Source organism: Thamnophis sirtalis, unplaced genomic scaffold (genome assembly GCF_051295495.1).
Source record: "Thamnophis sirtalis isolate CommonGarterSnake01/CBP01778 unplaced genomic scaffold, rThaSir2_p1.2 scaffold_78, whole genome shotgun sequence".
NCBI lineage: Eukaryota > Metazoa > Chordata > Lepidosauria > Squamata > Natricidae > Thamnophis > Thamnophis sirtalis.
The window spans coordinates 1-57,870 of record NW_028261458.1 but is presented as its reverse complement, the minus strand read 5'-3'; the positions used below and the strand labels follow the sequence as shown (position 1 = coordinate 57,870).

General features: G+C 60.1%; 2 protein-coding genes and 1 long non-coding RNA gene across 3 annotated transcripts; 1 reads left to right on the top strand and 2 right to left on the bottom strand.

The window, feature by feature from the left end:
• Nucleotides 1-2,059: 2,059 nt before the first annotated feature.
• On the bottom strand, nucleotides 2,060-9,787 carry LOC148042196 (uncharacterized). The gene is made up of 4 exons (XR_015695262.1): nucleotides 9,716-9,787; nucleotides 4,694-4,736; nucleotides 3,989-4,056; nucleotides 2,060-2,152 (listed from the first exon to the last, which is right to left on the bottom strand). It is a non-coding gene; the product is annotated as an uncharacterized LOC148042196 (long non-coding RNA).
• Nucleotides 9,788-12,435: 2,648 nt separating this feature from the next.
• On the bottom strand, nucleotides 12,436-37,313 carry MAP1S (microtubule associated protein 1S). Its single transcript, XM_087703199.1, has 7 exons — nucleotides 37,130-37,313; nucleotides 22,644-22,745; nucleotides 18,746-18,828; nucleotides 18,029-18,169; nucleotides 13,989-17,175; nucleotides 13,393-13,607; nucleotides 12,436-12,609 (listed from the first exon to the last, which is right to left on the bottom strand). Exons 1-7 carry the CDS (start codon nucleotides 37,260-37,262, stop codon nucleotides 12,454-12,456), a joined length of 4,017 nt encoding a protein of 1,338 aa, XP_087559325.1. The 5' UTR covers nucleotides 37,263-37,313; the 3' UTR covers nucleotides 12,436-12,453.
• A 2,647-nt stretch (nucleotides 37,314-39,960) lies between these two features.
• On the top strand, nucleotides 39,961-45,484 carry LOC148042195 (zona pellucida sperm-binding protein 4-like; the record flags this gene model as incomplete). Its single annotated transcript, XM_087703200.1, has 10 exons — nucleotides 39,961-40,063; nucleotides 40,745-40,844; nucleotides 42,177-42,332; nucleotides 43,023-43,210; nucleotides 43,669-43,769; nucleotides 44,148-44,275; nucleotides 44,375-44,564; nucleotides 44,837-44,847; nucleotides 44,960-45,120; nucleotides 45,397-45,484. Coding segments are annotated over exons 2-10 (1,096 nt in total), but the record flags the coding sequence as incomplete, so codon positions are not given.
• Between the last annotated feature and the right edge of the window lie 12,386 nt (nucleotides 45,485-57,870).

Genomic DNA, 57,870 nt, shown 5'->3' with positions numbered 1-57,870 from the left:
CAGCTTTCCTCCAGTTGGGGGGGTGGGCAAGGGGCAGGAATTCCCAGGAGACTTTGAACCCACGTCCGGCCGTCCCCAGACACCAACATCTGCACCGGAGCTGCCAGGCTGGGCCAGACCTGATGGGGTCAGCAGAGCCACAGCTCCCTCTGGTGGGCAAGAGGAGGAACTCTGCACCCAAGAAGGCCAGGCTCTCCGGAGGGGAGGGGGAAACCGGCTGGGCAAGGTGGGGGGGGGGTCTACCCAGATAGGCCCCTCTGAGGCCCCCAGACCCCCCAGTCGCTGGAGGGGCCCCTGCCCTTGGGCATGGGTCACACTCCCGAGGGGCCCAGGGAAGCTAACTGGGCCACTCCACAGCCCACCAGGACCCCCACCCCCTGTGCCCGGAGGCTTTCTTCAGGGCCCGGAAGCGAGTTCTGCCGCCTTTCTTGGGCTGCCAGCTGGGGCCAGGGTGGGGTTTTTCCCCCGTTGGGCAACTGCAGCTATAGACTCCAGCCAGGGGGGCAGAAGCCCAGGAATGTTGCTGCTCCTTTCCCCTTTCTTCCAGAAAGAAGCCCCCCAAGGCCTCCTCGGGCTCCTTCTTGACCCAAAGCCCTTCGCTCAACTATCATGGAAAGGAGCGATTGACAGCTGGTCCTCTGAGGGTCACACGATTAATGCGGGAGCTCGGCATGGGGAGAGTGTGTGTATGTGTGTGTGTGTGTGTGTGTTGATGACCCCCGGGGACCTTCCCAAGCGGCGTCTGACCAGCGAAGTCAGTGGGGGGAGCTGGAGCCACATAACGACTCTGCGATTTCCTTAATGATGGCAACAGCTCAATAACCGAGACTGTAAAACCAGGTAATGAACAGCTGCTGCCTTGCTTAGCAACAGAAATTCTGGACCCCAATGGGGCCGGTAAGTGGAGAAACGCCCGTAAGCAGCCCCACCAGCTTAGAACCCCCCCCCCACTTCCCTTTAAACCAAGGAAACCCCCCCAAAGAGGAAAGGCCATGCTGAGAGGCTTCCCTTCCCACCACCTCTGGTTGCCATCCCCCCCCCCCCCCCCCGTGCTGAGCCCTGAAGCCCCGGAGGCTGGAAGAACACCCAGCCCCACACGTCCAAAGCTGCCCCCCTTGAGAAAGCAGGCCTGGGGTTCACCCGCCCCAAACGTCTCTCAGCAGCTCAGTTCCCTGTTTCTTCTGGGATTTGGGGGGCTACCAGGAGCCCAGTGCCTGAAAGGCAGGGATGGCCAATGCCAGCTTGCCTTGAGTTCGGCTTCAATGCAGATTTAGCCCCCACAATCCCCTGGGTGGCCTTCTAGCCCAGCCCCCTGCCCAAGCAGGAGACCCTCCCCCATTCTAGACAAGTGGCTGCCCCAGGCCCTCCTGAGCGACCTCCCTTCAAGAAGCGCCCACAATGTCTGTCCCTCTGCTTGATTGTCCTCACGGTTAGGAAGTTTCTCCTCCATGCCAGGTCGCTTCTCTCCTTCCTTAATTTCCAACCATTGTTTCTCCTCCTGCATTCAGGCGCTTTGTAATTTGGCCCCCTCCTCTTTGGGGAAGCCCCCCAAATACCTGAATCCCGCTATCGTGTCTCCCTAATTCTTTTCTCTAGACCAAACCCAAATCCTGCAGCCTCTCTTCATCCGTTTTACTCTCCGGGCCTTGGAGAGTCTCCGTTGCTCTTCTCTGAACTTTCTCCAAACTCTCAATCGCCCTTTTTTGAAGTCCGTGGACCAAAATCGGTGGCGGGATTCCAAGTGGGGCCTTACAAGCGCTATAAAGCTTGGAAACTCCGAGGGGCCCCCAGGGGGCAGCAGAGAGGGAGCCCAGGGTCTTCACAATAGACTCAGCAGGTGGGTGGGTGGGTTTTCTGGGGTCTGGGAGGGGGTGGAAACCAGGGAAGGGAAGGGAGACATTCTCTGGGGACTACCCTCCCCCCTCCACCCTCGTGGCAGTCAGTTACATCCTCCAGGGAAAAGCAATAAGCCGGGAGAACAGCTGCTCAATGGGCCTCTAGCATTCTGGGGGATGTAGTCCAAAACCCAGGGGGCCTCCCAGGGGCGGGGCCTGCCGTACCTCTCCCGCACGAAGTCCGCCAGCTCCTTGGCCGAGATCTGCCCGTGTTTCATGTTGTGGTAAAGGACATCGAATCCCTGGTTCTTCTCTCCCTGCGGGGGGGACGGAGACAGGAGAGAGTCAGTGGGAGGGGTCTTCCCAAGCTCTCCTGATGCCTCCCTGGCCCCTCCCAGGGCTGAGCTCTCCACCAGCCTGCAGGCGACCAAGAGGGGCAGCTGCCCAGGGGAGGGAAGGAGGCCCCCTGCCCACCGAGGGCAGAGCCCGGCTGGCAGCTGCAGTGCACAAGGCTGGACTACAAGTCCCCTCTTCCCCAGCCCAGGTGGAAGGAGGAGTCCAGGGGGGACCCTCTCCCTCCCCAGAGATTTCCAGAGGGAGCCTGAGAGGGGGGGGCTCTGTTGTTCTTCCGGAATTTGGGGGCTGAGTGGATGCCCCCCCAGGACCACCACCGGAGGGACCCCACTGGTAACAGCCAGTCCCCAAGGACGCCCCAGCTGAAGGAGGCTGGGTGGGGGCAGGGCTGGAGAAGGGCCCTGCGCATCCAGAGTCCCTTGCCCAAGAGACCTGGCATGGGGCAGCGTCCGCCAAGCAGCCTTGCCCCCCCCCTACCCCAGAGCCAAGGGCCCCTTCCCATGCCAGCCACTGAGCAAAACCTGGAGCAGACCAGGGCTGGATGTCCGGGGGGGTGGGCGGGTGGGTGGGAGCAGGAGGTGGGCACAGCAAACCCCCAAGAAGTCCAGGGCTGACAACTGAATCTGTTTGGGCCACTTAAAGATGGGACGAAGGAACCTGGAAGGGGAGAGCGGATCCTTCCCGCTTGGCATCGGGGCTGAAGGGATCTTTGGGGAAGAGGAGAGGAATTCCAAATCCGGAGAGAAGCACCGAATTTCCTGAATCCCAAACTCTCCTTCCAAACGTAGGAAAGGCTTCCCAGCACAGACCTCCTCTGGGAGGGGGAGGGGGGGCTCTCCCCCCCCAGTGAATCCAGTCCCCCACCCAGCTGAAACAGCTGCAGAAGCCTGGAGGGGGGCAGTGGAAGGAAGCTCCCCCACCTCTCCACCTGACGCTGGGCAGCTGAGGGAGGCTAGCCCCCTCCAAAGTGGGGGGGGGCTCAGGGCCGGGTCCTCCCCCCCCCCCTGCTCCCTTTCAGCCCCTTCTGAATGCAGATCAGCCCCCCTGGACTCAATTCGGGCCCCGTGGCTTTCCTCGGGCCCTGTCCAATCGGTCCTTCTTCAACCGGGCAGAGCAGAGCGGGAGGGGGAGCCCTCCTCCCTGAGGGCAGCCAGGACAGTTTTTGCTGGTCCAGCTCCCCCCCCCGCCCCCCCGTCTGCCCCCTTTTTGGCCACAGTGGTTCTTCAAAGCTGGGTTTCTTCCCATCAGTGAGAACTAGAAACTTGCCTGAGGCCCTGCACAGCAAGGCTCAGTGGGACACAGGATGTGGGGAGAGTTTCAGAGCCAAGGCCGCCTCGGGTGCCACTTTCGCTTTGGAGAGAGCTGGCGTGGCGTCCCACGTGGCAATGGAGGGCACCTCCCTCGGTGGGGACGGGGGCTGCCCTGGGCCTGGAGGCCACCCCAACCGGATTGGACTGCAGCTGCCATAGGGCATGTAGGGCCACCCTGCTGTGGTACCACGAGACCCCCACGAGGGCTCCCCTTTCCCTTCCAGAGGGGCCAGCAGCCGGGCTCCGTGCCAGTCCCCACAGATGCCGGGCCCCACTGGCTGAAATGCAGCAGGGGAGCCTCTCGAGGCCTCTGGGGTCTGCCGGGAGGGGGGGGAGCTTAGTCCCAACGGACCCCCCAGCTCCTCCTTTTGCCATGCTTGGGGAGCCTCCAGGTTGGCTAAGGCCTTGGCACTGCCACCCTGGGGCACCAGCTGCTGCTGGGGGACAGAAAAGCCCCCCCCCCCATAAGACACGAGGGCTTCTCCTTACCCAGAAGTGCTCCGCAAAGTAAGACATGGTGGGGGCAGGGCAGCCGGGCTCTTTCAGCTCCTGGAAACCTGGGGGAGGAAGACTCGGGTGAGGCTGGGGGTCTCCAGAGAGAGCCCAGAAAGGCTCCTGGGGCCCCCTGGGCCCCCAAGCAAAGACCCGGCTGATTCCTCCTGGGAGGTCTCTTGCCCCCCCCCCCTTGACCCGAAGGGCCCGTGAGGAAGGGGCCCCTGATGAAGGGGGAGGGGACCGCTGCAGAAGAGGCCCCCCTGATACAGAGGGGGGCTGCCTCATCCCAGCCCCATAGCTCTGCCCCTCCTCCCCCGCCCTCCCCCAGCCTTCTCTCAGGGGCCCCTCCCTTCAGGGCTGCTGCTGCCACTGGGGGCCAGGCTGAAGCAGCCAGAGGGGGCCGGCCCCAAAGACGGGAGCTCCACGGCCCACTTCCTCCCACAGGAAAGGGGGCAGAGGCTGGGCATCACACACACACGTGGCTCTCTCTCTGCACCCGAGCAGGCGGCTGCCTGCCGCTGGGGAGACCGTTTCTGGGGTTGCACCTCCAACCGGCAATGCAGGCGGGAGCAAAAACAGGAAGTTATCTCAGGGGACGCCATCTTGTTCTTTCCACTCCAAATGGGGGGGGGGTGGCATCCTTGTGCCCCTCCCTCTGCCCCCCCCCAGCCTCAAGGGGGAGGGGCTTTGCCTACTCACCTGTGTCTAGGTCATGCTCTTGCTGGCGGAAACTGACCGGACCCTGCCAGGGGAGAAGGAAGGTTTGAGGGGGGGGGGGCAGGCAGGGACCGAAAAGCCACTTCCTGAGGGAGGCGTTTCCTCCTTTGGCTTTACAGCTGCCCCGATGCCCCCCCCCCACGGTTACCCCCCCCCACCTGCGCCTGAGCCCCTGGGTGGGGAAGGGGGGGCTTTGCTCTCTTTCAAAAACTTTTACTATTATTTGAGATCTTTTTATCCCTTCTTCATAAGGTTTATGAATAACTCAAGGCAGCCAACGCATCTAACAGCCCTTCCTTCGCCTCCTCCTCACAACAACCCTGCGAGGTAGACTAAAATTGAGGGGCCTGGCTTTCATGCCTAAAGCGGGACTAGAACTCCCAGGAGGGGCTGCCCTCCAGCAGCAGCTGGAAGCCGGAGGCAGTGGTGCATGGGCATTGTGGTGCTCTTCCAGGCAGTCCCCCCACCCCTCTGCTCTGCTGGAGGGGGGCTACTGCCTAAACCCCCCCATGCCCAGAAGAGGCTCCATCGGATCCAAGAGGGAGCTGGGCTTGGGCCCTGCCCACTCAGCAGTGCCCCCTCACCTCCCTCCTCCCCCCTCCTGGCCGCTGCCCTGGTGATGAAGGGGGGGGGCATTTGGGCTTTGCGTGGGTTGGCAGCTGTTTCTTCCTGGGTGCAAAGTGGCCGGATCCGTTTGGGCCCCTGACCAAGAGAGACCCAGGGGCCCCACCAAGAGGGGGTCGCTGCGCTGTTGGTCTGGGGGGCTTCTCCTTCTCCTATTCCTTTCCTCCCCACCCAGGAGGGGGAGGGGGGGCACAGAAACCCTCCAATCGATCTGTCAATCAGAGCGGATGCTGGGCTGGGTCTCTGCCCATCGGCCTGAGCAAACGTGGCTCTTTACCCGGGCTGGATTGGCACAACCGCCGGGCACAAGGGACACCAGGCGGCACCCGATGGCCACAGGATGGCCTTTTGGCCCCTCTGGGTTGGGGGCCAAGCCCTCCCTTTCTCCCCAGGTCTCCCACAGGGAGGGGCTCATTCTCTGGCTCCAGCCGGGACAACCGGGGGTGGGGCCCATGGCAGCGGGGGGCTGGTGGCCGGCAGCTTCCTCAAAGGCCCGGAGGCCATGAACAGCAACCGGGCAAATGCCAGGACTGAGGAAGAGGGAGGGGGGGAAAGCCTTTGGGGGGGGGGGAAGAGGGGAGAGGATCCCTGGCATCGATCCATCCTCAGCCTCTACTCCACCGGCGTCCCCACCCCCTCTGGGCTTCCTGGTTTTTACACTCCTTGGTTTTTAAAAACTCCCCCTCTTCCCCCTCTGGGCTTCAACCCCCCTCCCCATTGGATGCTGGGGGTGGGGCAGAAAGGTGGTTCAGGGCCCCCTTGTAAGAATGTCAATGCAGAGGCTGCTGGTCCGCTGGCACCAGAAACCCCCCTCCCCCATCAATGTAGAGGATAGACAGTTCAAGGGGGGGGGGCTTTCCATGGCAGCTGCTGGGTGACGCTCCAGAGCCAGACTCCTTTGGCCAGGAAGCAGGAGAGCCCCCCCCCCTTTGCACTGCAGCCCCCCCCGCCACAAATTCCCAAAGGCCAGCAGAGTCTCAGCCACCAACTTGCTCCCAGGTGGTAGCAGGTGGGGCCCCCAAAAGACGGAGCTGCAGATTGACTGGGCCCCTTCCTTCTGCCAGAAAGGCTCCCATTGGCTGCGTGGGGCGGAGGGGGGCTCTCCCAGCCCCAGCTCTTGGAAACACAGCCCCCCCCCAACGCATGCCCACACTGGCAAAGCAGGTGAAGCGATGCCAGGCTGCCCATAACGGACCCAGAGCTGTGCCCAGAAGCCTCCTGGGGCGAAAGCAGGACCTGCAGGGGGGGGAGGGGGGCGGTCCAGGCAGTAGCAGCCCTCCCCCCTCCTGCTTTCAGGCAGGCAGGCAGGCAGGCAGCACCCCACAGAAGTGCCCTCTGGGGAGGCTGGAGGCCAAGTCGAGGGACACCTAGGCCCGCTTCCTGGGCACCCAACTGCCCCCCCCCCCGGCCCAACGCCTGAAGCATGAAAAGAGAGCGGGAGAGGGGGGGAAGGGGCCCCTGTGCCATTCTGGACAAACACCCCCCCCCTTCCTCTCCTTCCAAGCCTCCAGGGATGGAGCCCCGCAACCTGGGGGTGGTGGGGGGGGGAAGCCTTCCACTGGCTGATGGCGCTCAGGGTCAGAATTTTCCTCCCTAGTTCTCGGGGGCTCCTCTCCTGGGGGAGTCTCCATCCGTTGCTTCAGGAATAGGGCAGGGAGGGGGGCAGAAAAGGGACCTGGGATGGCATTGCCAAGCCCCAAGGCCTACCTTCTGGGAACTCAAGAGGAATTCAGAGAGACGGGCACTGAACAGGGGTGGACTAGATGATCTCCAGGACCCCCTCCAGGCCTTCATTCCAGGAGGCTGCTAAAGGCCCAGAGAAGGCCCATGGTGGCCTAGAGGCCGGGCCAGGCTCTCTGGATGCCCACAGGGGCACGGCCCCCTTTCTCTCCTTCTGGAGGGGAGGGCCCAGCGCCTGGGGTTTGGTCTTGGGGGGCTCAGTGGAAGGCTGGAGGAAACCTCTGGGGGAGGGGAGCTCTTGGGCAGAGGGCTTCAGCCCCCTCCCCTCCAGGGTCTCCGGGGGAGGCTTGGATTCTCCAGGACTTTATCCCTGCAGGACCCCCCCCCCGAATGGGTGGCCTGAAATCAGACGTGGGAGGGGGGGGGAGTTGAAGGACGAGGGCTCCCTTCCCTGGGGGGTCTTGAGGGGAGGTGGTGCAGCCTTCAGACTGACAAGTGTTAATGTGTTAAACCTGGAAGGGAATTTTTTTCTTTCCTCACCAGATTTGGTGGGTTTTCTGCTTCAAACAAAGAAGAAGCGGACACCCTCCCCCCCTCCAATTGGGTGGAGGGTCCGGCTGTGGCCTTTGGGTCACGGTGCCCATCCCCCCCCCCAGGGGCAATGCTGCAGCCTTCTGGGCTGGCACCAGACACAGCCTGGCACTGGGGCATCCTCATTCTCCCCTGGGACGGCTCTCCTGCCAGCAGAGACCTTGGAGGGGAGGCGGGGGGGGGGGACGGGACTTCAGGCCATCAGGAATGCCAAAGGAAGGAGGGGCCCATTCATTCCCAGGACAAACGGAGGACCTCAAGGGGGAGGGGGCCCCACTTGAAAAGCTGCCGTTTTGCATCTCCATGGCCTGGAGGGGCTTTGAGGGGCCCCAGGGCCCGCTCAGAACAAGGGGGCACCCCGGCCTCCTTCCGTGCCTCAGGATCCTCAGCCGTGGAGGGCCAGGAAACCTGGAAGGCCAGCCTACCTGGATGCCACGGAGGCTACTCCTCCGTGCTCCCTAGAGCTGAGCCGGGCCTTGTCCACGGGAGCTCAGGGGCTGCACCGGGAACCTCTTTGGGGTGGGCAGAGGGGGGCAAAGGAAGCTGAAGGGAGGCTCTTGGGTGCAGCCGGACCTCCCACCCCACCCCCACCCACCCCCGCCCCAGACTCCCTGAGCAGCAGCTTATTCCAGGGAGGCTTGGGACTCCCTGCTGGGGTGGGGGGGGGGGAGAGAAGGGCCTGGCCCAGCACTTGCAACCTGCACAGCCCTCCCCCCCCAGCAATGGGGAAGGGCAGAGTCTCCACCCAGCGGGAAGAAAGCAAAGCCCCAAAGCAGAAGCTAGGACTGCCCCCCTCCCCCTCCCCCCATCCAGGGGCCAAGCAGGAGTTGCCCTGCCCCTCCCTCCAGGAATGTGGCAGGCAGGACCCCGGGGCAATTCAGGGAGGGGGCAGTGCTCCTCTTAGATGGGAGGGGGTGGAGACTTCCCCCCCCCACCTGCCCAGCCCAAAGCTCCCCAGAGGAGGGAGGGGGGGCGACTTCAGGAAAGGAAGGGCTTTTGTGGGGCAGCCGCTCCGAGCGACTGTCCCTGCACACGGAGGCTCTGCTCCCAGCCCTCTTGCTGATGGTCCTGGGGGGGCGAAGGGCTGCGGCTGGCGGGGCCTGTGGGGCCGGCCTGGGGCTCCCGGCCTGGGGCTCCCGCCCTTCCTGCCTGCCCGTCTCCCGCCTGTTTCCAACATGTGGCGCGTTACGCACCCACAACACACAACTCCGTTTCCAGCGCAAGAAGCCTCCGTTTGCCCAGATCCCCCCAGGAAACCCCTGCAAGGCGGCCTCGGGGCTTCTCACCGGCCTCTCCCAGCCAGCCCGGAAGGTCCCTTCTCTGCCCGACCCGCCGGCCGGCAGCCCCGGGACCCTCGGCACAGCCCGAGCCCCAAACCCTGGGCTGAGGGCTGAGGAGGAAGCCGAGCGCCCCCCAAAACTGAGGGTGCCAAGCGCCGTGCCGGCCCCTCCGAGGAGCCAAGCCCCCCCCCAGCCCCCTGCCCGCCCGGCCCCCAGGCGCCTCCGCAGGCCGAGCCGGCGTCGAAAGTCCCCTCTTATCTCTCGGGCCGGACCTTTGGCTGGACACGCGGCAGCCCCCTCCCCCCCCAGAGGCCGAAGTGCGCCTCCCGCAGGGGGCCGGGACGCCCTGCCGAGGACCCCCGCCCCAACGCCCGCCCAGGCACCTGCAGCCCGAGCAGCCCCGCCGCTCGGGCCTACCGCGCCCCCCCCCGCCCGCTCCGGGAATGGGGGCCGCGATGTCTCCCCCGCCCCCCGCAGGGCGAGGCTGGTTGGCGGCCAGGGGGTCTCGGGCGCCCCCGGCAGAAAAGCGGCGCCGGGGGGGAAGTGACAGCCCCCCCCCAAGGCTCCGGGGGCGCCAAATCCAGCCCCCCCCGCAGCGCAGGGAAGGAAGCCGAGAGCGGAGCCCCCCCCCCGCTGGAAACAGCCTCCCCGGGACTGGCGGCCCCTCCCGCCGCTCCCCGCATTGGCGCCGCAATAAACAGGCGGGCGGGCGGGAGGCGCCGCGCGTGGATCCCCCTCCTTGCTTCCTCCCCCCACCCACCGCCGGGGGTCGCAGGGTCCCCCTCCCCCTCTGTCCGGGAGAGGCCGGGCGCGGGGGGGCCGCACTGACCTTCCGCGCTCCTTCGCATCGCGCACCTGCCTCGCCCGCCTCCGCCGCCCCAGGAGCCCCCCCCGCCGAGGAGGGGCGGGCGCGGGGCGGGGCTTGCGCGGGACAGAACGGAAGGGAGGCTCGGCCCCGATTGGCTGCCGCCGGCGCCGCCGAGCTCCGGCTCCTCATTTGCATGTTTAAAGCGGCAGCGCCGGCGTTTCCCTGGGCAGCCTCTGCGCAGGGCGGACGGGGCGGGCGCCGAGCCGGCACGGACGGGGCGCCCCTCGCGGCGGCTCCTCCCCAGAGGAGGGAAGGGGCGCCGCCCCCCGGGAGCCTGTCCGGCCCGGGGCTTCCCCTCAGGACGCGGCTCCGGAAAGCCCCGAGGCGGGTCTGTCGGGGCGGACCTCCAGAAACCCCCTTCCGAGGCTGCTCCGGCCTCCGGGAGCATCGCGTCCGCCCCCTCCGCCGAGACCCTGCACGGAAAGGGCCGCCTGCCGCCAGCAACCGCCCTGGATGGCCCCACCCGCGGGATGCCGGGCGGCGGGTCCCGGGAAAGCGGCAGTCGGGGGTTCGTGGGGGGGGGCACCCCTGAGCCCCCCTCCCTCCCCCGGGGCGCCGTTCCCGCTGCTCCCTCACCTTCCGGAACCTCCTAGTCCTCCCCCTCCCCCGGGGGTCCCACCGGCTTCAGCGCACCAGAGATGCTTCCCAAACCGTATCTTTTCCAGACAGTTGCCATGACAACACGTCTCCTCCATCCTCCCCGTTGTGCAACCAATGGCAACGGAGCCAGCTGATTTGGGGAGGGGGCGCAGGCGGGGACCAGGCAGCGTCTCCAGCAAGGACTAGCCCTCCAGTCAGAATGACAGGCGAGGAGACCCCCCCCCAGCCCTGGAGGCCAGTCTCAGCTGCAGGTCCCAAAGGGGGGGTTCCTCCTCAAGGGGAGCCCCCCCTCTTATCTGCCTCAAGGGTTCCCTGCCCTCCCAGGCCCCCAGTTCCCCTCCCCCAGGTGGCCCCCAGCCTCCCTCCACCTCCAGGTGCTCTGCTGGTGGCCCACTGCTCAGCTTGACCTCCGCAGGGCCACCCGCATGTGCAGCCCCCCTCCCCACAGTGACCTGTGAGCCCAGTGTGGCCAGGGAGCCCCTTCCCCAGATTCCCCCTCCCCCCCCGGCAGGATCCCAAAGACCCCCAGCGTCAACCGGCCAGCCAGGCCTTCACTGAGGGGGCCGCATTGAAAACCATTTCCCAGCCACTTGCTGGGTCCAAAGTGGGGTCTGAGGGTCTGTGTGCAGGTGCTGCCCCCCCCCCCACACACAGGAGGGCCACAAGCCCAGACCTCCCTCCCCTCCAGGGGGCCGGGCAGCCCCTGGCGGGGCATGGAGATGCACAAGAGAGAGAGAGAGAGAGAGAGAGAGAGAGAGAGACACGCGTTGAGCTACATACTTCTTTTAATGGTTTAATAGAGTCCAACACAAGTGTGCATTTGTGTGTGTACACACGTAACGTTTGTGTATCACGGGGTTAACTGTGTAATGGCTACAACAACCACATCCTTCCCCCCCCCCACAGCTGGGAGAGGAGGTCGGCTGAGGCCAGGGGAAGGGGGACCCCCGAGTGGCCAGCCAGCCAGCCCTCCCCTTCCCCCCCCTCCTCTGCCAGGCTCCCATACGAAGGGGGTGAAAACAGTCCCCCTCCCCAAAATACTTCTAGGCACACATCATGCGGATACAAAAGGCAGGGCTGACCCCGGAGGCAGGAGGGAATATGGAGGGGGGGGGACAATCAAAGGGGGAGGCCCCCCTCCCACACAGGAGCCCATCCCATAAATTATAAACCTTCCATTTGGTAACAGTTCCAGGGGGGGGGGTATTTTTTAGAAAAGAAATATAAAACGCATTAAAAAAACCACATTTCCTTCCTTAGAAAACGAAAGACTTAGTGTCACATTGCAAGGGGCTTCCCCCCCCCCCCCGACTTTCCTTCAAACGTTAAAAGGAGGGGGGGTCTTCCCAGAGGAGGCGCCAGGGGCTGGAGCCTCCAGGAAAACTGCCCAACCCTCCAAGGTTTTGAACATAAAGAGGTAGAAGTCTGGAGGGGGAGGGGGGGTCAGCTGGGAATGTTTGACACCCCCCCAGCCCCCCCCCAAGGAAAGAGCCAGACCCAAAGACCCTTCAGGAGGGCCGGAGCCCCCTAAAATTGCACTCGTGTCTCCCCCGAGGGGGGCGAAAGGATCACCTGCCACCCTACCGGTCTCTGAGGGGGGGGCAGAGGCAGCCGGGGGGGGGGGGCAGGAGGGGCCAGGACAAGATACCCTGACTGGACCCTGTGCTGTCCGGCCGCCAGAACAACTGGACTCTTCCCAGAGACAAAGGAAGGGCTGCTCCAGGCAGGGAGGCTCCTTGTCCCACATCAAGGGGGGGGGGGGAGAAGCAGCCCCCCAGCCATGCCACGGGGAGGGGGGGGGACGACTACAACCGGGCCTCTCCTGGCCCCCCCCCTCCCTCCCTGGGCTGGGGAGAAGCTGTGGTGGTCAACATGCAAACAAAACAGACAAACGGGGGGGGGGGGTGAGTGTTGCAATTTTGAAAGGGAGACACAAAGCCCCTCTGGTGCCCCCCCCCCACAAAGCCCCCCGGAAGGCGGGGGGGCTCTTTTGGCATGAAGCAGAGCTTTGGAAGGAGCCGGCCCACCCAGGACCCCCTCCTCCCCTCCCACCCCCGAGAAGCCCCAGTCCAGGTGGGGGGGGGGGGGTGTTGTCCTGCTCAGAACTCCACTTTGCAGGCGGGGAAGGTCTCGTCCTGCATGGCCACGGTGCTGTTGCTGCCCAGGACAGTCACGCCCAGCTCCTGCTGGCGCTCCAGCGTCTCCGCGTACCACTCGTGCATGACCAGCGAGTCGAAGGTCGGGATGAGGGTCACCTGCGCAGAGGGCAGACGGGAAGAGCCTCGAATCCAGCCCCACTCGCCCTTCCCTTTGGGGCGCTCGGAAGCCCCTGCGAGAGCCCCCCCACAGAGCCCCCTCCTCTCCTCCGGCCCCTTTCCCAAGGCTGCTCCTCCTCCTCCTCCTCCTCCGCTTGGGCAGAAAAGTGGTTGGCTGCCTCCTAATCAGCCTCAGAACCAGGCGGTCACTTCACCCCTCCCCCTCCCCCAGTCCGGCCCTCCTCTCTGCCCTCTGACCCGGAGGAGGGAGGTGATGCCCTGGTCTTCTGGGGGACCAGGGTCTTCTGGAGTTTTGAGGGGGGGGGGTTGTCTTCTAAATCCCAATGATCAAACATTGGAGTCTCCCCCACAGGGGGAAACCTGGAGCTCTGGCTTTGGACGTGGGGAGGGGCCTGGGTCTCTTGGGTGACCAGCAGATGGACCCCCAAGGTCCCTTAAGAGGAGGAGCCAGTCCGGGCTTGTTCCAAGGGCCCCAGTCGGAGGGAAGAGGGGCGGGGGGGCAGGTGCCAAGGACAGCCACTGGGGTGGAGGGCCTGGGGATATCGAGAGGGAGGGTATCCGGAGGGCTGCCCCACAGGGGATGGAGAGGGCAGCCTCCTTCCTCTTGCACCAGAGGGAGTCAGGGCTGACCGGACCTGCTGGACCCTGGGGGAAACGTGGGGGCCACTCAGCAGGGATGCAGACCCTCGTGGCTAGACAGATTCCCTCAGCCGGCGGCCCTCCCCACCCCCCGGCGGCAGAGGAGCTCCCTCCGGGGCCCACCTGGGTGTCGTGGTCCCAGTGCTGCTTCCCCGAGAGCAGGGCGTCCAGGATGCCGCGCAGGACGCTCTCCTTCAGGTGGTCCTCCCCGCTGATGACGTAGCACTGGGAGCGGACGCAGCGGAAGAAGTCCTCGTCCACCTTCTGGGCGCTGGCCGAGCCCGGCAGGTAGGCCAGCTCCAGGTACACGGGGCAGCGGGGCAGGCCGGGACGGGCCCCTGCGGAGGAAGGAGAGAGGCGGCGGGGGAGCAAAGGTCCAGGCCCCAGAGAGCCCCCGGCTGAGCCCCAGACCCCACCCGGGACCCCCTGACCTTCGGCCATTGGCTTCCTCCTCCCCCCCTCCCCTCTGAGCAGCTGTAGGGAGGACCCTACGGGAGGACCCCCAAAGCCGCCTTCAGCCAGCCCCGCCTGGCCTCAGCTGACCAGTGGGGAGGACCAAAGGCGGCTGGGTCCAGGCCCAAAGCCAGGAGTGAGCCTAAGGCCAGGGAGGCCAGCTCAGGCAGGGCCCCATTTGGCTGTCAGGGGGGCTCCGGGCAGAGAAGCCCTCCGTGGCCCAGACCCGGGGAGGGCCTGCCTGGGTGGGGAGGGGCGAGGCTTACCTGCGGGGGTTGATCTTCCTCCCCCCGGGAGAAGCCGGGCATTTGGGTTCCGTTGGGCAAAGGCCAGCCGGTTGTCCCCGCTGGCACGAGAGTTTGGGGGGTCGCTTCTGCCGGGGGCCGGCAGCCGGGTCCTCTCCCCCAGGCTGGCTGAGGAAGGCTTCACCCGGGCGTTGGAAGCGGCGGCTTTGAGGGCATCTGCTTTGGGAGGGGCCGAAGCCCCCCGCGACGGGGCCCGCTTGGCTTTGGTGGCCCCTTCTCTCTCGGGGTCCACCATGCAGATGCCAGGCTGGGCAGGGAGCGGGCAGGGGTCTTTCAGGACGGCCGGGAGTGGGTCGCGGGCCTGGGCTAGGCTCTCCGGGTCATCGTCCGAGTCCAGCCCGCCATCGGCCGTGAGGGAAGGGCACTCCTCCATGGCAGGCGGGGCATCTGAGTCGGAGAGGGTGGGGAGCGATTCACTGAAGGACGTCGGCGGGGTCTCGTCCAGCAGAGGGTGGGGCCGGCGGGCTCGGGGGCCCTTCCTGTGCGAGGGGGGCTTGGCCAGCTCCTGGGAGAAGTCGCTGCTGTTGGACATGTCCCGGGGGCTGAAGTTGGCTGATGGCGACCTGTCCGACTTGGGGTGCTCAAACTCACAAGGGGACACCAGGCAGACATCCACGTCGTGCGGGGAATCCGACCGCTGGCCGGATCTGGGCAGGACGCGGCCATCCAGGCGCTGGGGGTGGCAGGAGAGGATGGGCAGGGACATGCCGCTCTTCCCTAAGGCGGGCTCGGGGTCTGGGGTGAGCCCTCCAGCCTGCATGCCCTCTCCTTCCTCCTGGGGGAACTCGCTCACGGGGGGAAGGAGCTGCTCGAAGGAGATCGAGAGCGACTCGTCCACCTCGGTGGAGTGGGGGGAGCCCACTTCGGCGGGCAGCGAGGGGGTGGTGAGCGTGGGGGAGATGTCGTGGAGGTCGTCCCGGTAGAGGCTCGGGGAGAGGCAGCTGGGGGGCTTCTCTTGGGAAGAGCTGGAGTTGTCGTGCGAGGCTCGGGGGCCAGGGACGGCGCCATCGGGCCTCCAGGGATTGCCGAGAGCCACGGGCTCCTCCTCCATGGCCACGTCCTCCATGGGGGAGTGGTGGGAAGGCGTGCGCCCCGTGCTGGCTGGGGACATCATCTCCAGGGTTTTTTCTTCGGAGCTGCCGCCGGCGTCTTCCGCATCTGGGCAGTGGTTGAGCCGGGGCTGAAGGTCACTCGGTGAGAGTTCCAGGTGGATGCTCTGGTCCCCCTTGGGAGTCTTGACCAGTGGGGAGGGGGGCCCGATCCACTTCAAAGGCGAGCCAGCTTCCAGATGCCGGAAAGTCTGAGGGCTCTCTGGGGGCCCCTCTGTGCTCAAGCCGTTCTGGGCGGGCCGCGGGTCGTTCCCTTGGCGGTCCACACTGCCCAGCGGGGGAGGCCTCAGCTGGCTCTCGGCCGGGGCGACAGGCTGACCCGGCCCCTGCCCTGCCATTCCCACCTGGCGGGGGCCCCCGCGCAGCTTCTCCTGCGCGTCCTTCTCTGAGGATGAGGAGGGGGGCTTAGAGCCCTCCAAGGGCCCTCCGCCTCTGGTGCCGCTGGGGGGCTTCCCGGGTGGGGCTTCCTTCAGCAACTTGCTCCTCGGCCTCTCCGGCTCCTTCCTGGGAGGAGGGACTGTCTTTTTGGAAGTGCCCGCTTTGGTGGGCGGCCTCTTCATCTCTGCGCTTGGCATCCTCCGCAGCTCTCTGGTGGGCGGCTTGGCTGCCTTCTCCTCCGGCTTCCCCTCCTTCCTGGCCTCCTCCCTCTTGGCCGACTCCCTCCTGGGCAGCCTCCCCTCTTTCCGGGCCCCCTCCTTCTCCCGGGGAGCCTCTTCCTTCGGCAGCGCCTTCTTCCCCCCCTCTTTCCTGGCCCCCGGGGGCTTCTCCTTCGGCTGCTTGGGCCTGGCGTCCTGCCTGCTCTTCTCCGCCGAGGGCTCCGTCTTCGGCTGGGCCCCCCTGGCCTTCTCCTCCTCCAGGCTGCCCTTGGAGGCCTCGCTGGGCGCCCTGGGCCGGTCCCTGGCCGGCTTCGGCTCCTTCTCCTTGGATTCGGTCAGGCTGAGCCGAGAGCCGGACTTGAGGCTCTCCTGACTCCCGGCCCCCTTGTGCTTGGCTTGGGAGGGGGAGGGGGAGTCCACGTCCTTCTGGGTGACCACCGGGTGCTTGAGGAACTCCAAGTGCCTGACCTTCTCCAGCCCCTCCAAGATCCTGGCCTGGGGGGTGCAGCCGGGGAACAAGACCCGGACGATCTTCTCCGTGGGGCTGACCGGGTGCCAGACCAGGAGGGCGCAGATGGAGGTCAGGCACTGCAGGGGCAGCTCCAGCCCTTTGGGGGCGCCGTTCCCGCTCCAATGCTGCATCAGGAAGTCCAGCTCCCGGCTGCCCTTCACCGGGTGCAGCACGTACATCTCCAGGCGCCCCACGCCCATCTTCTGGAAGAGGATGGTGGGCTCCGTCCTGGGGGCGGCTTCCCTGGCAAGCGCCTTGGGCCGGATGCCCAGTTTGTGCAGGTACCGCAGGGTCAGGCTGGCCTCGTCGCAGCTCTTCAAGAGGCCGGAATCCCCCTCAATCTCCCTCAGCTTCTCCGAGGCGTTGAGGAAGACCACCCCCAGCTCTGGGGAGATGAGGTTCTTCCCCCAGTCGTCCCCCTGGGGGCCCCGGGAGGAAGGGTCCTCCTCCATCTCGGCCAGCTTCCGCTGGAGCAGGCTGTTCACGCCGGGCAGGCTGTCGGTCCCCACGTGGGTCACCAGGACGGAGTCGATGCGGTCCAGGTGGCGCACCAGTTTCCAGAAGGAGGAGCGAGGGTTGGAGCCCCCGTTCACCAGGAGGTTGAAGCCGTTGACCGCGAAGAAGGCCGAGTCGCCTCGCCCCCCAGGGAAGATGTAGCAGCAGGGCTTGGAGAGCTTCAGGAAGCCCACCGTGCTGGGGGGCTCCAGGAGGTCGAAGGGGGAGGGGGGCTCCAGGGACTCCGAGAGGTACTCCGTGAACTCCTGCAAGCCCTCCATCGGGGGCAGGACGCAGCCAGGGTTGAAGTGCAGGTCGATGAAGTCCAGGAGGTTGTGCTGGCTGAGCCGGGGGTCCTTCCACTCCCCAAAGTCCGGGCAGATCACGGTCAGGCTGGCCTTGGCCGAGGGGTCGGCCGAGCTCAGCAGCTCCCCAACCTGGAAGACGAGAAGGAGGGGGGGGGGAGGTCAGGGGGGTTGAAACCCCCGCCTACTCCGTGGGGCGCCTCTTCCTCACACAAGGGGTGACGGGAGGGAAAGGGAGGGGGCCCAGGGAGCCTGGTTCTCCCCCCTTCAACCCTACATTCACTTTGGGGGGGGCTCTCTCCTGCTGCTTTGGGACACAGGGCGGTGGTCTGGGGCAGGGACTTGGGGACCTTGCGGTACCAGGCCGCCTGGGGAGAGAAGAGGGCGGAGCCGATACACCCACCAAGCCCCCCCCCCTTTTCCCTTCCGGAGGCTAAAGGGCCCCCTCGGTCTTCAGGGGGCTTTGCCCTGATTTCTCTCTTGCCCGTTTCTAATGGCTCCCCAGCTTGTCCACAAGTTCTTTCAAAGGTGGGAGTGGGCGACCCTTAAGGGTGGTCAACTGGACGCCTCCCTTCCCCGGTCGTTCGGGTCGTTGTGCTGCTGGGGAGTCTCTGGGAGCCAGTCAGCAGGCACTGCCCAGCCTTTCCACAAGGGCCGGGCACTTCCGGATGGGGCTTCTGCTCTCTTGGCTGCTGCTCACGCCCATTCTTCTGGGAGTTTTGGGACGTCCATTAAGCCCTGCCCTTGCTTCAGACTCTGCCCCCTAGCAGCCCCAGGGCCCCCCCGGTGCCATCGGCCGGGTGCCCTTGGCTTTGCTCTGGCACTTTCACCCGAGGGGTGCTGAGCAGCGGAGAGCCCGTCGTCACCCGCTGCCTGCCCCACCACCAGCCCCACTTCCTGGCATCCTGCTCCGGAACCAGCCAGCCTCCCCCCTCCTCGTCCTCCTGCTGCCCTGCCCGGTGCCCGGGTGAGGCCGGGGCCGCACCTCTTTATCCGCAAAGACCTGGATGAAGTCCCTCAGGGAGAAGGAGCCCAGCTGCAGCACCAGCTCCCCCGTCTCCTCAATGCAGGGCCCCGCAAAGATCAGCAGCTTGTGGCGCGAAGGGTCGGTGATCAGGTTGCGGAGCTGCGGGGGGAGAGAAAGAGGGGAAATGGGGCACGCGGAGAAGCCCCCTCCCCCCATAGCCCTGAAGCACCAGGCCTCAACCGGAGCAGCAGCAGCAGCCCGGCTCACCCAAAAGAGGCCCCAGGAGTCCTCGGCAGGGTTTGGCTTTGCCCACTTCATCCACCGGCCCATTCCGTGGTCTGGGCTGAATGGGGGGGGGGGGCCTTGAGCAAGTGCTCTGTCCGTAGTGGGGGGGGGGAACGCCACCAGCCTTGCCGGGAGGGGGGTGGAGTTGCCAGGCTCCTCCTCACACCCAGAGGGGCTGGGGGGAGGGTGGGCCCCATCCTCATGATTCCCCCTCTGCCAGGCGAGAGAGAGAGGGGGGGGGCGAGGGCATGCGGCTGGTCCTCCCCAATGCTCCTTCTGGGGAGCTTCCCCGCTTCCCCTTTGGCAGCCACAGAGCCCTCCTGGACTGCTCAGGCCTCCTTCCAGGCCTCCGTCCCAAGCCAGAGAGCCCCGCAAAGGGGCGGCAGCTGTGGGTCCGGTGTTCCCGCCCCCCCCCCCCCCCGGCCTGAGCTCTGCCCCAGGGAGACTCACCTCGTCACAGATGGATTTGTCCGAAGGGTTCAGCAGCACTAAGGTCTCCAGCACTTCCCCACGATGGTGGAGGGCACGCTGACCTGCGGAGGAGGAGGAGGAGGAGATGAGCCTTGAAAGGAGGGGAGGGCCCCAGGCAGGAGCCCGCCCCCCCCCAGGAGAGTCTCCCCACAGCACAAAGCAGATTTGTCCTTGGCTGGGTGAGCCCCCCTGGGAGGGAGGAGGCCGCCTGGGCAGCTGGTGAGGAAGGACCCCAGAAGGCCTGGGAAAATCTCAGCTGCAATTCCCGAAAGGAGGCTCTTTCATACCTGCCCCAAGCGAGCCCTTCCCCCCAATCTCCCTCCCCAGGTGCCGAACCCCAGCAGCCGAGACCCTCACTTCAGGTGAGGACCCCGTGAGCCAGAGGAGCCGGTTGGCGGACAGGCTGGGTCCACTAGGCAGGCCGGCCCCACAGAAGGGGAGGAGGGGATGCCTCTGATGCAACCCTTGAACGTTGGGGGCCCCACGGTTCCGGTCCCTCTGAGAGTCCGTGGAGCTCAAAACCCCAACCAGTCCAGCCCTGAGCCCCCAACCCTTCTGGGACGGCCGGGATGGCCTCCTTCAAAACCCGACAGGAGGTTCAATTCCGGCTGCTTGGCTCATCACACCCCATTTGGCCTCTGGCTGATATCCAGAGCATTTTCCGAGGAGAGGAAGACTGAAAACTCAGATTGGTTCCCCAGAAGGACGTGCTAAACGTCCATCAAAGTGAAGCATCTGAATCCAGTGAGGCTGATCAGCAAGAGACTCAGAAGAGAGTATTATAAGGAGGGAGGGAGGGAGGGAGGGGAGGGGAGAGGGGGGGGAAGAGAGGGGGAGGGAGGTCCCAGGAAGAACAGGTGTCTATTCTATGTAAGCAGCTGACCCGAGAGGGACCGAAAGCCCCCACAGAGCCATTTTGGTTCTCCCGTAAAGAAAAGTTTGCTTTCTGGGGCAAAGGCCAGCCATGGCCTGGGGGGGGGAGTGTGAGGGGGTGGGGAGGGGCTGAGGTTAAGTCAAGGAAGCCCTTCTTCAGGCCAAAGCCAGACAACGCCAGGATCTCAAGAGGCCTGAAGGGAGAAGCAGCCCCCCAGCCGAGGGGGCATCACTGGGGCAGAGGGTTCTGCAGTCTGTGCCCTCTGCCCAGGCTACGGTGGGCCACAGAGAAGGGCTGCTGCTGCTGGCACAAGAGGGGCAAAGGAGCCTGACCCCCGGGGACCATTCACAGAAAGCAGAAGCGGCCGGCCCTACAGCCAAGGACCGGAGCCCCCCAACCGTTCGGGGGGCGCCAGGGCCTTCTGCTGTAGCCCAGGTTCCCTCCCTCCCTCCCTCCCAGGCAGGCAGCTGCTCCTCCAGAGAGCAGGAGATCTGAGATGGGGGGGGGCGGGAGGAGAGGGGGGCCCGTCTAAAGGAAGGCCCTCCGGAGGCCCCAAAGGTCACCCCATATGGGACTAACCCAGGGGCCAATGGCAGGGACACTGGCCGCCCCACCCCACCCCGCTTGCCCCTGCCCAGATCCCGGTCTCTGGGGAGCGTGCTGGGCCTCTGGGAGGAAGTGGCCCAGGTCAGACAGGGCAGAAGAGTCCACGGGCCCTTCCGCCACCCACCCACCCCGCTTTCCTGTCCAAAATAAAGAGGGTCCGGAGAACAGATGGGACACCCCCCCCCGGCCCCTTTCTGCTGATTGGTTGCCCCTGCCGGGGAGGAAGCAGTCCCAGGGCAGAGGAGCCAGGGCTCCCCCCAGGTGACGTGGGGGGCTAAACGAAGGCAGATGATGGGGGAAGCCCTCCTCCCTGTGCTCAGAGATCGGCTGATGGGGAGGGAAGAGGGGGCCACCCTAGGCGGAACTTGGGGGGGGGGGAGGTACAGAGCAACAATGCAAAAAGCTAACTTGATAAACAAGAACCGAACCCACAAAAAGAATCAGTGTGGAAGAGGAGCAGGCAACGCCATCCAAGCCACAACACCGAATGCTGTTCTTCCTTTGCCCCATGGGACCCCCCCCAGACCCCCCCCCAGCACAGGACACCCGGGCAGGAGGAGGAAGGGAGCCCGCCCCTTGCCATCTCCCTCCCTCCCTCCCCTCCGCAGCCCCCTCGAGGGGCAGGGTGGGCCCAGACGGAACTGGATCTTTGCCCCCTAGAAGGGAGTGAGGGGGGGCAGGAGAGAGGCAGGCAAGGGGAACCAGCTGAAAGATGCCACAAGCGCAGGCAGGCACCCTGGGTGTTCCTGCCACAGCCCTACAAAGACATTGGTTGCTTCCGGGGGCAGAATGGCCAACTGACCCGTCTTCAGTCGCGTGGAGACGCCCACAGCAAGCGCCGAAGGGCCAGAGAGTCACCAGAGAGTCGCCCTGTCCTGCAGGACCTCTCTGGGTGACGAGGGGACAGGGGGGTCGACCACTTATGTGCCCAAAGGCAGCTCCTCCCAAGGAGGCAGCAGACGGTGCTTTCCCACAGATCTGAAGAGGGAGAAATGAAGGGAATCTTCATGCTCCCAGTTGTGGCCGAGTCTTTCAAAGGAGCCCAGGGCCACTAACCAGGCTTCCTCGTGGAATTCCCCTATTGAACTATATGGAGGATATTAGAGATCTGAAAAGCCCCCTGGGGAGTTTCCCTCTGCTCTCGAACAAAAGTGAAGTTGACCCTAACTTTAAGAAACAGAAGCAAAGGGAGAGAAAAAACAAAGGATTTAAGAAGTGCAGGAGGTTCTCAAGCCCTGCCCCGTAGCCGGCTTGCACCAGTGCCATCCTCCCATCTGCCCATGCCAGTATCAGGGCAGAAGAGGGCAGGGCAAGAAACAGCAGATGGGAACCAACCAAGGAAAGAATCAGCCTAAAACTAAGGAGAAGTTTCCTGACACCGAGAACCATTAACTGCTGGAATGGCTTCCCTCCAGAGGTTGTGGGTGCCCCATCACTGGAGGCTCTTAGAATAACACAGTTGGGAGGGGCCCTTTAAGAGCTTCTAGTCCAACCCCCTGCCAAGGCAGGAAAACCACTTCAGACAAATGGCTCTCCAGGATCTTCTTAAAGACTTCCAGTGTTGGGGCATCCACAACTTCTGTTCCTCTGATTAATTGTTCTCACTGCCTGGAAGTTTCTCCTCCGTTCTAAGTTGCTTCTCTCCTTGATTAGTTTCCACCCATTGCTTCTTGTTCTACCTTCAGGTGCTTTGCAGAATAGCTTCACTCCCATACACTGTAGCTTTATACCTGTATTTATTTCTGGCTTGTTGACTGTTTTTCATCCTTAATTTTCTAAACTTTGCATCTATTATCTAACCCAGTGTTTCTCAACCTTGTCAACTTGAAGTCCTGTGGACTTCAACTCCCAGAATTCCCCAGCCAGCTATGCTGGCTGGGGGATTCTGGGAGTTGAAGTCCACAGGACTTCAAGTTGACAAGGTTGAGAAACACTGATCTAACCAATTGTACCCTAAGTCCCATGTTAAATAATACCATTTCTCCTTTGCCTTCAATTTCCCTTAGCTTGACTTCCTCTTCTTTGGGGCAGCCCTTGAGATATCGGAGCACTCCTATCACACCCTATAAGAGCATTCGCTCACGACCGAGTCTGAGTATGTGGTTGGGGAGCGAATACTTTTGGCAATATAGTCTATCCCCCCCCCCCCCCAGTCCTTCTTTTCATCAGATTAGACATATACCCAGTTCCAGCAACCGTTTTTCATACGTTTTAAGAAGGGACGGTGCAGTCATTTGTCTGGGATGGAGTAAGGACTCCTGCCAGAGCAGGGGGTTGGACTAGGAGACCTCCAAGGCCCCTTCCAACTCTCCTGTTCCCAACCCCCTGGTCAGGGCCATCTCTGGCAGGGCAATCTCGGAGGCCGCTTGGCGGGAGGCTGCTCAGCCGTTTCCTTACCTTTCACCAGAGCCGAAAAAGTCGCAGAGTGGCGGGAGACAAAGAGCTTGAGCTGCTGGTCAAGGTCGCAGGCGGTCAGGTCGATATCCCAAGAACGGATCCCTGCCAGAGAGAGATCAGAGAGATCCCTAAGAATCCCTCTGCGGCACATAAAGCATCATTCCCCACCTGAGGCTCCAACCTGGGGACCAAGGGTGTGTGTGTGTGTGGAGATTGTTGCCGCCCTAAGGCAGGCGCCCCCCCCCGGCCCCTCTGGCTGAGACTGTGCCCCCCTTCCCCACAAAGTTCACCCTGAAACGAGGGAGGGGGCCAGTGGGGCCTGGGTGGGCAGAGGGCTTCCCACCCCCACCCCATCCCCAATTCCAGGGAAGTGAGGTGAGCTGATCAGAGGAAGCCCAAAGGCAGGCAGGATTCTCAGCCCAGCACATCAGAGCAAGGAGCAAGCCGTGTTTCTGGGCCACGACAACCTCCAGCCCCTTCTTCCCCCTCCAAGCTTTCCTGCTGGGCTGCCTCTCCCTGGGCCTTCTGGACACCCGTTTCCTAACCAGCTGCCAGCCCAGCTGCTTCTCTCTCCCAGGTTCTGGACCCAAAGACCTCCGTGAATTCAGGGAGCCCCTGGGCCCTTCGTGCCATGTAAAGACCAATGGTAGGCTGAATCCGCCCCCTACCCTCCGAGACCTCCAGGCCACCCCCCAGGCATTCACTCTGCCCTGAAGCAGGGGGGGGGGCGGGGGGGCTGCTCCCGTCCAGGCCCACCTGGGTGCAACCCAGGCCCAGACACCACACGGCAAAGGCTCCAGCAGAAGGCCACCAGAGCAGGTTCTCAGAGGCCCTCGGCTGCTCAGGCCGACCGAAGGCAGCCAGCTGCAAGATGCTAAATCGAGAGGAGGGTTCGGATTACCTGACTGGGAGCTACACCACCCAGCAGCCAGTCTGACGTGGATCAAGGAATGGGTAATGTTAAGAAATGGTGGGGCTTTTCAATTTAGAGGGTCAGGACTTGCTGTTGGGATGGGATGCTTTCTTATGGTATAAGGGAACCAAAGCACACGGTTATTCTAGGAGGCACCATATAAGAGAGGCTCTGTTATTAAACTGGGAGAAGGTTAAGGGGTTACACTACTTAAAAACTCCAGTCTGGATATCAACCATTGAAGCTTTTTCATATTCAATAATATACAAAAAGGAACAGTTAGATATGCTGAATTATTAAATACAAAGGGAGAACTCAAATCCATACAAAATTTGACACAGGAAGGAATCGAAGTTAATTGGTATTCATATGTGCAAATACATTCTAGATACAATGAAGATTGAAAAAAGGAGGGTTTTTATGATAAAATGACTGAGTTAGATAAAATCTTAACAGGTACTGATGAAAAAGTAATTTAAAAACTCTCTGGCTACCTATTAGAGGTGAAACTTCAGGAAGAACAAGTCAAAGAAACTACGTTAGCCTAGGGGAAAAACTTTGGCCATGGGATTGAATTAGAGAAATGGCAAAAACTGTGGACTCAAAACTATAAAATGACAATGTCAACTGCATATAAAAAGAACTTGTATAAGATGTTTTACAGGTGGCACTTATCCCCAACGAGAATAGCAAGAATGTCTAAGAACAAATCCGAAAAATGCTGGAAATGTCATCAGACGCCGGGCACATTCTACCACGTGGTAGAAGCTAAAAGATATTGGACTAAAATCCACATGTGGTTGGAGAAAATGATACATAAACACCTAGACTTAAAACCAGAACTTTTTATATTGGGAATCATACCAGAAACATACAATAAGGACTTGAAGTACCTGATCATAAATGTTTTAACAGCTGCTAGAATTGTATTGGCCAAGAATTGGAAAAACGAGAAAGTACCGTCACAGGAGGAAACTATTTGGAAAATAATGGAATGTGCCGAAATGAGTAAGCTTACATTTGAAATTAGAGAACGAGAGGAGGATCAATTTTATAAAGTATGGGACTTGTTTTACCAATGGTTAGATAAAAAAACCTGGGAATGAAACTGTTTACTTATGTAGTAATAGAAAGTTATAGTTATTGTTATGAAAGTTTTTTCTTCTTGTTATGAGATAGAGCAGTATTCACATGATATATAAAGGACAATAATGATCTCAATGTATAAGAGTGGGATGATTTGAACACTTTGGTATAATTGTATGTAGTGACCATTTTCTATTAGAAAGACCTTTGTATATTAAACGGATCAATGATGATGAAATGAACAATTGATATAAATAGATATACATGAATTGAAATACTTAACCACTATATGGATTAATAATTAATAATGGGAAACTATTCTTGGAACTCTGGATGATTGGTGACATTATGGTCAATTGAAAATATGAATGTATATTATAAATTAATGGGAATTCTTTGTTTTAATCTGCACCTTTTCTCCTTAGAGAAAGGTGATATTATAATACTTTAAAGATTTATTGTTATTTAATAGATAATTATGAATTCAAGGAAATAAGGATTGTTACAAATGAAAGAATATTAATGGTAATTTGAACACACAATGCTCAATGATAGTGACATATTCAGTTATCTTTAATGGAAAACCAGTGATGTTATTCTTAATCTTAAGAATTGATGCATAAAAACTTGTAACCAAACGACACGCTTGATGAAATGGAGGAAAGTTTTTTTCTTCTTGCTTTTGTCTTGTGTTGTTTTGTTTTTTCTTTAAGAAAAAGAATAAAAATATATACTAAAAGAAAAAGTGCCGGTTGCCAAGCATCCACATTTGCATCCGGTGGTGGCCGTGGGGCGGCTGAAAGAGTTGGCTGGGTGAAAAGCAGCGTCCATTTCTTCAGTGCCGCTGTGACTTAGAACAGTTGCTAGGTGAACAACTGTAAGTCGAGGACCTTTTCCCGCATTTTAGATTTTAGAATCACAAAAACCCGGGAGCTTCTCTCATCCCCTGCGGTCTGTCCCGGGGTCCAGCCTTGGCTCCCTCTTGGCTTGGCCTCTGGGCACGTCAAGAGAGAGAAAGGGGGCAGCAGGGAAAGGGGTGGAAGCAGCAGGAGGCGCCCTGAGTCCCCTCAGGGAAAAGGGCGGCCTATAAATGACAAATAAAACTAAACTTTGGGAGCAGAGGAGCGCTTCTGCTCCTGAGAAGCCTCTGCATCAAGGGCTGCCTCTGGGAAGCATGCATGCCCTCTCCTCCTGCCTGCCCGGCAAGGGTCCTCCCCGAGTGACTCCGTCTCACTCAGTGGCCAGGGGGCTTGTGGCAGTCCAGTCCTTGCAGGAGGAGGCTGTGTGCGATGTAGGGAGGCAGGATTCACCGGGTCCAAGTTTATTTTCCTTAGTCCTTTGTAAATTACTGGAGGTTCAGTAGTGGTGCATCCTTTCCCTTGAGTGGGATGAGTCAAATATGGGAGGAGGGCCTGCTGGCCGGGGGGCGTTGCCCAAAGAGCTTATCTGACTCATCCAATCATGAGAGGACAAGGCCAACCCATTCTGGATACTCCTCCCCGCTGACTATGGAGAAAAATTCCGACCTCCAGAATTAACGGCCTTGGCAACTGCTGCACAAGGGCCTCCTTGGGGGCTTCCCTAGAGCCACACTTTGGGGCAAATGTGGACATCTGCTGCTCTGGAACAAACCCAAGAGCTGAGGCCCCACATTGAAGCGAATGCAGCCTGGGCTCCCGGGAGACTTTCAAAAACAGAAGACCGGACAACCAATGACGTTAACCTAGTTTGGGTAATGAAGCGTCTGCAAGAAAACGAGCTCAGAGAGTGCCAAGAAGCCCTCGGAGCGGACAACCATTGGACTGCGTTGGCCTAAGGCTCCTGCCTTGGGTTGGACTAGAAGGCCTCTGGGGTTCCTTCCAGATGAAACCATCTCGATATTGTTCCGTGTCGCTTGCAATGAAAAGCACAGGGTTTCTAAGACGAGCAGAGAAATCAAATCAAACCTTTATAATGCACGATATGTGTACGATGAATCTGAATGAGCCTCCCTTGGTGCAGCCCCCCACCCCACAAAAAAACCCCACCGAATACAACTCAAGAACCACTCAGTAAATAAAGGAAACAGAAATCCCTCAACCCAAAGGAGCAATAACACACATCCCCACATACATAGACATCCCTCCAGCTGCCCAGCAAGGGGCCTCCTCACCTCCTGGCTGGGGGGTTGATTTAAAAGCTGGGGGGGTAGTGGGGGGGCCATGCTGCCTGTGACCTCCCACGGCTGTAAGCTACCTGCAATACTGCTGAGGCCGCCACTTTTGCCAAAGCTTTTGAGGCCTCTTTTGAACGGAGGAAGTTTTGAACAGAGGCGAAATTCCAGAGAATTTCGGATTCCAAGCTCTGTTCTCAGAGCAGCCTCAGATGCCCCTCAGATGGGACAGGAAAGCCCGGACGGACCACAGAGGGGGGGGGCAGGGGGGGCTCTCAAAGGAAAAGGAACTGGTTTCTGGCCGGAGGAAGCAGAGCAGAAAAAGGGAAGCGTTTCTCCCGTCCATCCGTCCGGGGGAGAAGGCCTGTTCCAACACAGCAGCCTCTCCCCGTCTTCGGTTCCTTTGCTGCCTCTGTGAGACGTTGCAAAGGGCCAGAAAGTCTTTCCGGGGGGGGGGGGGGGGGGCTGCAGCCCAACAGAAAAAGTATCACCCCTCACAATTTGAAAAAAACAGCAAGAGAAAAGGAGAACCAGATGTTTTTTCCTAATTCCAATGGGGGAATTCCACATCCCTTTAAAGCCTTTTAAACTTACATTTTCCAATTCAAAGGGAGTCTTTTCAACCCTGCGCCTGGTCTTTGAACATTTCTGGCAAGGTCAGGCGGGGCGTGTGGACTCAGGGCTTGCTTAGGCCCCCAAGAAACACCCCCCCCTCACCCTGCGCACGGAAGGCCTGTCCGCAAAGGCTCCTCCGAACGCTCAGGGCAAGTGGAGGGAGGGCCAGCCGCTCTGCTCCGCCCGTCAGCTCCTCCCAAAGCCGGAGCTCAGCAGAAAAGGCAGCCGATGTCCCAAGTTGCAATGCAGACCCTGGGAGGCCCCCAGCCCTTTCTGGAGCCACTGGCTGTGGGCTCCTTCGCAATGGAAAGGCCCAGGAGGTGGATGGGAGTTTCCCCAGGCCCCTCCACTGCCTGTGTGACTTGATCACGTAACACGGCGTAAGACGCGGCTGCTCCAGAGAGAGCCAAGCTGCCCGGCATCCAGAGCCATCGGGAAGGCAAAGCTCTACAGGCGACCGTTCAGGGCCACGCATCTTCCTCCGCCCGCCTGAGGAGGCCCGGAAGGAAGGCAGGTGGCCTGATGGGGTGTGTGTGTGTGTGCAGTGGAGGAACTATAGCAGTTAGACTTATATACCGCTTCATAGGCCTTTCAGGCCTCTCTAAGCGGTTTACAGAGAGTCAGCATATTGCCCCCAACAATCTGGGTCCTCATTTCACCCACCTCGGAAGGATGGAAGGCTGAGTCAACCCTGAGCCGGTGAGATTTGAACCGCTGAACTGCTGATCTAGCAGTAGCCTGCAGTGCTGCATTTAACCACTGCGCCACCTTGGCTCTTAGTGCTGCAGAACCCGTGACCCGATTCTGCACTGCAGCGCTGCGGCTGGAAACACCGACGGGGCTGCCCCAAGGGTCCATCGGAGCAGAAGCCCCCAAGGCCAGCCAGGCCATTCCAGCGGAACAGGACGAAGGGGCGGATCCTATCTCGGAGGCGAGCCAAGCCTGGGGGAGAGCCTGGAGGTTGCCAGGATGACCACTGGCTGCCCCCCCCTCCCTGCGTCCTTAGCGCTGTTTCGGGGACACTGGGAGGGCCAGCTGCCTCGGGGACTTGCCAGAATGAAAGGATGGGGTGTGAATTCATCAGATAAAAAATAAAAACTGGGCTCTGGTGTGCCTGAGGCTCTTTCTCCTTGCGTGAGCACCCCAAGCCTTGGGGGTGAGGAGGCCTGAGGAGCAGATTCCTCTCCCAGCATGGGCCCTTGAATCAGCCCTTCAGGCCTCCTCAACCCCAAGGCCAGCTTTTATTCTGGCGAGTCCCTGAGACAGGCAGCCTCTAAATGTATTAGTCACGTCAAGGCTGCTTCCGGACAGGACTGCTCCCCCGAGCGCCATCTGCCGGACTGGAGGTGGGACGAATCCACTCCGAGTGGCACCTTCAGGGCCAAATCCCGCCAGGGGTCCGACCTGGGATGGCCAAACGCAGTGGAGGCGGACGAAGGAAGAGCCCCCGTGGCCCCAGCCCAGCCGGAAGCCCAGAAGAACATCCCGGCCGCTCAGCCGAGTCTGGAGGCGCCAGGCAGCCCTTTCCCAGAAAGAGGGGGGAGGGCTGAGGAGGAGGGCCTGCAATCCTGCCCATCTCCACCAAGCAGCCGCCTACCCAGAAAGCGGGGCCTACCAAGGATCCGGGGGGGGGGGGGCTGCCTAGGCAGCAAGCAAAGGGGCCCCAGAGGAGACTGGGCTTAAGCTCAGTCCAGTCCCCAATGACTGGGAACCGGCCCTGGGGGAGGCTAAAGAAGAGCCAGGCGTCTGAGTGCTAACGTAACGTCACCCTCTCAAAGCCGAACTCCTAGTCCAGGAAGCGAAGGAAAGGACGCCTGCATTGAGGTCACCGAGCGCATTTGAAAAGCTGCAGGCTGACAAGGCAACAGGAAGATGATGATGTTGCTGCACCACACGGCCTCCCGCCTCTCCCCACGGCTGTCGGGATCACCATTGTGGGAAACAAGCCCCTTCATCGCTTAGCTTCTCCCGTCCTCTGCGCTTAACCCGAGGCAAAAGAACCGCCTGGAGAACCAGGGCAGCGTCTAAAGCAGCAGCTCTGTTCTCATCCCCAGCTTCTGCCTCTTAAGCCTCAAGTGCAAGAGGCAGGCGGGCGCCTGGAAAACCTCTTTCCCCATCTGAGGGGAAGGGGAGTTCCAGTCTTTTGGAGAGAATCTGGCTCCCTGCGAATCACAGCTCCTGGATTACGGCCTTGCTTTCTGCTTGATCGTTTCCCTGGTGGGAATCCCTGCTTCTCTGAAGGTGGGAGGGGACAGGCTCTCCTCCTTTTGTTCCCTTCTTAGCTTTTTTACTTTCTCTTGTCAAAGGTCTGCAAACGTGACTTATCTCTGGGTGTCTGTTGAGAGCCGATTTGTCTGAATGCCAAGCTTCCAGAAATTCCAGGCCGTCTATTTTTTATTATTTAGCTGGTCCTGGGGAGAATAGGACAACTTTCCGTGGCCGACTTGCTACAGGATAATTTAACGATTCTGTTTAATTATTTAAAATAAATAAAACTTCTTTTTAACTCTTGCCATTCCCATTTCATTGTGTCCCTCCTTTGGCGTCCTTTCTTGGATGCTCCTCTTCCACCGTTCCTTTGGGGTTAATGCAACTCTTGCCCTGCAGTGAGGGGCCCCAGCCGTCCCTCCCTAGACCCAGTCTAGACGCTCAGAGTTTCCCAGTTGAAACTGTGACCGAGTCTGTCCACGTGTTGCCAGATTAAACAGCTGGTGCCCATGGATGCACCCCTCCCATTGGTCCCACGCAGTGACTGTTACAGCCTTTACGCTGTGCGGGGCTCCTGTATTTCCTCCCGGGGCTGCTGGGTCTTCTGGCTCCCTTCAGGAGGAAGCCCTTTGGGGGGGGGGGGCTTCAGCTGCTTGGTGTGGGTGTGGCAGTGAGGCCATGTGGTTGTAGCTGCCTGTTGGCCGTTTCCGACACATGGCCATCTTATCCTTCGCATCACTCGTGCTCAATGTGCAGGGTGGGTGGGTGAGTTGAGCAGCCAGGGGCTTTTTGATTGAGTTGCGTAGGTATCCACTGTGTTGTCACATAGGCAGCCGGTTTTTCTAAACCTTCACCTGTTTGTCTTTTCTTTAACTTTCTCATTCTTGTGTAGTCTATTATCAGGCCTCTAGAAAAGGCCTTCAAATAAGGGGAGATTGGTGTGGCCTCTACATCAAAGGGGGGAAAAAACTTCTCAGTATAATAAAGGAAAAGGGAGAGAATCTGCCACAAATAATATCTGAAATCCTGATAGAGATACCCCAAGAGAAGATGATGGAGACATTTCGGGTAAATACAAGATATGCAACGAGAAATGCTCTTCCAAGGGAAGTCCATGTAAGATTTACTAAAAAAAGCAATGAAATTTCAAATATTGCAGAAAACGAGAGAGAAAACTGGAATACAAAGGCAAGGAGATTGTCATCTTAAAGCAAATTCCAAGAAGAGTGAGAGAGAAGAGAATATCAATTCCTGACTACAAGTTTACTTAAGATAGGAGTTAACCATAGATGGCTGATACCGGAAGGTTTAATCTTTCTATGGAAAGGACAAAGGTACAGAATTGATGCAACTGGAAAAGCAGAAGCCTTCTACACAGAACATTTGAGAGGGAAGGCCGAGAAGACTGGAGAAGAAGAACTAATGGTGCAACTGTTGGATACACCCATGACTGAAACTGAGAAGACGGAGGGCGCCGTAGGTGGGATCGATATTGAAGAAGGTGCCATGGGGGGGGGGGTGTAGATATTAGAGAACGACGGGAACCAAGATCAACTAGAGCCATAAATCCTATATATAAAGCATAACGATGGAAGGAGAAAAAATGCTCATAATATAAATGGACTTAATTCGGCAATCAAAAGAAGGAAAATATTTCACAAATTAGAAAAGTTAAGATTAGACATAATTTGCTTACAAGAAGTACATATTCAACAAAGATATGGTCATGTATTAGTACAACCAAAACTTGGGGAAAAAATTTACCTCTTTGACGGACTGCAAGAAAAGAGGAGTGATCTTTTATATTAAAGACAAAATTCCAGCAGAAAAAAAATTTATACAGATGAAGACGGAAGAATCTTGATGGTGGAAATTATGAATAATACTAGGAAAATACTTTTAATTGCAATTTACGCACCAAATGAAAAACAAGATGAATTCTATAAAAAACTCTAGGAAAATTTGCGACCTAGACTATGTCAACATCTGTATGATAGGAGATTTTAATGGCATTACAAATCAGAACATGGATTATAAAACAATAAAACCAAATAGAAAAACACTCCTGAAGTCCTTCTCCGGGATGATGGATGAAATAAACTTAAAAGATGTTTGGAGAGAAAGAAATCCTACAAAAAAGCAATATACTTTCTATTCAAACACAAACTTATCATTCTCTAGAATAGATATGATTTGGGCCTCAATGGATTTATTTGGTGATGTACAAGAAGTGGAAATTGAATTAAGTACTTGGGTGGATCATAACTCAATTATAATCAAACGGAGAGGTCAAAGAACAAGATCTAGACGGACATTAAACAATACGATATTGAAAGAGAAAGACTTTGTACAGAAAATGGAAAAAGAATTGGCTTTCTTCTTCAAAGGAAATAAAAAGGAAGACACATCCATTGGGAATCTTTGAAGGCCTTTTCTAGAGGCCTGATAATAGACTACACAAGAGGAGCCAGGCACTTTCTGAGACAGTTGCGTAGGTATCCATTGTGTTGTCACAAAGGCAGTCGGTTTCCTCTTTGTGGTGTTGCGGGTTGCTGTGGTGCATTTGGGCTCTGGGAAGTTTGGTTGTTACTTTGACAATGGTTGATTTTTAATAAACTTGGGTTTCTAGTGTGCTGTTATTCCCTCTACAGGTGAGGCTGTCCAGGAAGGCAGCGTCTCACTTCCTTCTCCTCCTGTCAATTTTATTCCTTTGAAGAGGCTGTTGACGGTTTCCTGGCTCTTTCCTAGCTTCTTTCTTGTTAGGACGAAGGTGTGGTCTACACACCAGGCCCACGCTTTTGGTTGTGCGCCAGGGAGCACTATGGTTTCCAGAGGGTGCATTGCAGTCACAGCCGTGACTCCCAAGAGTGGTGACCACAGGGCCGTCCCTCGGATTTGTGGGTGCGTTTGTCCAGGAAACGTAGAGGACGGGAGGCTGATGGGGGCCATGATTTCGGCCTCAGTGCTGCCCTTGGGGGCTGTTGTGTGGTTGTGCGGCTGTGGCATCTTTCACTACGTCTGGATCTAGAGACGTAAAGAGTGCTGGGACATCGAATGAAGCCGTCATTTCATCTTCTTCCATTTTTACGCCTTTTGTTCTCTGGAGGGATTACAGGGGGGAGTTGAGAGAATAACCCCCCCCCACCCCCCTGGGAGGTCCAGGCTTTTTTTTGCAACTTCTTTCTCTATGTTGTATATTGGGGTACCCTTTCAATTGAATGATAGCAATAGCACTTATATCCCGCTTCAGAGTGTTTTCCAGCCCTCTCTAAGCGGTTTACAGAGTCAGCCTCTTGCCCCCAACAACAATCTGGGTCCTCATTTTACCCACCTCGGAAGGATGGAAGGCCGAGTCAACCTTGTGCCTGGTGAGATTTGAACTGACGAAAGTGCAGACAGCCGGCAGTCAACAGAAGTAGCTTGCAGTACTGCACTCTAACCACTGCACCACCCAGCTCTTTGATGATGAGGCTTGCTGTGCTGGTGTATTTGGGGCCACCCACAGGAGCTGGGGAGGATGGGCCCACTGCTTTTCACCCGCCACTGTCATCTGACCCTTCCTGGCTAGGTTGACAAGAGCCCAGATGGCGCAGTGGTTAAGGTGCAGTATTGCAGGCCACTTCAGCTGACTGCAGTTCTGCAGTTCGGCTGTTCAAATCTCACCGGCTCAAAGGTTGACTCAGCCTTCCATCCTTCCGAGGTGGGTAAAATGAGGAGCCGGATTGTTGTTGGGGGCGATATGCTGACTCTGTAAACCGCTTAGAGAGGGCTGAAAGCCCTATGAAGCGGCATATAAGTCTCACTGCTATTGCTATTGCTACTTCTCTTGATCAGGTTATGCATGAATGTATAGGAAACAGGTGGAACAAAGGCTTGAAAATAGTACAGAGAGAAGCAACGGTTGCCCAAGGACCCAGAGGACGGATGGCTTTTCATCTCCTTTAAGGAAACGGTGAGAAGATTTCAGGAATAAACCCAAATCAGGAGCCCTAAAAGAAAAAGGCTTGGAGGAAAATCCCTAAAAGAAGCCTGAGGAGAAGGAATAGAGCAGCTTAGCTCTGTATCTCCAAGTGGCACCATGCCCGCTCGAGGCCCCTCCCGGCTTAGGAGAGCTGCTGGCCCAGGGTCAGGCTCCTTTCTCCAGCTGAACAGGGAACCCACCGGGAGCTCCAGAAACTGGGAGAGAGAAGCATCCGAGGACCTCCCGGCTGTCCTGGGAGACATCGACCTTCACCGGCCCAGGCCCTGAATCCCTCCCTGCCCTGGGACTGTCCCGGTGGGTCCTTGTCTGCTTGGGCCTTCTGGCCTTTCCAGTCCAACTGCCTGAATTAGTCCCGGCAGGATTCTTGGTAAGGCTTTGGAAGGGCCCTGCCATTGCTTCCTTCCTGGGGCTGAGAGAGACTGTCCGGCCCAAGGTCACCCAGCTAGCCTTGTGCCTCAGGTGGGGCTAGAACTCACCGTCTCCTCCTGTTTCCTAGCCTGAGTTTCAAGGCAGTCCCACCTTCCTCGTTTCCTCCGGCAAGGATGACTGAATACGGCCCATGCTTCCCTGCAGAACCCTCTTCTTGCTGAGCTCCTGGCAGCCTGCGGAGGGATCCAGCTGCCGGCACCCGGGCACAAACCACAATGGCCTTTCCCGGGCCCAAAGAGGGTCCCTCGCCTGGAGGTCTTATGCCTGCCCCCTTTCAGCAGAACGCCCCCCACCCGTCCAGAGGCTCCGGGCCTGCTCCTCCACTACGGGGCCAGTCCCACAGTGGTGCTCCAGGGCAGGGAGGTGGTGAGCCCAAAGGTGGCGCAGTGGTTAAATGCAGCACTGCAGGCTACTGCTAGATCAGCAGTTCAGCGGTTCAAATCTCACCGGCTCAGGGTTGACTCAGCCTTCCATCCTTCCGAGGTGGGTAAAATGAGGACCCGGATTGTTGTTGGGGGCAATATGCTGACTCTCTGTAAACCGCTTAGAGAGGGCTGAAAGGCCTATGAAGCGGTATATAAGTCTAACTGCTATTGCTATTCAGAATAACAGGCCAAGAGGTGGCTGAGAGACCCACCCAACGTCAGCCTCCAACAAGGCTGCCCGTTTCCCACAAGGAGCCCCGTGTCCGCCGCTTTTGGGAGGGCAATGCAGCCCCCCCCCCCCGAGGAGTCCTTTAAGAGGCCCTCCCTGTCCCAGCAGCTGTGGGGCCCTCCCCTCCCTTCCATAAGCTGCCCTGGCTCAGCTAGAGGGAGCTCGATCAGGGCCTTAAGAGAAGGAAGAGAGGGGGGGCTCCCCTGGGGCATCCAGCAGGCACTTCAGCAGCCACTTTTTATTCCCGCAGAGGTCGATGCCAGCCTAAGACCAGCCGGACAGAGATGGGCCTTTGGGGTTAGGGGCAGAGCGAGAGGCCCAGCCGCTAAGGCAGCCTGAGCAGCTGCCCCTGACGGAGATCAAAGAGCAGCTGTTGAGGACCGGAACCCAAATCGGCAGCCTTCTAGCCACCCCGGCTCCAGATGCCTTTCAAGGGAGAGGAATGCCAGGCTCCTCAGCCACGGATTCTTCCCTTTCACAGGGGGCTTCGGCTGGCCCACCCCTCCATTTCATGCACCCACCTCCACCCGCCCTGTCTGCCCTTGGCAGCTCTCCTTCGGAACAATGGTTGCAAGAGCCTTGCACAACGTCCAGCCTGAGCAAAGCAAAGAGGTCCCCCGCCTTCCGCTCCTCTTCCTCCGCTGAGAGAAACCCCCCCTCCCCCGTGTCTCCAGCAGAGAAAAAGCCCCTCCAAATGCCAAGGAGAACCCGAAGCCACAACCGCCGGCATCTCCCTGGCAAGAGGCGAGAGCAAGGCTCCCATGCCCTCAGCAGAAGAGGCGCATTCCCAACAGGTGCGCACCCGGCCCTGGCTCCCGGCCTGCTCGCGCTCTGCCAAGGTGACTCAGGTGCAGAGGGAAAACAAAAGCAGCCTTCCAGGCTCGGGGGGGGGGGGGAGCCTCCCTCTCCTCGGGGCAGGAAAGCAGCAATTGGGAGCAATTTGCTGCCTTGAAAACAATCCCAGAAGGAAAGGTGTTGCCAGGCTCTCCTCCAAGAACCACCCGCCGCTACTTTTGCTTGGCTGGCACCGTGCCCCTCGTTCTGCTGCTGGGCTGGGAGTCCCGGCGGAAAGGGCTTCCGTGTGCGGCCCCAGCAGGAGGCCAGGAGAAGGTCCAAGCAGACCCACCGCTTCAAGGACAGGTCACCATGCCAGCCAAAGCCTCTTCCCCAAACGCTACTGCAGGAGGACCGGTGGGGCCGCCCCAACGGGGAAAGCCAGCCAATGGCCAGGAGCCCCACGAGCTGAAGCAGCCCCCCCCCCCAACACGAAGAAGAGCTGGGAATTGGAGGGGGGGCAGCCCTGTATTCCCCAGAGGAGCTTCTCGCTCAGAAGTCCTGAGCAACACACGGCCTTTTCCCAGCCAAAACACACTCTTCTTTTTTAAAGACAGAGACAGCAAGGGCTTTCCCAGCAGCCCAAGTGGCCAAGAACCCCCTGCGGCCTTCCGATAGGAAAGGGGGATGCTTGGAGGCCCCCAGGGAGCTCCAGCCTTTCCCTTCCGCCCCTGCAGGGCACCCGGGCATTGTGACATCCACGGGTCACACAGAAATGAGATCAGGCGGTGGGGCCAGGAATGGCAAAGGCGGTTCTGACCTCAACTTCCTCCGGCTCCAACTGCTCTTTATTCTCTGCCTCCAGCTGGCTTCCTAGCAGGAAGCCCCGCCGGGCCCCTCCTCCTCCGTCCTCCTCTGCGCCCTCGAAAGGGCTCCTTCCACCCCGGAGACGCTGGCTGGTCTCTGCCTCCAGCCAAACCACGGCGGAGGACAGGAGAAGGAGGACCCCAAATCCTGGCGGGAAGTTCAGGAAATCGACGCCCTTTGCTGGTTATTACTTGAACCCGCGAAGGCCCCCAATCCTCAGGGCCTCCGAGGGGACCACAAGATGCTTCCAAGGAAACGCCTGGAACTTAAGTCCGGAGCAGCTGGACGGAGAAAGAGCCAGGAAAGCCACGTTTCCCAGCCTCCGTTGCCCCCGAAGACCCTGCTGCAGCTCCGGCCCCTCCTGGGAGCTACGCCTGGGGGGGGGGGGAGAAGGAGTGACCTCGGGTGACCCCGCCACAGCCCCCTCCCCCCTCGGAGCCCCCTCCGCAGCTCTGGCGAGGAAGACCCCCGCCCCCCCTTCTCCCAGCCTCTGCGGAGACCCTCGCAAGCGAAGCAGCCCCCAGGGCGGGAGGGAGGTGGGGGGCTTCCGCCTCCTCCCCCCCCCGCGCCACGCTCGGCCCTTTGTCCGCCAGGCCCCCCTCTCCCGCCCATGAGCCCCCCGGGGCCCCTCACCCCGCTCTGCCCCCTCCCCTGGAAGGAGGCCGGGGGTCCGCTGCTGCCCCCTCCCTCCCTCCCTTCCGCCACGGGGCCTCCGCCGCGGGGAGTTTGGGGGCGGCGGCGGCGGAAGGGCGCCCCGACTCCGAAGCCTCCCCTCGCCCCTCCCCCCACTTCCGGCGCCCCCTCACCGGCTCTGACGGCCGCCAGCACCGCCCTGCGCAGCCCCGGACGGCCACCCCCGGCGCCGAAGACCACCACCAGCGAGAAGCGCTCCGGGGGCGGCGCCGGCGGGGCGGGGGCAGCAGCCGCGACGGGGCCCATGGAGAAGCTGCCCCGGACGCCGCCGCAGCCGCCTCCTCCGGCCGCCACAGCCGCCGCCATCTTGGTTGCGCCTCCGAGGCGTCCGTTGGCCCCGCCCACCCGCCGGCCCCGCCAGCGCCCTCGCACCGGCCCCGCCCCCTGCGCCGCCGACCGCCAATCAACGAGAGCGAGAGGCGCGGCTGGGCGTGGCCACGGGAGGCCGCCGCTGGGAGCGCCGGGGAGGGAGGGAGGGCGCGCCGATGCCGGCCAGACCCAGCGGGGCCGGAGGAAACCGCGCAAAGGGGCAGAAGCGTTGGCGGTTTCCTGCGCGCATCTGCGGTACTTCCTCCAGGCTGGAGCAGCAGCGGCCTCCCGGGAGGGATGGGAAGGGCGCCCTCTGTGCATGTGCAGAGTTTCCCCGTGGGGCCTGCAGGAGGGTTAATAGATCGCCCCGCCCCGCCTTGGCTCCCCTGGACGAAAGTTTGGTTGTGGCCCCAGGGAGAGACCCCCGCCTCTCCCCCTCCGCCCGGCTGGGGAGCCTCCTCCCTCTGAGCATGCGCAGAGCGCCCCCCCCCCCCCCCCGAACAGCGGAGGGGTTTTAGAAAGGAAGGGCTCTCTGGAGACCCAGAAAGGGGGTTCCTGGCCATGTGCAGAGTGTCCGTCCTGAGCAAAGGCAGGGGAGAAACCCCAGGAGGGCCGATACGGAGAGCTTTTTTCCCGGGCTTATATGGGAAAGGAACGCACACCGTGTCCATTTCGGTGGATAAACTAACCCCCCCCCCCCCGTCTTCTCCTTAGAGGGAAGTGATCTCTAGGCTGGAGTACTGCAATGTGCTCTACATGGGGCTGCCCTTGAAGAGCATCCGGAGACTTCAGCTAGTCCAGAATGCGGCCGCGCGAGTGATCGTGGGCGCACCACGGTTCGCCCACATAACACCGATCCTCCGTGAGCTGCACTGGCTACCTGTTGGTCTCCGGGTGCACTTCAAGGTCCTACTCACCACCTATAAAGCGCTCCATGGTAGTGGATCTGACTATTTGAGAGACCGCCTTCTGCCAATTACCTCCCTGCGTCCCATCAGATCGCACAGGGTAGGCCTCCTCCGTATTCCATCCGCCAGTCAGTGCCGACTGGTGACTACTCGGAGGAGAGCCTTCTCTGTTGCGGCTCCGACACTATGGAACAATCTCCCCGTGGAGATTCGTACCCTCACCACCGTCCAGGCCTTCCGCACAGCCCTCAAGAACTGGCTAACCCGTCAGGCCTGGGGATAATCTTATTTCGCCCCTCCCGAATGCTGAGTGAATGTTGAGTTTTACTGTCTAATTTACTTTGTGCACATTTCTTTTTTGTATTGTCCTACACTCCCCTTCCTTTTTTGATTGTAAGCCGCCCTGAGTCCCCTCAGGGAAAAGGGCGGCCTATAAATAAACTACAAACAAACAAACAAACAAACAAGGGAGGTGCCCCTTGCCCCTCCCCATCTGCCTGCAAGGGGGCTGCAGCCTTGATTTGCAGCCCAGCCCTCCCTCCCCCAGCCCAGGGCTATGAAGCCTCTTTGAGGACTAGCCACTTGCCAGTCCCTGGATGATTAGGATGGCTCTTGCAGCGTTCGGCCTGGGCCTCCTCGGCTGGGCCCTGCAGGTGGGCCTGTGCAATGGAGAAGCCTGCTGGGGGGCTGCTTTGCAGAGCTGCCAGGGGGGCCGCATGCGGATCCTGCTGACGCCCAGGCCCAGAGCGGCTTCCTCGGTCATCCGGCTTCTTGGTCAGTGGCGCTGAGCCTCGAGGCCGGACCACCGGCCCAAGGAATGAGGGGGGGGGGCTGAGCGTGGGGGAGCCGTCTCCCAGCTGCAGGGAGGGGAGGGGCCTGGCTCCAGGGGAAGAGCTGGAGGGGAGAGGCGGGTTTCATCTGCCCAGGAACTCTGCTCACCCTGGTGACCCCCCCCCCCATTAATGGGACCCTTTGCTCCAAGCGGCCGGCCACGCAAGCCTTCTATGCGACTCTTTTACAGGTGAAAAATATGCTAATAGGCCTCAATTTAAATGTTCTACTTAACTGGCAGCTTCGGCCGATTCTGAAACTTTTCTGCTGATATTTTTAAAAGTTTGGTTTTGCATGAAGATGCCCCCCACACACACACACAGCAGGGGGGAGGGGGGAGGGGAGGGGGTGGTCTGGGACTCTGAGCAAGTGAAGTTTTCTTGCAGTCTCATCACTCAAACTAGGGAGCTTCCGTGCCAGTAAGGAGGGTCTTTACCTAAACCAAGAAAAGAAACCCCTCCCTCACCAGCACTGGTGACCTTACCTAGTTTGGGCAATGAAACGTCTGCAAGAAAGCCACCCAGCGAGAGATAGAAAGAGAGACACCCCCCCTCGGGGACCCCTCAGCTCCGCCCTGAGCCACCCGGAGCCTCCTCTCTTGGGGCCAGAGGGGGTTTGTGCCCCGGGTGGGCCCTGCCTTGCCTGGCAGAGGAGAGGAGCCTTCAGACGGCCTGAGGATGCCTGGGGTCTTCTCCCCACTTCTAAGCAGGGGGGAGGGGGAGGGTTTCCCGGGGAAACGGATGCTGCTGCCCCACCCCCTGCCGCCTGGGTCCCTACAGCATGTCTGTCCCGGACTGGCCCACTTTGCAGGGCTGATGGGAGGGGCCAAGGCCCCCAATTCAGCCACGCTGCTGCCTCTTCCCCCCCCCCCCCGCAGATGCCGCAGGGACCCCCCGTCTGCTGAAGAACGACTCCGCCTGTGGGACCTCGGTGTCCTCTCTGCCAGGGGGCTCCGTGGCCGTCGAGACGGCCTTTGGCGGATGCTACACCCAGGCGCAGGTAAGAGGGGGGGCACAGGGTGGGAGAGGGCTTCCCGGGGCCACCTAGCTGCACAAACTGAGCACGCTCACTGCTCGTGCGCGCACACTCGCCCTCCAATTCCATGGCTCGCTTCCGAATGGCTCACGGCCCGGTAGGGGCTGCAGCCCGGGGGTCGAAGCCCCCTGGTCTCGCGTCTCCTGCTTGAAGAGGGGGTTGGCCTAGAAGACCTTCGGGGTTCCCTCTGGCTCTGTTACTCCGTTAATGGCTGTGCCCTTTCCCAGTCAGGAGCTCTGCTCCGGCCGTCCTGCAGCCCCTCCCTTCTGGCCAGAGTGGCTCTGAGGAAGGGGCTGGAGAGGTTGACCCTTCAGAGCCTCCATGGCAGCCCTGAGTGGTCAGAAGGTCCGGCTTCTTCAAGATGGGAGGAATTGGGGGAAAGGAGAGCAGCCAGGAGCCCCTCACTCAGGGGGGCTGGGCTGCCTTTTCTCCTCTGTCTGAGATGCTCAGGGGGGCCTAGCAGACGCCCCCCCCCCAAGGATTGGTTTCAGGACCTGAAAGGACTCTGGAACACCCTTGATGGGCAGAGTGCCCCCCCCAATTGGCCACAGGCCCCAGGAAGCAGCCGTGGCTCCCCCCAGGGGGGCTGGGGGGGGGGCTTTCAGGCTGGGCTGGAGGGACCAGCGGCTCCTCCTCCCCCACCAGGATGGGAGCTATCGGACCACCCTGCAGATGGAAAGCCTTGGGCCAGATGGACGGACGGCCCCCTGCCAGAAGGAGCTGAGATGCCCAGGGCCACATTTAGGTAGGCAGCAGGCTTTTCTCGGGGGGGGGGGGGTGGCTCCCGACCTTCAGGCCCCCCCGGGCTGCTCCAGGGCGACACCAGTTGGGCTGGGGTCTCCTTGCTCCTGGTGGGGCTGTGCAGCTTCCAGGCGGGGCCCTCTTACAGCCCTTCCCTCCAAGTACAAAGCAGGAAGACCCCACCTCCTGTGCCCAGACCCCCTGCCCCACTCGGGGAGAGAGGAGGGGAAGGGCTGCTGAGGCTGTCCTGATACCTGCCAGACACCTGCCCGCCTGCAGCCAGGGAGGGGGGGGGGCGCCGTCCTGGTCTCCTGAGTGGAAGGGCACAAGAGGCTTCCCCCCTCCCCCCCCCCCGATAGGCCCTGGGGAGGGGCTTCTGCCTGCTGCCCTTGTGCCCAAAGCTGCTGCAGGCCAGGAGGGGGAGGTGAGGTCACAAAGCGGGGCTGTTGATGTGGGAGAAGCCCACCCTGGCAACTGGAGGAGGCCCAGACCCCTGCCTGCCTCCTGCCAGGCAGATGCCAGCTGGCATGGCTTCCCCTGCACTCCTGGCGCTTCTGATGGCTGCTACTGCCAAGGTGGCCCCTGCTGGGACCGGGTGGGAGCCACCGGCAGCAGTGGCACTGCCCGGGGGTAGGTGCTGAGACATCCATGGGGGAGGGGTATGGGGGGGTCAGCCGCTCCCAAGATCCCACAGCTGCCCCACAGGCCAACCCCACATCCACCCCCACCAAGGGCAGTGAGGGTGCTGGCTCTGGGGGCCTGCAGGGAGGGCCGTTGGCCCAAAGGGGGCAGCTCCCAAGAGGCTCCCGGTGGCTGTTTCTGGCCCGGCCGGTCTCCGCTGTGGCATCTCTGGCCCGGAGTCCCTGGAGCAGCAGCAGCGCTGTGGGGCCTCTCAGGCCCCATGTTCCTCTATGTTCCGTTTGACCAGGGACCCTCTTTGGCTTTGGGCCCGGGAGCCCCTCACAGGGAGGGACGTGGGGAGCCCCCGGCAGAATCCCCCCCCCGGGAGCCCTTCCCCCTTTGCCCAGGGAAGTTCGGAGGGGCCCCCAAGGACCACAGCAAGGACCACAGCGTCCCCAAAGGGGAGCAGCCGTTGGGGTGGGCTCTGGAGTCTGCTGGAGAAGGAGAGGCTACAGAAGGCCCACCGGCAACCATCAGCTGTGGGTGCCAAGGGGGGGGGCGGCTCTGGGCTCCCCCGGCCCTCCTGGGCCAAGAGGCAGCCAAACGGGGGTCCCCAGGGGCCCCTCCTGAGCTGGGCCTCTGCAGAGGGAATCTTCCTGGTGCTCCTGCAGGGGAAGGGGAGATGCCCCATGGCCGCCCTCTCTCCTGCCCCCAGTCCTGGATCCCCCCAGCCCCAGGCGGTGCTCAGCGGTGCAGATGGCGGACCGGCTGCCCTGCAGCTCCCAGCGGCTCAGCCACGGACGGTGCTCCCATCTGGGCTGCTGCTTTGACCCCCAGGACAGGCTGACCCCCTGCTACTACGGCAAGACAGGTGCAGCGGCAGACCGCGGGGGCCGAGGGAGGGGGGCACCACTGTGGCCCCTGGGACGTCCCGGGACCCCCATCCCCCTTGGAGGGGCAGCAGCTGCAGCCGGTCCCTTCTGTGCCCCCAAGTCCCTTTAGGGACCCCCAGGTCTCTTCTGGGGAACTTAGGCTGAGCCTTCTGCTCAGCTGCCCCAAAGGGCTGGTCCAAGACAAGGGGCCTCTGTCCGGGGTTACCTGGGCCCCTGAGCCACGCCTGGAAGGGCGGCTGGCCAAGGGGAAGCAGAGAGGAGGGGGGTCGTCCTTGTGGAGGTAGAGGAGGGCTGGGGGGGGGTCTTCTCCTTCCTCCCCATCGGGGGTGGGAATGCTTCTACCCTCCTGGGGGGGCGTCTTCTGCCCCCCCCCCCAATGCCTGGGATGGGGAAAAGGGTGGAGGGAAGAGAGAGGCCGTGCCAGGAAGCAGAAAGGGGACGAGGGGGGAGGACCCATATCAGGAGCCCGAAGGGAACGGAGGAAGGGACCCTCCTCCGCTGGGCTGGACGGTCCCTTGCATAGCCATCCCCCCCCTTCTGTCTTGCAGGGGGGGAGAGCTTGCAGCCTGTCCTGCCCGAGGCCTTTCTGGGCCAGGGGTGGGAGGAAAGGGGCACCTGGCCTTTGACCCAACAGACCCCCCCCACCCCCACTCTCATCCCCTTCACAGTGACGGCCCGCTGCACCCCGGAGGGCTCCTTCTCCCTGGCCGTCTCTAGAGACGCGGCTGTGCCGGCCCTGAGCCTGGATTCCCTGCATTTGCTGAGGCCTCGGGGGGGCCCCTGTGGCCCCCTTTCCAGGAATAAAGTCTTCGTTGTCTTCAACTTCCCACTCTCTGCCTGTGGGACCATCGTCAAGGTCAGTGAGGAGGCTGCCACACAACAGCAACAACAACCACCACGCCCCTGTGAGGTGGGGGGGGGGGCCTGGGAGAGGCTGGCTGGCTGGGGGTCCCCAAGTTCACCCTGGGGGCCGAAAGGGGTCAGAGCCCCGGAGTCCCACAGCTTCTCCCTCGGGGGCCCAGGTTCTCTCCGAGGGTTCAAATGGCCGGGCTCAAAGGGGGAAGAGGAGGGAGGGGGCTTAAAGGACTTCCACTGGCAAACCCCCCCCCCCAATTCCCTTTGCTCCGGTGGGAGAGAAATGCTGAGCCATCTTCCACCCCTGATTCTCTGGGCTGGAAGAAAGCGGCCCCATTGGGGGACAAAAGCAGAGGGGCTCGGGGGGGGGGGGGGCAGAGCCTGCTAGAAAGGGAGGGAGGGAAGAGCTGAAGGAGGGAGGGAGGGAGGGGTCCCCTCAGCCAGCGCTTTCTGTGCCAGGAGGCCGGAGGCCACCGGATTTACGAGAACCAGCTCTCGGCGGAGAGACGGACCCTCCGGGCCTCTTCGGGCTCCATCACCCGGGACAGCGACTTCTTCAGGTGGCCGCAGGGGGGTCCCTGGGCAGGCTGGGGGCGGGGAGGAGCAGGGCCAGGATCCCAGCCCTGGGATGAGGGGGGGAAGATCCCCCCAAGAGAGAGGGGGAAGGAGCCCCTGCCTGCCTGGCCCTCCGGCCCCCAGAGGCCTTGAGCTGGGCTGGCTCTCGGCCCCCTCCCCGGAAGGCAGAGCCGGGCTTCAGCCAGGGGGCTTGGTGGCTCTGGGCCTCCTGCTGCTTCTGCTTGCTGCATTCCCCCCAGGCCCTGAGCAGGGGTGGCCTTCATGACCTCAAGGGTGCCTTCTTCCTCCCGGATTCACTGGTGCCCTCAAGGGAACCCGGCAGCAGTGGCCACAAGCCCCCCCCCCCCCCGGCTCTCTTGCAGGCTGACCATCCGCTGCAGCTACTCTGCCCAGGAGCCCCTCCCGGTGAGTCTCCTGGTGGCCGTTCTTCCTCCCCCGGCCGCCGTTGCCCAGCAGGGGCCCCTCACCCTGGACATGCGGATCGCTGCAGGTATGTGGGGGGGTCAGCCCCCAAGCCCTCCCAGGAGGGGGGGGGCTCTGCCTGCTGCTGTCCCTCTGGGGCAACCTCAGGGGCCTCCTCCCTCTGCAGACGAGACCTACTCCTCCTACTACGGCCCTCTGGACTACCCGGTGGTGAAGCTGCTGCGAGAGCCCATCCCCCTGGAAGTCCGGCTCCTCGGGAGGAGGGATCCGGCGCTGCTCCTGCTCCTCCACGCGTGTTGGGCCTCCCCCAGCCCCAGCCCCCTCCGGTCACCGCAGTGGCCCCTCCTGCAGGATGGGTCTGTGACTTGGGACGGGCAGGGGGGGTGACATGCCTTAACCAGCAAGTTTGCCTGGCGCCCAGGGGTGGCCTGGCTGCCTCCGCCAGTCTCTGGCCAGAGCTTGACCAAGGAGGAACGCTGTGCAGCCCCCCTCGATGATCCTGTGGGGCCCAGCGCTTCGTTTCTTTCAATTTATTTCTTTTAGGCGGGGGGGGGAGGGGGGCGCTGTCTCTCGATCAGAGCGACTTTCCCCAGGGGGTGGAAGCTCCCCGTTTTCCCTGGTCCAGCAGAGCCAGGATTGGCTGGTTGCCAAGCGTTTGGTGGTGGGCAGCAGCCCCCTCCCTTCCCCGGCCTCCCACCCCCACCGGTGGTCACTCGAAGCCTGGTTCTCCTGGAGGCCGTTTGTGCCTGAGCTGCCCCCTCTGCCCCCAGGTGCCCCTGCCACGGAGGCAACCTCCAGGCCCAGCTGGTTCCCCTCGAGTGGGATCTGGGGCTGCCCTTCCCCTCCCACCATCAGCGCTTCGTGGTCAGGACCTTTACGGACAGGGACGCCCGGCAGACGCTCAGCGGCCCGGTAGGGATGGGGGCCTGGGCAGAGTGGGGGGGGGGCAGGTCCCCAACCCCTTTGCCCACAGGAGGGCAAGCGCAGAGGAGTTCTGGTTCTCAGCAGCAGCCCATCCTGGACTCAGTGCCGCTGAGCCAAGGGAAGAGGTTTTCCGTACATCCTCAGAGGCACTTTGCCCGGAGGCCAGACTCTGGGGGGACCATTTTCTCCCAGCAGTTGACCCGTGGGCCCGGCATGTGGGTTGGGGTCCCCCACTGCTCCTGACCCCTGGCCCCTTCCCCACAGATCTATTTCCACTGCAGTGCCTCGGCCGGCCTGCCCTCCACCCAGGAGCCGTGCGGCACCCGCTGTGAGGCCGGCCTGCGGGGCAGACGTGAGTTGGTGGGCTGCAGAGGGTCCTTGGGGGGGGGGCTATGGGGAGCACACTGCAGTGCTGGTAGATGCCCCTCCCTCTCCCCCGCCCCAGGCCGGAGGGATGCCCAGGGAGGAGCTCCTTCGGAGGCAGAGCAAGTGCTGATGCTGGCGTCCGCTGGGCCTGTGGACCTCTTCAGCCAGCCCGTGCAGGCCTCCCGCCCGGAAGGTACTAAAGGGGGGGGTCACCTGCCCCCCCAGCAGCCCCTCTGGGGGGAGGGGTTTCTCTGTGTGTGGCTGTATCAACCCTCAACGATGGAGGCCTCTGGCCAGGGACCTTCAGCAGTTCCTCCTGGCTGCAGACTGCTCTGAGTGAAGACCCCATCGCACCAGGGGCTAGGCAAGACCCCCCTGCCCGGCACTCTCTTTCCCCTGCAGGGTCCGGAGCGCTTGCCCCGGAGGGCTTCCTGCGATGGGAGGACGGGCTCTGTCTGGCGGCAGGGCTGGCCGCAACCCTGAGCCTGGGGTCGCTGCTGCTGCTGCTGCTGCTGCAAAGGCGGAGAGGAGAGGGGCCGCGGGGGGCAGCACCTTCCCGCGCCTGAGAGAGAGAATAAATTGGCTCTTGGGAACCCCAGGCTGGCGTCGTGATGTGGCCTGGGAGGGGGGCTTGGTCTCTGTGGCTCTTTCGGGTCCCTCTGGGGGCAGCGGGTGCTGCGTCTCCTGCTGGGGGCCTCCGCAACGGAGCCTTTGCACCCCTGGAAATCCTGCTTCCTCCTCCAGAGGGAGCCCCACTCGTCCCTTTTGGGGGAGTGTTTGAGTATGTATGATTCGGAGGGCCTGCCGGAGATGGCGGGGGCGATGGGGGTGGTTGAGGGGACCAGAGACACAGGAGAGGGTCGGGGTATTGCGGTCGTAACAGGGAGGGGCAGATACGGCGGGGACTTTAGGGCAGGCCATTACCGGGGAAGGAGGGTTCGCTATATTGCAGAGATCCCTCCTTCCGGCCCTAGGAGTCCCACTCCAAGACCAGATGGCGTGAGTAGTCAGGACCCTGGTCTCAGGCTGTTGTCGCTAAATGCCAGGTCTGTTGTCCATAAAGCTCCTCTCGTCCGGGACTTAATTTTAGACGAGAGGGCAGACCTGGCATGTATTACTGAGACCTGGCTGGGCCCAGAGGGAGGAGTCCCCCTTGTAGAGCTGTGCCCAGAAGGATTTCAGGTGCTACATCAGCCAAGAGCCCAGGGAAGGGGTGGGGGTGTGGCCGCCGTTATCCGGGAGTCGTTAGTTCCTCGTAGGGTCCCTGCTCCGGAGATTGTCGGGTGTGAGTCATTGCTGTTAAAGTTGGACCTCAAGGGTCAAGTGGGTCTGCTGCTAACGTACCTGCCTCCCAACAGCGTTGCAGCAGCCCTCCCCTCGCTCCTCGAGTCGGTAGCCGAGCTGGCAATTGAGTTCCCTAGGTTGATGGTCCTGGGGGACTTTAATTTGCCGTCGCTCGGTGAAAGCTCTGATGGGGCGCAGGAGTTCATGGCTTCCATGACAGCCATGGGCTTGACCCAAGTAATTCGAGGCCCAACCCATTCAGCGGGACACATGCTTGACCTTGTATTTCTCTCGGAGCAGTGGATTTGTGATCTTGGTCTGAGGGGGAGTGACATCATACCCCTGTCGTGGTCAGACCACTGCCTACTGAGGCTCGACTTCCGGAGGCCAAACCCCCACTGTAGGGAGGAGGAACCGACCAGGTGGTTCCGCCCCAGGCGACTTATGGAGCCGTTAAGGTTCCAGACAGAGCTTGGGGTTATTCCTGACACTCTCGCCCACAGTCCGGTCGAGACTCTGGCTGCTGCGTGGCACTCGGCAGCGTCGGAGGCCCTCGACCGGATTGCGCCACTGCGGCTCCTCCGAGGCAGCGGATCCCGGAGACCTCCTTGGTTTACCGAGGAACTCCGGGAGATGAAGCGCCGGAGGAGATGCCTAGAGCACCGTTGGAGGTCCGATAAGTCCGAATCGAACCGAGCAATGGTAACCACCTGCACCAGGGAATACACCAGGGCACTTAGGGCAGCAAAAAGATCACATATAGCCACCCTGGTTGCATCCGCTGAGTCCCGTCCAGCCGCCCTGTTTAGGATAACCCGCTCCCTATTGAACAAAAGGGAGACGGGGGAACCCTTGCAGGGCAGAGCTGAAGAGTATGCCCAATTCCTCGCGGACAAAATTGCTCGGTTTCGGTCGGACTTGGACTCCATCCCCGCAGCTCCAGCCGAGACACAGGGGGATCAAGTAGAACAACTCTGGGTTGAGTTTCAGGATGTTACCCCCGGGGATGTGGACAAGGCCATGAGAGCTGTAAGTGCCTCCACCTGTGTTCTGGATCCGTGTCCCTCATGGCTAGTCACGAACTGCAGTGAGGTGACACGAGGCTGGATCCAGGCGGTTGTGACCGCCTCCCTTCGGGAGGGGAACTTCCCCGCCGCACTGAAAGCGGCGGTGGTGAGACCCCTCCTAAAGAAACCATCCTTGGATCCAGCTGTCCTTAATAGTTATCGCCCTGTCTCCAACCTTCCCTTCCTGGGGAAGGTTGTTGAGAAGGTGGTGGCCTTCCAGCTCCAACGGTCCTTGGAGGAAGCAGACTACCTAGACCCCTTCCAGTCAGGCTTCAGACCCGGCTACAGCACAGAAACCGCTTTGGTCGCATTGATGGATGATCTCTGGAGAGCCAGAGATGAAGGACATTCCTCCATCCTGGTCCTCCTTGACCTCTCAGCGGCTTTCGATACCGTCGACCATGGTATCCTTCTGCGACGACTGCGGGAGGTGGGAGTGGGAGGCACCGTGCTACGGTGGTTCTCCTCCTACCTCTCGGACAGGTCGCAGTCGGTGTTAGTGGGGGGGCAGAGATCGTCCCCTAGGCCCCTAAATTATGGGGTGCCTCAGGGTTCGGTCTTATCCCCCCTACTATTCAACATCTACATGAAACCGCTGGGAGAGATCATCCGCAGGCACGGGATTAGATACCATCAATATGCGGACGATACTCAACTGTATCTGTCCGCCCTGTGCCAACTCAATGAAGCAGTAGATGTGATGAGCCGGGGTCTTGAGGCCGTTATGGGCTGGATGAGGGCTAACAAGCTTGTGCTCAACCCAGAAAAGACCGAGTGGCTGTTGTGTTTTCCTCCCAAAGATCTGACTAGTATACCATCACTCAGGCTGGGGGGTCAAATTGTATACCCCTCAGAGAAGGTTCGCAACTTGGGAGTCCTCCTGGATCCGCAGCTGTCATTTGACCACCACCTAACGGCTGTGACCAGGGGGGCATTCGCCCAGGTTCGCCTGGTGCGCCAGTTGCGACCCTACCTGAATCGGGAGGCGCTCACAACAGTCACTCGGGCCCTAGTGATCTCCAGGCTGGAATACTGCAATGTGCTCTACATGGGGCTGCCCTTGAAGAGCATCCGGCGACTTCAGCTAGTGCAGAACGCAGCCGCGCGAGTGATTGCGGGTGTACCTCGATTCACCCGCATAACACCTATCCTCCGCGAGCTGCGCTGGCTACCTGTCGATCTCCGGATGCGCTTCAAGGTGCTATTAATCACCCATAAAGCCCTACATGGCAGTGGATCTGGATACTTGAGAGACCGCCTTCTGCCAATTACATCCCTGCGACCAATAAGATCACATAGATTAGGCCTCCTCCGTATCCCATCGGCCAGCCAGTGTCGGCTGGCAACCACAAGGAGGAGGGCCTTCTCAGCAGTAGCCCCGGCCCTTTGGAACGAGCTCCCTGTGGAGATTCGTACCCTCTCCACCGTCCAAGCCTTCCGCACAGCCCTGAAGAACTGGCTCGCCCGTCAGGCCTGGGGATAAGGATAGTTGCCCCTCCCGAATGTTGTATGGATGTTGCCTACTATTTTTAGTATATGTCTCGATTTTGTTGTCTGTATCCCCCCCTTTCCTAGTTTTATGTGAGCCGCCCTGAGTCCCCTCAGGGAAAAGGGCGGCCTACAAATTCTAATAAAACTAATTAAAAACTAAAACTAATTAAACTTTCTCTTCTGCCACAGCCGCTGCCCCTGAAGGGGGGCTCTGCCACCCCCCACCCAGTGCCCAGGCAAGGCCCGCCTCCTCGTGAAAGCGAAGCTTGGTGGGGCAGAGAGCAGCTCCATCTGCAAACGTGGCGATCCAGGGACGGGGGAAACGCTGGAGGTGGTGGGAAGAGTGAGCAAAGGTGCCCTCACAGCTGCACGGGTGAGCCCCTGGCTTGAGAGGCCAAGAGCAGAGGAGCAGCTCAGGACAGCCTGATGCCTGAACCGGCCCTCCACCTCCCTCTAGGCCTGTGGAGCTTCTCCTTGGCCGCCTCCTGCATTTCGTGCCCAGACTCCCTGTGGTCTCCTTTTCCCTCCCACCCCCTGTAAATGGCCCCTTGGGTGCTGCAGGAGGCATAGAGGACCTGTACAAAGGCAGGTGGAGAGGGGGCTTCTTTGTGGTGGCAGTCTGAACAGCCGTCTCCCTCTTCCCCAGAGCTGAGGTAACCCAGTTGGCTGTGTTCACGCCACACGCACAAACACACAGAGCCATGTTACAAGCATGCGGTGACCTTCCAGCTGGGAGCAGCGGCTGTACGTTGCTCTGACTGCAGCCTTGAGAAATCGGCTGGGTTGTGTAACGGGCTCTGCGGCAGCACAGCTGGCACTTCGGCTGCCGCAGAAACGCTGCCGGAAGAGGGTCGGGCCCTCGGGAGACGCTGCCTGTGAACCAGTGAATCCAATCGCTTTCTTGAATGTGGGGATAAAAAGCTTTCCGACTCTTATCCCAAAAGTCCAGAGGTGGGATTCAGCCGGTTCGGACTGGTTCAAGCGAACCGGTTGTTAAAAATTCTGCCCAGTTCGGCAAACCAGCTAATCCCACCACTGGCTGGCCCCACCCCAGCCATTTTTCGGGCTGTTTTGTGTTGGAATCCATTCCGTGTGTGTGTGTGCAGGGCAGTTTCTGCTGTCTGAAACACACATACACAGGGATGCAAAAACATCACACCAGAAACATCTTCCCGGCCTAAACGGCCAGGACTCACTATGCAGCCTCATGTAACATGAACTATGTGAGCCAGCTACTCCCACACATGCCTTTTCTCCCCCCTATGCTGTGCTGTAACTTTCTATTCCCCCTTTCCCCTCCCAATGCCATGCAGCATGTTGTCATATAACTCCTTGTGTAGGTGTGGCGGTCACCCATGGCCCAGTGCATAACAGGGCATGCACAGCCACGCTGAACCACAGGAAACAAACTCCATAACATCCTGATATCCTGATAGTGCATAACATAACATCCTGATAGTTCACTCTAGATGTGCCTTACCCAACGACGTCCAGGATTTGACCATATATAGACAGAACTTCCCTGAGCAGCAGATTAGAAATTGTACTTTTACAGGCTGTTTTTAACCACATGCTATTGCTCCTCCTGCCTTTGTCCTATCTCAATAAAAGGGGCTTCCAGACCCCCAATCTGGGTCGCTCCATCCCGAGAAAGATCGTGTCCGTGTCTTTTCTCCACATTGGCCTTATGGACGAACCACGGGTACTTCACATTTGGTAGCAGAGGATGGTTACTTCGCATTTGGTGACCCCGACGTGATTACCTGTGTCGCCAGCCCTTCACTCACCCCCGACTGGGCAAAGTCTCGCAACCAGGGCCGGCCGTCAGCGAACAGAGCACCCTCCCAAATCGTGAGTATGGGCTCGGGCTTCTCGAAGGCTCAGGCAGGAGCTTCGGGATCTCCCCAAATTCTCCGTTGCAATCTCTCAAGCGGCAGATCGCCTGCTTCCCTTCCCCCCGAAAAAACATTTCCTCTCTCTATTGGCTTACATCTATAAGAATTGTCCCATCTACCCTGAGAGGGGCTCTCTTAAAGTCTCCTTATGGCTCCAATTGGGTATTTACTTCCATGAGGAACCTCGAGCCCCGCCGGAAGTTCTCACTACTTGGAGACTTCTTGTAAAGTGCCTCCAAATTCATGAGGAAGATATGCAGGGGGTCTGCTCTTAAGCTTTGTTTAACATCCAGTTTTGGATGTTCAGTAAATGAATAGAAGGAAATTGAGTCAAAAGCTTCAACAAGATACAATTTCCCTCTCTAGTTATTTACTACTACTGAACATCCATAAAATGGCCAAAAATGAAGTTTTCAAAATCTTCAATTACCTCTCTCGAAGCTGTAGAACAATCTGGATTCGAAAGGGGAAGAGGAATCCTTAGCTTGTGTGAGCCCATACTTCAGACTTCTCAATACCTCACATCCTTTGTGCTTTTTCCTGGCCCACGGCTCAAAAATCTTTTAAACATTTGCTGGCAAACACAAAGTGAGCCTTCACCGCAAAGCATATTCCCCCTTCTGAACATGAAATAGTATAAAATCACACTACAAAGCACAGTAACACCTGGAATATAGCAATAGCAATAGCAGTAGACTTATATACCGCTTCATAGGCCTTTCAGGCCTCTCTAAGCGGTTTACAGAGAGTCAGCATATTGCCCCCAACAATCTGGGTCCTCATTTTACCCACCTCGGAAGGATGGAAGGCTGAGTCAACCCTGAGCCGGTGAGATTTGAACCGCTGACCTGCTGATCTAGCAGTAGCCTGCAGTGCTGCATTTAACCACTGCGCCACCTTGGCTCTATGATATGACAAATATGGCAAAACTTTGAATATGGCAAAACTTTGAAAACAATTGATATCTTCCCGTAACCCGTATAGATTTATGTTGAACAAATGGGTTAATTTAAAGCCAAGATATGAAAATAAAGCAAGAAAACCATAAAAAACTTGAGTTACCATAATGTTGTCTTCCTAAAACCCCTGCTTCCTACTTTGCTTCAATTACAATTTCTGTACTAAGAAACTACATTCGGTTTTAGGACCAATTCTGAGAAAATAAGCTTGAAATAGGGTCAAAAATCCTTCCGCCCACTTGGACCTTTTCCTCATATCAGTACATCAGTAATTGGGGGGCGGGGGGAGGGAAGGAATCTTAAGTATCAGTAGAAAAGTTGTGTTGCGTTTGTGAGCTGATAGCAAAAGTAAGTTGATTTCACCCCCTGCCTTGTAAGTCATCTAGTCCAGTGTTTCTCAACCTTGGCAACTTGAAGATGTCTGGACTTCAACTCCCAGAATTCCCCAGCCAGCGAACGCTGGCTGGGGAATTCTGGGAGTTGAAGTCCGGACATCTTCAAGTTGCCAAGGTTGAGAAACACTGATCTAGTCCAGCCCCCCACCCCACCTCTGCACTCAAGCAGGAGACCCTACACCATTTCTGACAGGTGGCAGCCAATTCAATCTCTTGAAAGCCCCCAGGGATGAAGTTCCCACAACTTCCAAAGAGAACTTCTGTTCCATAGGTTGATTCTCCTCATGGTCAGTTAATTCCTCCTTATTTTCAGGTTGACTCTCCTCTTGTTCAGTTCAGGTATTCCCAGGCAGGCTCTTTTGTATTTTAAACTATTATTTTTACTTATTTTGCTTTTCTTTTCTTCTTCTTTCATTGTAAGCCGCCCAGAGTCCTCCGGGATTGGGCGGCCTATAAATTTAATAAATGAATGAGTGAATTTTATTTTGGCATGAATTGATCTTGCAATCCAATGGCTTGACGTGGCTGTGTGTACCCAACTGAGTGAGAGAAGACTCAACAACTGAGAAGAAAAAAGGGAAACAGCAACTACATCAGTAAAACGGCGACCAGAAGCGAGAGGCGCAGAGCCATTCCCTTGGGGCTCTTTTCAGCCCCCCCCCCCCAAGAGAGGCCTGCAGCGCCGGGACTCCCTGTCCATTGGGGTGTGGGAAGAGGTCCTTCCGAATGGCAGGAGCCACACCTCGCTTTCGCGGTCCCTCGCTAGCCCGAGAGGCCAGTTTCGTCGCCCAAGGGTTGAAAGAGGCCCAGCGAAGCGCGCGGGGCGGCCGTCCTGGGAAAGCGCGGGCGACCCCCCCCTTCCCCTTCCCCCCCCCAGAGCAGAACTGCTGTGGTTTCTTCGGTTCCTTCGCGGCTGCCCGGGAAGGGTTCGCCGTTCGTGGTGGCTGGGAAGCCCTTTCCGTCCTCGCACGGCGTGGCCAGTCGCTCCCGCGAGCCACGCTCCGTGGGCAGCCCTCCCTCCGGCCCTTTCCTTGCGCGCCCCCGATGGCCGCCCTGCCTGCGCCCTCCCCCCCTCCCCCCGCGCGGCCCCTCCGGCGTCCGAAGGAGAGGCGCGCCGCAGGAGGACGGGCGCTGGCCGTGGTGCTGAAGCCGCCCATCCGCGCGCTGGAAGGCCTCTCCCCTCGGGCCGGCCTGGCTCGTCCCTGCCTGCCGACCCCAGGGCGAGCCCCCCATTTTCCCAAATAGCGGGATCGCCGCCTCTCGGAAGCCGCCAGGCTGGCTGCCGGGGGCAAGCTGCGGTTGTGCGCGAGGGTGGGGGTGGGGGAGGCCGCGAGACCCCCACGCAACCAGGCAGCCCTCAATGACCATTCCGCACCCAAGACTTGTAGGATGCCGCCCCCGCATTGCAGCCTTAGGCTTACAAAGCCTAACAGCCGCGTGGAAGAAGAAAGGGAGATGTCTTTGGGGGGGGGGGGTATGAAGTCAGCCTCCTAAGCGGAAAGCAACCCGCCCCCCGCCGCCCCCCCCCCCGTGCTGCGGCTCCAACTTTCGGGAAAGCCCAGAGGGCCTTTGATGCAAAGCGGAGTCGCGCCTCCCCCTTTCGCAGGCAGCCCGACTCAGGCCAAGCTTCAGCAAGAGAGGAGGGCGTGGGGGGGGGGACATGGGAGGAGGAGAGACGAGGAGGAGCCAGGGCGGCACAGGCAAGACGCTACCCAGAGCCTACACGCGTAAGCGCCGTGGACTTCGGACAGGCTGGCCAAGGAAAGCAAGCGAGGTGGGGGGGAGAAGGAAGCGCCCTTGTGACTGCCCCGTGGAAGTCTGGGAAACGTAGTTTGGCTTCCTCCGCCCCGCAAGCCTAAGAAAGGCAAGCACCCCCGACCCCGGAATGATAGAGTAGCGGACAGAAGAGCTGCAGCTGGTTTTGGCACTGCCTCCCAGAGGCAGGGAGTGGCGTTACAGCAATTGGAAAACTGAAGCTGACGCGAAAGTCTCCTCGGACTCCGAAGGTCTCGAAGTCGGCCGACTTGGCTCTTGGCGCTGGAGAGGCTTTGCCGCGGGGGTGCTGTTGTTGCCATGGCAACCGTCCCTTTTGTTTCCCCTCGCTGTCCCCTTATGGCGGCCACCTGAGCGGGAGCGGAAGAAGCGCCTGTTCGCCAGGAAGAGACGCCCGGAGGCTGCAGGCGTCCCTCAGTCGCTGTGGTGTTCAAGAGGGGCGCGGGAAGAGCGGGCCCAGCCGCAAGGACGAAGGAAGCCCACCCCACCCCCTGCAGAAGATGGCCAATGGGTGCCCCCCCCACCTACCTTCACTTTCTCCTGATGAATTCTCTTCCAATGAGAAACAGCTTTCATGGTTTTTAAAATGTTTATAAAGTCTGTTCCTGACCATGATTTGAGATATTTTAGTGTTGTTGCTCAGAGATGGGAAGTTACAAATTAGATAAATAAATAAAGGCCCCGCGATTGTCTCCAAAGAGAGTGGGGGTGGGATGGTTTGGTTGTGACCTTTGGGCCATGGTGCCCACCTCCCTCCGAGACTGTTGCAGCCAAGACGGCCTTCTGGACTGGCACTGGGCACAGCTCTCCTGCCAGCAGGGACCTTGGGGGGTGGGCACCAGAAATGCCACATGAATCAGAGCCAGGGACAAAGGAGGCCCAATCGTTCCCTGGACGGTCCTTCCCCTGGAAGATGATCTGTTTTCACTCAGGATCTGGAGAGGGACAGATAGAGCCAGTAGGAGTTGATGCTGCCCCCCCCCCTTCCTCCACAGCCAGCCCATTCAGGAGCCATTGTTAGGGAGTGCTCAAATGGCAAGGGGGGGCAAGAGGAGGAAACCCCCCCCATGACAGCCCCCAAGTGGTCCTCAGCCCTCAGCTGGAGACCGAACAACGCAGAGTGATCCAGAGGGGGAGCCATTTTCTCCTGTGCTGTGTAGGCCACAGCTGGTGCCCCCCTCCCCCAGTGCTCTCCAGAGGAAGGGGCTACAGGCAGCGGAGAAATCCCACTGTTGCTCCTATTCGGTTGCTCTTTCTCCCGTGACCCGTCAAAAGCGCGGACGGCAAAAGCGCGATCGACAAAATCGCGCCTTTGACGTCATCACAGCGCGACGAAAAAGATCGAAAAATTCAAATAAAAATTAATAAAAATTAAATTAAAGCAAGCCGATTCACATAAAGGTAAGGGTTAGGGTTAGGGTTAGGGTTAGGGTTAGGTTAAGGGTTAGGTTAAGAGTTAGGTTTAGGGTTAGGTTTAGGGTTAGGTTTGGGGGGGTTAGGGGAAGGTTTTCGCTTTATTTTTACATTTTTTGAACTTTTTCATCGCGCTGTGATGACGTCACAGCGCGCTTTTGTCGAGCGCGATTTTGTCCTATGCGCTTTTGTGGTGGAACCCTTTCTCCAAGGACAGATGCAGCCACAAGAGCTGGGAGGCTGGAAGTGAGCAGGGGGCCCTGCAGAGGAAGGCTGGAGGGGGTCACAACACCGTGGGGGGAGGGGCATTTGGCAGCAGGGAGAGGAAGGACCCCTTTCTCCTAGGAGTAGGCAAGTATCCAGGAGAGATTAGTTTTCCAACACAATGCTACATTCTCTGTTGTGCTTTATTGTGGTAGACCTGTGTGGGTCTCAGCTCCAAGCAGGGCGGGGGGGGGGGGAGAACCGGGGGACATCAGCTGGGCTGGGGAAAGCACAAGACCGTCATGTGTCCCAGAGTTTCCTTTGACATTTCGTAGAGGTCTTCCTTGGAAATCCCCCGGCACTCTGGTGCAGTCCCGATCTGGGCTGCAGGTGGCAGCACTCAACTTCTCTTTGCCTTGTTCTCCAGCTGTAAACAACCTTTCAGAATTTGGCTGGCAAGCTTTCTCCCCAGCCAGCTCTGCCTCCCCCCTCCCGTTTCTGTGGAATTGGGGCAACTGCCTCCAAAACACTCACTCAGCAGGCTCAAAGGAGAGGTGGCAGTGAGCTGTGCCAAGGAGCAGCCAGAAGACAGAAGCAACAGCCCCCCCCCCCACCCCACTTGCTCTGTTCTGATAGGAAGGAGGGAACAGAGCAAGCAGCTCCCCAAGGCTCCGGACAAGGCCTCAGCGGGCACTGCCACCCGAGTGGCCCAGTGGGTGCAAAAGCAAAGGTGTTGGGGGTGCACTGAAATGCCAGAGTTGCGGCTCATTCATTTCCTGGGTCAGCGAAGGGGGCAAGTTGCCCCAGGTGGATTGGCTCTCTTGAGAGGGGGCGCCAGTGGGAGGGGGCCAAGGCCTGTGCCAACTCAGGGGCAGAGAATGTTGCAGCAGGAAGCAGCCCTTCTTGCCTACCCAGATGCTGGCGAAAAGGCATAAGAGCCACAGAAACAACAGCTGCCACCCACGGCTGTTCCCGCTGACCTTTTCTCAGCCCTCCCCCTGAAAACCCCACCCAGGAGCCCCCAGGGGTTTTTGAACTCCAGGTGGGATTGAAGGAAGTGCGGGGGGGGAGGTCCAATTCACCAGGCATTTTCTTGGTGAAGTTCGGGGGGGGGGGCTCCTGGCACTCTGGCTGCAGCACCGGCCTCTCTACACCTGGTTTTCCAGCACAAGCTGCCGGGGACCCTCCGTCTGCAAATGCTCGGGTGGGTTTTACCGGCTTCTCTCCAGCGTCCCCCCTGGGAAAACGCCGGGCCGCCGATGCGCAGCGCGCCAGGCACGGTGACTCACTGGACGTCCTCGCAGTCGACGCGCGAGCCGGAGTCTCCCAGCGTGGCTCAGCCGGGAGGCCGGGACGTCCATGCCCGGAGGCGATGCGCCTGGGGAGCCTGGAGCTGGGAAGAAACGGCTCTCCCTTCCTGTCCGGCTGCGCCTGAGTCACAAGACCGAAGAAAGCGGTGACGCAACGCGCGTCGTGTGACCGCCCGCCCTGCAACGGGGTCGCCCGCCCCCCACGACCTCTCACCCACTGCTCCTCGGGAGGCTGGTTCGGCGACCTAGACATTTCTGCGGGGGGGCAAAAGGGGGGGTCTGCACTGCAAGGAGAAGCCTCCTCCCCTAGTGCTGTTGCGTCCCCCCCCCCTTCCCGAGTCTGCATGTGCATCTCCCTTAAACCCCCCCCGCCCCCGCGGGCTTTTCCTCCTGCCAAGAACGGGAGCGCCGGGGGTTTCTAGTGGTTTATCACCCAGATCCTGCCGCCGCCCCCCCCCCGTGTAAAATCCCCCTGGCTGACTCGCCGCCCCACGAAGAGCCGCCTACAGAGTCGATCATCCGGGGAGCGGGGGGGGGCAGGGGGAGGGGGGTGAGCTGCGCTCCTTCCTCGCCGTCGTTTC

What these genes read in the sequence shown, in the direction of transcription:
- MAP1S (XM_087703199.1), bottom strand. Translation starts at nt 37,262, where the DNA reads ATGGGCCCCGTCGCGGCTGCTGCCCCCGCCCCGCCGGCGCCGCCCCCG. An exon ending in GCTGGCGGCCGTCAGAGCCG is followed by an intron (nt 22,746 to 37,129) that starts GTGAGGGGGCGC and finishes TCTCTCTGGCAG; the next exon opens with GGATCCGTTCTTGGGATATC. An exon ending in AGGAAGATCAACCCCCGCAG is followed by an intron (nt 13,608 to 13,988) that starts GTAAGCCTCGCC and finishes CTTCCTCCGCAG; the next exon opens with GGGCCCGTCCCGGCCTGCCC.